Source organism: Capsicum annuum, chromosome 6 (genome assembly GCF_002878395.1).
Source record: "Capsicum annuum cultivar UCD-10X-F1 chromosome 6, UCD10Xv1.1, whole genome shotgun sequence".
Lineage (NCBI taxonomy): Eukaryota > Viridiplantae > Streptophyta > Magnoliopsida > Solanales > Solanaceae > Capsicum > Capsicum annuum.
Genome location: NC_061116.1, coordinates 209,534,877 through 209,606,965, shown reverse-complemented (window position 1 = coordinate 209,606,965; position 72,089 = coordinate 209,534,877). Strand labels below are relative to the sequence as shown.

The window sequence follows — 72,089 nt, the reverse complement described above, 5'->3', positions numbered from 1 at the left end:
GACTCAGGAAATCTCAGAAATCTCATGATCTCAATGAATTCTCTGATAGTAGTACTATTCCATCAGTCAATGAAAGTCAGTTATTCAGTCCACGTACAGCCAGCTAAATAATGTTCAGTCTCTTCAGATGGGAGTAGAAGTTAGCACCGAGTGAACCCAAGGATGGGAACTCACCTGCCAGTTTAGGGTGTGATTCTTAGTAGTAATCCTTATGTTCCATAACTACATAGCCAGCGTAGGTTGAGACATCTTAACCTTCCAGATTAGGGTTGATGAGGTGGCTTAACCTGTCAGTTTAGGGTTCCCACCATTCTTATTCGAGTACCTGCCAGCTAAGGGTCACTCACAACTGTCCTTACCAGTGGTGCAGTATTGACACCCTTCTAGTTGGGGCAGAGATTGGACCCCAACTTAGCTATATGCATTATTTGGACATGTCGGTTAAGCAATTACCTCCCACAGTTTTAGTCCCAATCTCAGTAAAAGAACTCAGATATTCTTTCAGATTTTAGTATACCAAGACTGTCAGTTACAATCAATTCAGTTACAGTATGGAACTTAGGTAGTTCCATCAGATTCAGGACTGTCAGACACAGTCCTTCATGTTATCAGAATTCTAGTATCAGTTATGTTAGATAATAGTAAACCACGTATTAGTGTACAAATCCAGATATCACGTATTCATGATCTTAATTACTATGTATACATGTTTGCACTCTCACATTCATATTACTCAGTCAGTTAGCATTGCTCATGCATACAAACCCTTTTTCATTTAGCCAAGCCCATTCGTATACTCGGTACTTTCAGTTGTATTGACGCATTTGCACTGTGGTGCTTTCTTTTATGTTACACCATAGGTTTAGAGTCATGAGTTCCAGATCAGCAGTAGCAGTAGCAGTAGCATTCCAATACGCAGAGTGGAAGTGAGTCCTCATCCATTCGAGGATGATATTATTTTATTTCATTCATTATTTAAGTTTAGTTTTGCTAGACGGAGTTAGTTGGAGACATGTTCCCTCAACTCCTTATTTCAGACAGTATTTAGAGGCTTTCAGATTTTTGATCTAAACTTCAGTTGTTTCAGGCATTTGTTACCCCATATGGATGTTATTATTTATCGTATATTCTATTCAGTTGAACCTTATGGCCTATTGTTCATGTTTTTCATATTTTACATATATATTATACAGTGTACAGGTACAAATATCAATCATGGGTTAGCTTGTGGTCCTTCGGGGTCATAAGCACCGTGTTTCATTCTGTTTGGCAAATCAAGGCGTTACACATTAACTCAACAACAATTGGTGGAAAGTTTTTAATGGGAAGATCAGCCAGTTTAATTCGATATGCATGTCATAATCATTAAAGTTGACTGTAATTTTCAGATAAACTTTTCTTTTATCTTTTTCAACGGGGACATTCATTATCGTTTTTTTCTTCTCTTTAGTTATACTTTTTATTTTCTTGAGTCAGTTATCCAAATAAAGCAAAAATTGTTGTCATTTTCCTCTTGTCTTTGAGTCAAGTTCATGTCAAAACAAGTGAGAAAAATTTTCAAAACTGGCTGTCAGCCTCTTCAGTTGCACAAAGCAAGACAAAAGTCAGCACATGAAAAAGACATGATTGTGAACCAAAAAAAGGCATGCAGAGAGCTCTGTTAACAAGCAAATCTGGGAACTCACGAAATTACCAAAGTTTAAAGGGTTTATCTGAGAAGCATGGCAAAGCATAGATACTGTGTTTATTTCAGAGTCACTCTTAATAATTTGAGCTTAGGTCAATGACACGATAAAGAAGGGGAAAGTTCCAACAATCTGAAACAAAATAAAGGGAATAGACATTGGAGCAGGTGTCGGGACAGCCAAGTGCTGCAAGCCACCACCCACTACTATGTTTTTAACTGACAAATTTTTTTGTTGAAACGGGGGCAAATTCGTGTCACTTAATTAAGCTACCATTGGAAAAGCACATCCAGGGAAATTTACTTTATGTTCAGGACCCTCCTGGAAAATTAGAATTTACTTTATGCTCAGGACCCTCCTGGAAAATAGAAATTTACTTTATGCTCAGGACCCTCCTAAAAAATGGGAATTTACTTTACGCTCAGGACCCTCTAGAGAAATGGGAATTTACCTTATGTTCAGGGCCTTCCTGGAAAATGGGAATTTACTTTTTGTTCAGGGCCTTCCTGGAAAATGGGAATTTACTTTATGCTCAGTACCCTCCTGGAAAATGGGAATTTACTTTATGCTTAGGACCCTCTTGAAAAATGAGAATTTTCTTTATGTTCAGGACCCTCCTGAAAAATGGGAATTTACTTTATGTTTAGGTGTAATACCCCGTATTTTTGAGCTAGTCTTTAAACCATTATTTCTACATATATAAGTTATAGTCCTAGTGATTCTCATGTGAATATAAGTTTCATGATCTTTATACTCGTGTGCAAAATTCTCATGAGGTTAAAAATGTTCATAGAAATCATTTGGAGCCAAGTTGAGCCAAGATACTTTGATTCGTCCAAAATTTGGTGTTTGATTCTATAAGGGTCTACTTCAAAAATATATAAACTTTTATATACATGGAATTTTTCATCTTAACGACCCACTAAATTTTTGATAATTGAATTAGCTTTCCAACGATACCAATTTCGCCAAAATTGGATACTCGAGCAAAAAGTTATGATTATTTTTGTGAGGTAGTAAGGTCATGCGATTAGCATGCGACGCATGCTCCATTACGGAGCACTGGAGCATGTAACGCACGCTCCATTTTGGAGAAATATAGCATGCGACGAATTCTCTATTCCACCCCTGAGATTTTCATCTTTCAGTTTTCGCGTCCTGATGGTTAATTGGGTAATATTCCCACCCATATATAGTCCAAAAACACGGTATTTGCTCCCATTTACACCAAAATATACCCATATTTCTCAAAGTCCTCTCAAGAAAACATTAGGGTTTTTAATTGGGGATTCAAGTTCAAGCAAATTTCTCCGTCAATCATCAAGAATCTTCCGTCTAAGGTATGTGTAGTGTTCATCCACGGATTCCTTTCGTCTGTGGAGTTCAAGAAATAAGTTTTAAACTATAAATTATGATTGTCTTGTTGTGGTATTATTATGTCCATGTTGATGGTTGTTAATTGTATTATAAAATAGTATCTTGATGTATTTTTATGGAGTTGTGGGCATGATAGTTAGAATCCATGAAGTTGGGTAGTTTAAGCTTGTTAAATTCATGAATACACCTATGTCATAAAGGGTGCATGCAAGGTATTTGATAAAATGTTTAGAATAGTAGAAATCTAGTTTTCATGACTCAATAGGGCTTAAATGACAAGTCCATGCTATATCCCTTATGACTCAACATGAATTTCATGCAAATTGTTGTGTATTGTTGTTGTGATATGGAATTCTCATGAAATTGGAATCATGCAAGTATATACATGTTATATGCATTCTCTTCCATGTTCAAGATTATGATGACCATGCACTTTATGAAATCCCCAACTTATGACATCATGAATTGTGGACTTTATTCCTATGATCAAGTAAGTCATGTTATGTCAGTTTTCTTCCATCGAGTCCTGGGGGTACTTGTACCCAAAAAATATAGCTGTGTGCCTAGAGCCAAGTCCTATTTTCATGATATCCTCAGTCAATCCATGATCCATAGAACTCAGTCAGTTATGTGACTCAGGAAAACTCAGAAAACCTCAGAAATCTCAGAAATCTCAGTAGTTCAGTAATCTCAGTGATCTCAGTACTCAATAATCTCAGTAACCTCAGTATTTCCATTAATCTGAGTAATCTCATGAACTCATTTAGTTGTCAGATATCAATAGTATTTCGTCAGCCACAAAACTTAGTAAACTCAGTCCAGTTCAGTTCAGTAATCTACGTTCAGTGTCTATTCAGATGGGAGTTTAGCACCGAGTGAACCCAAGGATGGGAACTCACTTGCCAGTAGAGGGTGTGATTCTTAGAAGCAATCCTTGCATTCCAGAACTATATAGCCAACGTAGGTTGAGATATCTACCTATCTGTTGAGGGTTGATGAAGTGGCTTAACCTACCAGTAGAGGGTTCCCACCATTCTCATTATGAGTACCTGCTAGTAGAGGGTTCTTACAGTCAGTCCTTACCAGTGGCGCAGTATTGACACCCTTCCAATCAGGGCAGAGATTGGACCCTAACTTAGCTTTATTGTTTATAGGGAGCACATCAGTTACATGACTATTTCCCACAGTTTCAGTTACAGATTTAAGGACTTTCAAATATAGTCACCCAGTCTTAGTAAGAGAACTCAGATAGTTATTCAGATTTAGGATTGTCAGATATAGTCAACTCAGTACAGTACAGAACTCAGATAGTTCCATCAGATTCAGGATTTCCAAATACGGTCACTCATGTTATAAGTTATATCAGTCATACCAGTTACATTAGTTATCAGTAAACTTATGTTATCAGTATTCAGATTCAGGATTTTCAGATACAGTCAATCAGACTAGTTCTCCATACTTTGAAATGTCAGAAGTATTCATTCATTTATTCAGTAATACAGTATCAGTTCCTCACTTATTAGTGACTTACATATCAATATCAGTAAACTCATTCAATCAGTATCAGTAAACTCATGTTGTTAGTATTCAAACTCTGTAGTTAGTATCACCGCGAGTTCAGTTGCAGTTACTTATGCATGTATGTATTCTCACGTTCATACCAATCAGCATTGTTCATGCATATAAACCCTTTGCATTTAGCCTACCTCACTCGTATACTCAGTACATTCAGTCGTACTGACGTATTCTTGCAATAGTGTTTTACTTTACGCCATAGGTTCAGAGGCACGAGTTCCAGAGCAGCAGGAGCGTTGTGGATTCCAGCAAATAGAGTTAGCAGCGAGTCCTCTTCATTCGAGGGCAATATGATTATTTATTTATTTTAGTGCTCCGTTAATTAGACATTTCAGTAGATGGAGTTCGTTGGAGATATGTTCCTTCAACTCCTTATTCAGTAAAGTTAGAGGCTTTCAGACTATAGCATGTCAGACAGTTTTTATCAGTCATTAGGCATTGTTATATTATTTTCAGATATTATTTTATCATATATTATGATTCAGTTTGAACCTTATGGCATTTCAGCCTTTATTTCTGCATTATATACAATATGTCATGCAGTGTACAGGTACAGATATCAGTCATGGGTTAGTTGATGGTCCTTCGGTATTGCTAGCACCGTGTAGCTTTCCGGGTACCAGATTCGGGGCATTATATTAAGACCCTCCTGAAAAATAAAAATTTTCTTTTATGTTCAGGACCCTCCTGAAAAATGGAAATTATTTTTATGTTCAGGATCCTCCTAGAAAATGAGAATTTACTTTATGCTCAGAACCCTCCTGGAAAATGGAAATTTTCTTTATGCTCATCACCCTCCTGGAAAATAGGAATTTACTTAATGTTCAGGATCCTCCTGGAAAATGAGAATTTTGTTTTATGTTCAGGACCCTCCTGAAAAATGGGAATTTTCTTTATGTTCAGGACCCTCCTGAAAAATGAGACTTTTCTTTATGTTCAGGACCCTCCTGAAAAATGAAAATTTACTTTATGCTCAGGACCCTCCTGGAAAATGGAAATTTACTTTTTGTTTAGGACCCTCCTAGAAAATGGGAATTTATTTTCTATTCAGGCCTCTCCTGGAAAATGGGAATTTACCTTATGTTCAGGACCCTCCTGGAAAATGGGAATTTACTTTCTGTCAGGACCCTCCTGAAAAATAGGAATTTACTTTCTGTTCAAGACCCTCTTGCAAAATGGGAATTTACTTTCTGTTCAGGAACCTCCTGGAAAATGGGAATTTACTTTTTGTTCAGGACCCTCCTTGAAAATGGGACCATGCTTTTAAAAATGAAATCCTTCTTTATCATAATCTTAGTTTGAGATAATTTTTGTTTTAGTTTTGATTTTGGCTTTCAGGAGCCCGACTAATGAACAGGGTGATGAAATGACAAGTCAGGAGACCATCTGAAGAACGGAGTGATAAAATTGTAAGTCAGGAGCCCTCCTGAAGAATAGGGTGATAAAATTGAAAATCAGGAGCTCGCCTGAAGAACGGGGTGATGAAATTGTAAGTCAGGAGCCCACCTGAAGAACAGGGTGATGAAATTAAAAATCAGGAGCTCGCCTGAAGAATGGGGTGATGAAATTGCAAGTCAGGAGCCCACCTGAAGAATAGGGTGATAAAACTGAAAGTCAGGAGCCCACTTGAAGAACGAGGTGATGAAGTTGCAAGTCAGGAGCCCGCCTGAAGAACAGGGTGATGAAATTGAAAGTCAGGAGCCCGCCTGAAGAACGAGGTGATGAAGTTGCAAGTCAGGAGTCCGCCTGCAGAACAGGGCGATAAAATTGAAAGTTGGGAGTTCACCTAAAGAATAGGGCAAAGAAGTTGAAATTCAAGCAACAAGACGAAGAAATCAAAAGTAAAAAATAGCAAGTTAGGAGTCTGCCTGAAGAATAGGGTGATGAAACTCAAGTCAAGAGTCCAAAAGAAGCAACATAGATAGAATTTTTGTAATTTTATTTTTGTTTTAACTTGTAATTTTCATTTTTAATGTAATAACAGAACCGCAAATCGGAACCTCGACAAGACCTCATCAACTCTCCAACTCGGTATAGTCCTTCTCCTTCCCTTGAAAGTATCTGCGACTGATTTCCTTTATAACTTGGGTAGTTAGGATGTCCTGATGTAGACTCGGTTTCCCTCTTTCCTTTCATTTCATTCTTTTTGAATAATGATATGGACAAAATTCTGTCTCATTGTCTACTTCTTTGTCTGAAAACATTTCATGTTTACATTCAAAGAGGGCATGTTGTAGACACCTAATTTTGTTCCTCCCAAAACTCAATTTATTCATTTTTTTTAGTCTTGTTATCATACACTCTCACCTATGTGATTATATCTTAAAAAAATACAAAAAATAATAACCCTTAACAAAATCACTAACAAATTTATCTTGTTTTAATCTTCCTATCACCCATACCCCTAACCTCACCTACCCTACCCCTACCCCCTACCCTGCCACGTGTTTTCTATCCCTCACCTACTCACGTTATCCTCATCTTTTTTCTTAACATAATGGACAAAAAAAGAACAAAAATCCACATAAAGGGACCTACTGGAATTTTCCATTTTTAGGGGGGTGGGACATAATTCCAATTTTTATATTCATCATATTCTCACACACAGGAGGAGGACACCCACAGAAAAGCTCTCCATTTTTTTATACTCCATACAGATACAAAAGGAGGGACAACCATCATCTTCTCCTAGAGGAACACTTACGAATAAAACCTCACCAGATACGAATATAGATTGATCCTCATTGAATAACTGAACCACTATTTTCTCCACATAACAGAGCTTCATCGCACACACCGTCACCCATAAAAATCACACTCATGGAAAAATTGAGAGGGAGATTGTGAGGGAGAGAAGAGTAACAAAGAAAGTAGAGAAGAGAAAGAGAGAGAGGAGATCGAGCAGAATCTAGTGGATTCAAGTTTTCCGATGACCTCTTCACTAAAATGGACTGTTTTTAGTTGTTTTCAAGCAATTTTGGCTAGAAAACCTTCAAATCCGTTGGAAATCCGATCCTTTTCCGGCTATTCGTGACGCTATTTGTGTTCGCTGGAGTTCTGACCATGCAATATCTATTGGTTTTCTCATCATTTTGGTCTCGAGTATTCATCTGTGCTTAGTAGATTTTTCATTCGAATCTAAATTCGGGTTGTTGGGTTTTTTGAACTGTTTCTCGATTGATTTGGAGAGTCAATATTTCGTTGGTATTCTTTGAAGTTCTCGAGTTGGTTGGCTCTTATTTCTCTTCTTAAGTCAATCAAAAGATCTTGAGGTCCAATTCTATCTTCTCTCCCTTTAATTTTTACGTAATCGTGAATGATTTGTGTGTTTAAAGCTTCGTTGTGTGTTGTTTGATATTGGATTTAAAACTTGATTGTTGGATTGCGTATAGAATTGGTTTAATCATGTTGAGAATGAATTTGGGGGTGGAAATAGAAAATTGATAAAAAAAATGGATATTATGGTATTTCAATTCATTGTTTATGTTGAACGTCGATAGTATCCTGTTTAGACCGAGAATTGGTAGGCAAATCATAGATTTTGGGTAGGCAAAGTTAAAGACTCGTGTTTTTGTTGAATGTTTGAAATTTCATCAAGTGGTTTGATTTTCTCGCACTAAAATGTATTTATTTAGTTGGGGAATGCTCCGAGGCCATCTGTATTTATTTATCGGGGAATGCCCCTAAGTATCCTGTACCCGGAGGATGTTCATGATGAAGGCCCAAGACATCGGGTAAAGCATAGTTTAGGGTTAGAATAGAGCAGGTTTATATTTTTTCCACTTTTCTATTTCGGACTGTATAATTGGACTGGACATTATATTTTGGGGTTATTTTGATTGACTGTTTTATGTGCTTTTGTGTGGTTTATACATTCATAGTGTTTAAATTATCCGATATGCTCCACCAAGCGACCGTGGTCGAACCACGGGATCGAGGGGTGCCTAACACCTTCCCCTCGGTCAACAGAATTCCTTAGCCAGAATCTCTATTCGTAAACCAGTTTTAAAGAGTCAAATCATTTTGAAAAGAATTTTTCAAAGGTGATTTGGCACACCAGATTATGTTAAGTTGCAACTTTGAGTTTTGAATATAAATAATCCGTTACAGAAAAAATTGTTTTCTTTTGTCACTTAATAATAAAAACCATTTCAAATTTTAAAAATAATCTTTTGGTTAAAAAGGGAGTGTGACACTACCCCTCCAAGAAGGTTACTAAACACTGAATTAATCAGCCATGATAGTACTATTGCATGAACTCTTTCCCATTGATTAGCTAAGTCTGTAGAGAAGATTTATTTCTTCCAAGAACCATCAATCATTCCAAACTTATTTTTACCTAATAATGCTATCCTAACTATTTTAATCCATACTACATAATTTTCACTTCCAATGAAACAAGTGAAGTGCCTGAGATGTCTGCAATTGAGAGATATAGAGGGTGATTGATATCTCGAGTAGTAGTTGTAAGCTGAAATGAAGTACTGGAATCTGCATTATTCACTGAAGGTACAATTCAACTACCAATTCCATCAACATCGGTCGCCATTGTAATTTATTATAAAGGATTTGCAAAAAAATGAACTCCCATATTCTGTAGTTCTTGATTTCAAGAACAAATGTAGGATCGAGTCTCATGTATTGATTCAATTCAGTACAAGCTATGATACCATGAAGAATTAGGTTATCTTAATGGTAATAACTATGAACAACTAAGCAAGAAGACAAGAAAGTAAGAGAGAAGAGACAACACAGATAATCATAGAGCATTAGCCAAAACTGTTATTCTTTGTATTCAAGTTTTTATCCAATAGTACATGATACATATGTCTATATAGGTAATTAGTAAGTGGTCTAAGACAACTAGTAGGTTAGTTGGTTGGTTAGTTGTAAGACCCCATAAAATCTTAAGTCTAGAATTCAGCTCATTTGGCTTTACAAGCCTCATGACAAAGAAATTTTTACAAGTGTTCAAAACTTAATCTCATTTTAGTCCTCCAAACTTTGGAGATTTATTTGACAATCTTTCCGACCTTTTTTTTTTTATTTTCAAGTTGCATTGCGATGGGACAAGGTCGTAGTACATCTCGGTTAAGTTTCGAAATTTTTCAGATAGCGTAAGGGCGTGTTTGGGTTTCCAAAATAGTAGCTCGGGGCGAAAAGCCCGCGTCGCCTAGGCTAGAGCACTGCTCTAGGCCAGGCGATGCCTGCTAACTCCGGTGCTGCCCAGGTTTTTCAGCATTCCACCTCCTCATTTTTAAAGGTATTTTGGTCATTCTCCACCCATATATAAGCTTCTAAACACGGGATTTAAGCTCCAAAACACCAAAATATAGTGATTTTATTGAATTCCTCTCAAAGAACAACCAAGAACAAGTCTAGGGTTCAATTGGCGGTTTCAAGTTCCAAGCAAATTCAACTGTAAAGTTCACGAATTCTTAATCTAAGGTATACATAGTGTTCATCCACGGATTCCTTTCATCCGTGGAGTTCAAGAATCAATCTTTAAATACTAAATCATGAATGTTTTGTGGTGATATGATTGTATTCATGTTGGTGGTTGTTCTTTGTGCTATAGAGTAGTAATTTGATGAATTTTCATGAAGGTTATGATCGTGTAGTTGGAACCCATGGATTTGGGTGGTTTAATGTGGTGTAAATTTGTGAATACACCTATTCCTTAAAGAGTGCATGCAAGGTGTTTGATAAAATGCTTAGAATGCTATAAATCAAGTTTCCATGACTCAATAGTATCTAAATGGCAAGCCAATGTTAACCATTATAATTTAATATGAATTCCATGCTCTATGCTTTATGATTTCACATGAATTCCACGTTATTATTATGTGTGATGGTTGTGGTATGGAATGAGCATGATATTGAAGCGATGCAAGTATATACATGTCGTATGAGATCCCCCTTCTATGTATAAGATGTTGAGAACCATGATTTATATGAATTCCCCTACTTATGATATTGTAAATTATGGACTCTACTCTTATGATAAAGTCAGTCATTTGTGTTAGTTTCCTTCTATCGAGTCCTGGGATATTCATACCCTAAAAATATAGTTGTGTGCCTAGAGCCATGTCATGTTTCATGATCTCCAAAATCAAGCCATGAATCAATAGAAATCAGCCAGTCATGTGACTCTGGAAAATCTCATGATCTCAGTCAGTTATCAGATATCAGAAGTATTCCATCAGTTAACGAAATTTAGTAAGTTCAGTCCACGTATAGTCAGTTACTCATGTTCAATCTCTTCAGATGGGAGTAGAAGTTAGCACCGAGTGAACCCAAGGATGGGAACTCACCTGTTATATGAGGGTGTGATTCTTAGCAGTCATCCTTGCATTCCAGAACTATGTAGCCAGCATAGGTTGAGACATTCAAGCCTGTTATATGAGGGTAGATGAGGTGGCTTAACCTGTTATATGAGGATTCCCACCGTTCTCACTAGAGTTACCTGTTATATGAGGGTTGCTCGCACATTGTCCTTACCAGTGGTGCGGTATTGACACCCTTCCAGTCGGGGCAGAGATTGGACCCCATCTTAGCCATAATGGCACATATGGGGCATGTCGGTTAAACACCTACCTCCCACAGTTTCAGTATTAGTCTCAATAAAAGAACTCAGATAGTTCTTCAGATTTTAGTATATCAGGACTGTCAGATACAGTCAAATTCAGTTACAGTATGGACTTAGATAGTTTCATCAGATTCAGGACTGTCAGATACAGTCACCCATATTATTAGAACTACAGTATCAGTCATGATTAGTTATCAGTAAACCATGTATTAGTGTACAGATTTAGCTATCGCGTATTTACGATCTCAGTTACTGTGTATGCATGTTTGCACTCTCATGTTCATATCAGTCAGTCAGTTAGCACTGTTCATGCATGTAAACTCTTTTGTATTTAGCCTACCTCGCTCGTATACTCAGTACATTCCCACGTACTGACGCATTTGCGCTATGGTGCTTTCTTTTCATGTTACACCATAGGTTCAGAGACACGAGTTCCTGACCATCAGTAGCAGTCGCATTCCAGTATACAGAGTTGTAGTGAGTCCTCTTTATTTAAGGACGATATGATTTGATTCATTTATTTTTTCAGTTAGCTTTCAGTTTTATGAAGTTAGTTGGAGACATGTTCCTTCAACTCCTTATTCAGACAGTACTTAGAGTCTTTCAGATTTAGTTCATATTTATGTTCAATTTTGATTCAGACTTCAGTTGTTTTGGGTATTTATCACCCACATGGATGTTATGTTTTGACAAATTCCTTATTCAGTTGAACCTTATGGCCTATTGTTCACATTTTCCGTATATTACATATATATTATGCAGTGTACAGGTACAGATATCAGTCATGGGTTAGCTTGTGGTCCTTCGGGATCATGAGCACCGTGTAGCGTTTCGGTTCAGATAATCGGGGCTTTACATTAGTGGTGAGCTAGAGGTTAGTTATAATTAACTTCACTGATTCATTGCAGTAGTAATTTGATATAGTTGGAACACCTTTAACTACCTGCTTCAGCACTATCATTTTGCATAGTTATTGTCCATCTTTTGATACATATCAGGCATTGTATTCTCCGAATAATTCAAATCGAAGCAATTGGATGTCCAATTCGGGCCCATATGACATGACCGATCAATAGATCCACCTTTGTATATATTCCATACATTACACTAGATAGATATCATATTCATGGAATACGATTCACTTTCAAGATGCCTTGGTGATGAAATGGTAGACACGCGAGACTTAAAATCTTGTGCTAAAGAGCGTGGAGGTTCGAGTCCTCTTCAAGGCATAATATTGAGAATGCTCATTGAATGAGAATTCTAAATTGAAATAAATTCGATAGCAGATCGCGAAATCTTGGTGATCTTCTCTATCTAATAAAGAATTTGATTATGGTAGCCAAGTCTAATAGGTGGTCCTATACTGAGTCTTCAGTTCTCAGTCGTATGACTTTTCAAGTTGAGCATTTAGTATGAATTTGAAGATTATTCAAAACCAAGAGCATATAGAGATAATTAAGAAAAAGACATTGGTTATCACGTTTTATGGTGGGGTACCTAAACCAACCAACTTTTGAGTTCATTTGTTTTTTTTTTTTTTTCTGGTTTAACTATATAAAATTGTCCTTTTTATCCATCAAGAATTCATATTTTTATGCTATCTGAAACATCTCATCACTAATATCCCTACAATATCAACAAAAAATAATTACACCAGGAAAAATTTACTCTGCATACCAAGTCTAGCTCAACTAGGAGCTAAAGTGGATTATAACTAACACAAATTATACTTTCAATTTCGTTTTAGATTTGGTTATTTTATTGATGGATTAGTTCTAATTAATTCTACTAAGCATTGATTATAAGATGGTATTTTAGGGTAGATGATTCTCCAACTGAATGAGTAATGTGTGTGCCACTCACAATAAATTTGAGTCGTGACAATATTATTTTGGATTTTATTGTAAGAATTTTTGTTAGCGAATATGAATATTTAAGAGGATTAATTCAAGGTCTAGAATAGTTTTATTGTTGAAAGAAAACAATCTTTCTTTCCTTCTTTTTTCTTATAAAAGAATTGTACATTTTCACTAACTTCAATATTTTCTAACCAAAATTTAAATTATAAATTCATTAAATTAAATAATTTAATCATGCAAAGAAGATGTATGAATGTCCAATGTGAAGGTGTGTAAGGCTGAATATGAAGGTAGATTCAAGAAGTATTAGAGAGAAGTGATTATTCAAGGAATAATGACACAATTTCATTTTATCAAGGACGTGACATTAGATAGGAGAGGTTAGAGGACTCAAATAAGAATATATAAGCAGATCAATTGAGTTAAGCAAATCATTGATGAGTTATTTAAAGATTGTCTAACTTAAACTTTAGATGTCCTAAATTATCATTAAAATAATTAGGTGTTGACTCCTTATTAATTAATTTGAGAGTCATCTATTTAATGTACTCTATTTTTGCCTAATTAACTGTAACGCCCTCAAATTTTGCGTACATTATTTTTTGATTTTTCCGTGTTTGAAATATAAAATGACTTAAAATATGTTCGGAAATATTAAAAGGGTAATCCAGAGGAATTTCAAAATTTTTGGACGAGGTTCGGGGAGTTTCGGGACACGGAGGTAGTAAGCTTCCACGATAGCCCCGCGTCGCGGAGGTTGGTGTCAGTGCTAGACTCGTGTCGCGGAGGCTAGAGTCCATGATGGACCCTATGTAACGGAGGCTGTGTTTTCTGCGTATTTAATTAAAGTTCAAGGGGGACTTTTTGGTCTTTTCCCCTTAAACCCATTCCTCACGACTTAAAACATCCCCTAATCATTATAATCCCTTTTTATAATCTCTAAGCAATCTTTCTCCAACAAGAAAGGAGAAAACTATCTAGGCCTAAGAATTTTGGTATTCAAGGGTCAAATTTCTTTACGTTTTCATCGTTATTGAGGTATGTGGATCCTAAATCTCATGGGCGTAAATTTATCATTTAAATAAGTTTTGAAGGTATATAATTATGTATATGAAATGGGTTTTGATATTGTTAAATGAGCACTCATTATAAATCCCGTTTTATGATGAAATCTTGTATAAACTATGGGGTTTTTTTCCTAAACTCGAATTTCTTTTCATAATTACTTATGTTATGAGTTCTGAGAATTGATATGAGAGCAAAACTTACGAAGTTCCCTCTCTATTTATGAAATCCGTTGTCTTAACATGTTGTAGTTGTCAAATGCATGATTTAAAGAGAGGGTATGGTTTTGTATTTCAAGAGAGGGTACTTTCTTTACTTTCAAATTATTCATTTGTGTTAAATGGAAGACTTCATGTGATTTAAGTAAGAATTGGCCCCCACATATTTTAGTAATGCAAAGAGATTGTTTTGCACAAGTTTCATATACTATTTGAATAAGAACTCTCATGTGATGTTTAAATATTTTGGGTGGTCATTAACATGCTTTGAATAAGAAGGGCTATAGATAAGATGTGGCATGATATGAATGACTTGCAAGTCTGGGTATGACGATACCCTGTTATGATGTGCCTTTAACCGAATAAGAAATGAACTGTTTATAAGCATGAAGTATGTTTTTAAGAGGTTAAAATTGGGCTTAAAGAGAGCTAGATGATTACCCAAAGAAGACACGTATTCAGATAACTCATTGCCGAAAATCGTGTTTTGCCGACACGAGATTATGATGTCCCAGATAGGGATTATATGTTTGCTATGTGCATTTGGCGTATTATATATCAAAGACTCCAGCCGTTGTGGCAAACTTAAGTTGGGGGCTTGGCTGACGAGTTAACGACGGACTCATATCGTCCGTGGGTATTAAGTTGTAGGGTGTATTACCTAACTCAGAACTAAAAAAATAAAGATGGTTGAGTTTATGTTTTGCAAGAATGTTTTGAAACTTTGAAATATGCTCATGTGTTTTACCTATATTATGCTAAATTGATTTAGAACTGCTCTCAAATATTTTACTTGAATTATAAGCTTTTTTGGATTGTTCCACATACCAGTACTTTTTAAGTATTGACCCCTTTTCCCTGCAGGTTCTGAGGCACAGTCCCGTGGCCCAGTTCAACAGTAGATTTCCCTCATATAGTCAGGTTGGCGAGCCTCCCTTACTTCTGAAGGCATCCTATCCATATTTAGTTTTCAGTTGTTTTATGATCTGGTCGGGAACCTTGTCCCGATTTAGACAGACTATTGTTTTCAGCTCAGTAGAGGCTTTGTAGATTGTTTTAGATTGGATTTGGGTCTTCTTATGGTTTGATGTTATGAAGTGTTAAGTTTGATTATGAAACTATCATGTTTTTAGTTTATCTTCCGTACTTCCATTTTATATGAATTATGCTTATGATTACATGTTAAGGGGTCTCTCGGACCCTCATGATCCGAAATACCTGTCAGAGCCTCGATTTGAATCATGACGTTAACTTATTAATCAAAAAGAGATTTAAATAAACACATGTTTTATGATTTGAAAATGAGAGACGATGCATTCATGAAAGGAGCTTTTGCATGCACTTTCCATGAGACTTCATGTAAGATTTATGATATAGAATAATTTATAAATTATTATTAATAAGTTATTAGAAAAACCATACTCCTATATATTTTTTACTTGATTACTTTAAAAAAAAATAAAAAAATTAATCACTTCGTTTCTCCTAACAGTGACATTTTATTTGCGAAAGATTTTCGTTAAGAACTTCGTCCAATAATTAATAACGTAAAGCTTTTGGGTTTATAATCTCACCATTTTTATATTATAAATAAATAAATGTTAGCATATGGAAATTATGAAAAGAAAAAAAACTGGTTATGGACAGTTGTTCAACTGAATGGAAAGGGACTACTACATTATTATCTTGGAAAAATTGCACAAATTTCATATTTAAGACATCATATTACACAATATCCTTTAATATTTAAAAAATTACATAAAATTCCGAATTTCATATTTATTAGTGATCCATATGCTATTTGTATCACTAGTGTATACATATGTATATACTAGTGATACATATACATATGTATTATTACTCCATATGTATCACTGCTTAACGTATGTATCACCAATTCAAAATTACGGAATAAGATGTAATTAGCAAACTATCTGAGATTTTATGTAATATTGCTGAAACTATCCGGGATTTATGTAAGTTACTCTATTATCTTTGCATAACGAAAATTTGGACTTGGACCTAAAGTAGATTAAAATCAATCCAAACTAATCTCTAATTAGTTTCTTGGTACAAAAAAAAACTACCAATATCGATGTTTGAGTAGGAGATCACTCAATACTGCTAAATAAATAAATATGCACATAGATAAATTTAAAATTTCTAGATTATGAATTTTCATAAATATGAAATTTATTTTTAAAACATCTATTAATGCCCGTGGAGAATCGAACCCTCATTCAAGAAATCAACAATTGCTTCTAGTCTACTTTGTTAATGAATTTTCAACAAATGATTCTTATATACATCTAGTAGATTTTTTAATACTCCTATAAATATAGGATTAACACAATAGTTATTCGATTTTTGAAGACACACACCCATTTAACTAAATCTGCCTCTGATTTAAAATGTCTTTAAAAAATATATAAAATAAACTGTAGTAAAAATAAAATCAATTTGACTGCACAAACAATAACAAATTGACAAAAATTGAAACGAGAGGAGTAACTATGACTAGTTCTTTAGTTACACTAGTTATGTGGGAAAAAAAAATTCATGGTTAACCGCTACTATAAAAACAGAAAGTATATGCGATCTTAAAAAATTCACAAAAAAAATTATCATTTTTAAAAGGAGTAAAAGTAGAATAACTAATCTACTTGTATTCGAGTGAGTGGCTACTATTTACACTTAATAAACTAGCCACACATTTATTTTTCTATTTTGTGTGGTGAGTTTAGGCTATTTAATGCTAAATAGATTGCAATTATTTTCTCATTATCCAAATTTGGTTTTGAATCCATCGAGAAGTTGGGTTATCTTCTTCCTTTCACAATTTCTATAGAAAGGAGGGAAGCAAAAAAAGATGAATAATTCAACTTCTTCTCTTGTTATTTTATTTTTCTTGTTAATTTTTAGTTGTTTATGTGAAATAATTGCAAAAACAGACAATGCTGATGCTAAGGTAAATTTTGAATATTCTTGAATTTAAAATTATTTAATTTTTTTTAATCTCAATTTATTATTATTTGCTCGCACCATATTAATCTCTATCAATATTTATTAAAGTAAGCTAAAATAAATGAAAATTAATCCATTTTTTTCTTAATTTCTAAAATAAAAATATATTCATAATCATTTTTAGTAAACATGAAAAAAGGGAGTAGTATCTTTGGACGATGCGAATGAGTGACTTAGGTTTTTTCTGATTTATAGAATATCATCTCTTTTTTAACGGTAATAACAAATATTAATCTCTCTTATTTGTTTTTGTTTGTTTTTTTTTTCTGTTTTTGATCATATATATTTTTGATTTATAGCTTTACGCCGTCTACTTAGGACACAAACCCCACAATGATCATGAACTTATCACTGATTCACATCATGACCTTTTAGGTCAAGTGGTTGGGAGGTATGCATCTTCTTTATATAATAATCAATATGATTTAATTTAACCAGAGAAATGTAGCAATTACTATTTAATACTAATTATAATTAAATGGCATATATTTCTTCATGCAGCAAGGAAGAAGCTAAAAAACTGATGGTGTATAGTTATAGACATGGTTTCTCTGGCTTCGCTGCTTAGCTCACCGATTCTCAAGTCAAAGAAATTGGAGGTAGAAATTTTATACAAAGTAAAATAATGTTACGGAAAATTAAAGAGTTTATTTATTCATTATACTCTTACTTGATCTACGTATATGTCGTAATTGTGTTTCAGAATTACCTGGTGTGGTTCGAATTATACCAAATAGTCTTTACAAGACTCATACATCGAGGAGTTGGAATTTCTTGGGTCTTTCTAAACAAGACTCCAACAGTCTTATGAACAAAACAAATCAAGGTGATGGAGTAATTATTGGCATAATAGATTCAGGTTAAGTATCCTTCTATTTTCTTTTCACTATTATAGAAAATTATCTTCAAAGCATGCATCCTAATCATATTTTATATTGTTGGTGCGTGCATGTATAAAAGTTAAACTCTATTTTATAGGTATTGGATGGGGAGATAATTCAGAAGTTTTCAACGAAAAAGGCGTAGGTCCAATTCCATCTCGATGGAAAGGTAGCTGCAAAGAAGAAGACAATTTTAGTGCGACTAAATATTGCAACCGAAAAATAATTGGAGCTCGTTGGTACATGAAAGGAATGATGGAAGCCAACGACCTAAATCAGACAATGGCTGAAAGATTACATAAATTATCAGCATTAGATGATAATGGGCATGGTACTCATGTTGCTTATACTGCTGCTGGTTCTTATGTTAACAATGTGCAATACTATGATCTTAATATGGGAACAACACATGGAGGAGCACCACTTGCACGGTTAGCTATTTATAAGGTATCATCAATATTGAATTGCTTGAGTAATTATCTTTCTTAATCTAAAAGTTTAAAATGATAGAGAATCGAAACACAATTTTATTTACTTATTTATAATATTTTTAACAGGTGGGTTGGACTTCAATTGGATCAACGATTAGTAATATCGATGTTCTTGCTGCCATTGATGATGCTATAAAAGATGGGGTTGACATATTATCAGCATCCCTTGGTAGCGCTATTAACATTGCCGACATTGATGAAAACAATCTTTTAGGGATGGGATCTTTCCATGCAGTATCCCATGGCATTCCGTTTATTGCGACCGCAGGAAATAGCGGACCTGGCTCTTCCACAGTCGAGAATAATTCTCCATGGCTCATAAGTGTTGCTAGTAGCAATTCCGATAGAGATATTGTTACTCCTTTAACACTAGGCAACAACAAGACAATACTAGTAACTTTTTTTTTCTCTTCTTTAAACTTTATATTTATTAACCAATTGTTTGGTAACAATCCATACTAGTTAGTACATATATTTTTTACACTTTTCATGTGATTGTAGGCTGCAGGGCTTACTAAAGGAATGTAGCAACCCTTTGCTCCTTTGGTCACATTTCCAAATATAACTAAGTGAGTGAAGTGTCTCTACAATATTGCATTATCCAATTAATGCACTTCACAACTTATTAGTAATATCTGTAGGTTAAAGTTTTAAGGGCCAAAAGTGTTTATTCTTTGTTTAAAAAAGAATAAATATTTTGATGAAATTGTTTTAAAAATCGATCTAATCAAACAGTAATTGTTGGCATCTCGCCAAAAGCACAATAACAATACTATCCAATATATAATCCCATTGTGAAAGATGGAATGTACACAGGCCTAACCTCTACTTTAGATGTAAGGTAGAGCGGTTGTAGCTTCTCAACAAAAGCATTTTTCAAATATTGATCTATATATATATGTTAATGTTCTAATTGCAGAGCTGAACAAATTAAGTCTATTGCCGATGGACTAAAAGGAAAAGTTCTAATGCTTTCCTTTGGAGACAACAAAGTACATCCAATTTCTTCTTTGATGGCTCTAAGGAAGACAGGAGTTTTGGCTTTTATTTGTGCTACACCTCCTATTGATCAAATCACTGACTACGCTCAAGTTGCTCATAACCCTATACCTTTTTTTATCATTGATATCGAGCAAGGAAATCAAATTTTAAATTATTTTCATCAATGTACATCCAAGTAAGCACTATTTATATTTCTCTTGCTCGATCCCATCCTTCTTTTTCCTATATTATAGATCTCTCTGAAAATTGATTCATCATTATTTGTAACAGCAATCAAGAACCTATAATTAAATACGGACAAACTAAAATTCTTGAGGGAACCAACACATACACAAAGGTGCCTTCATTCTCCTCAAGAGGCCCTAATACCTTTGCCCCAGAAATTTTAAAGGTAAAATATAAAATTATGTATGTTGTTTGGCAAGAAATTGATTTCAAAGATTAATATACATCAAATTGTTGTTGTCGTTGTTGAATTAATAGAAATTATACTCATATATTATTACAGCCCGATATTGCAGCTCCTGGTGTAAATATACTCGCTGCAGTTCCTCCTCATCTTCTTAAAGGATACAATGGATTCAACATCATGTCAGGAACATCCATGTCAGCCCCTCATGTCGCAGGAATTGTTGCACTCCTCAAAGCTGCACATCCTAATTGGTCTCCCGCAGCTATCAAGTCTGCACTTGTGACAACAGGTAATATCTTATAAATTTAAATTCTATACATTAATAGCACAATTTGACTTATTATAGTATACTAAATTACCTTAGCGAATTCTATATGAAAAGATCTCATTGTTATATATCAATTTAACATAAAAGAACACAAACACTGATAACCTTCCAATTGATTCATTGAGAAAATGATTTACCTTACATTTATTAATTTTATACTATTAATATGTTTTAGCGTATTATAACAGGTTGATTATTACCAAATTAAGCTTATTATTAGTAATTACATGTTATTTGTCCCTTTCATTAATCCCATCGCGCACAGAGAGGTTTACACACTATTACACTGTAAAGTGTTATGAATGGATTTGTTTGTCATCTGTGTGTAGCATGGAACGAGGACACATATGCAACTGAAATTTTTTCAGAAGGAAATGGAGCAAAACTTGCTGATCCATTTGACTTTGGAGGTGGCATATGTAATCCAAATGGAGCAGCAGATCCTGGTTTAATCTATGATATGGATAGAAATGATTATTTGAATTATTTTTGCAGCATGGGTTATAGTAATGATAGGATTTACAATGCAACTACGTATCATTCCGACGCGAAAAAATCATCTTCTTCAGCAGGCATTGTGTGTCCCAAAGAAGTACCTTCAAGGTTGGATATGAATCTCCCTTCAATATCTATTCCAAATCTCAAGGATTCAGTTACTATCAAGAGAACTGTCACCAATGTTGAAAATGCTAACTCTATATACAGATTAGTGGTTAAACCTCCAAGAAATGTTGCTATTAAAGTAACTCCAAATGTGTTGAAGTTTAATGCCAAGATAACCAAGATTTCCTTTGAGGTAAAGATCACATCCACTTGCCCCAAAAGTAGTAAATTTACCTTTGGAAGTTTGGCATGGAGTGATGGCAAACATTTTGTTAGAATTCCTATTGCTGTGAGAAAGCAATAATTAGATGATTAAAGGAAGAGTACCTATCTAGATTTAGAAGTATAAGGTGGAGTGATGACACACATGATGCATGCTAGAAGGAAAAAAGACTTGGTAATTATGTACAAGTTTACGTTGGATTTAGGGGCGAAGGTGTTCATCCGAATTCTCTTCATAAAAAATAACTTGACATTTCAAGTTCAAATTCCAAATAAGTACTATATGTGTATTTTTCAAGCTCCCTTAATAAAAATTTTGATTATTTATTTGTATGAGTATAATTTTTTCTCAAGATAGCAAGTGGATATCTCCAAACAACTTTATAATATGTGAAATAAAAATGGTAGTTTTTTTTTGTTTTTTTTTTTGAGTGTTCTATGTGGCCTTCAAGTCGTATGGTTTGAACAATATATATTCCACGTGGTAGAGAAAACTTGAAAATATTAACAGTTCTGTGTATCTACAAACTTTTATATATATATATATAATGATACTTTTTCTCAGTTAAGCATTTAGTATGGATTTGAAAATGATTGAAAATCAAGAGCATATATTGAGATAATTATTTCCATTTTAAGTCTAGTTCAACTAGGACCTAAAATAGATTTAAATCAGTCCAAACTAATTCATTTCTTTCATTAGTTTTCTTGGTTTTCAAAAATAAAAAAAATAAAGAAAGAGCTATGGATATCGATGTTTGAGAAAGGGGATATAATATCACTCAATACTACAACATATATATATTTTATTTTATTTTTGGATTAAAAGATAGATCCAACTTCCCATAAGTCATTCCTTTGAGAAAAAGGAAATAATCCAAATACAAGAGAAATCCACAGAGAAACAAACGAAAAACAAGAAATAACAACGGGTTGATTTTTAGGTATTACAAATCACAAGATCTAGAACTAACAAAGAGCTGAGCCCAGACAAATAACGAAGTTACAACATGGCATGTTTGAATCTTAAAAGAAATTTCACCAGTTTTTACTGCCTTCTCATTCATTATCTGGTTTCGGTGCTGCTTCTTTGATCTCGTCGGTTCCATCATTCCGCATATCGGAGGTCCATAAAGTGAGGTTAGCACGAAGAAGCTGCATGATCAGAGTGCTGTCCTTGTAGGATTCTTCGCCCAATGTGTCCAGCTCCGCAATTGAGTATAAAAGCATATACTCATCATAAACAAATTTAAGATTTGAGTTTTATGAAACCTCAAAAATCTCACATTACTTTAAGAACGTTTATTAATTCCCAAGGAGAATCGAACCTGTATTCAAGAGGTTAGCAATTGCTTCTGGTCCATTTTGTCAATAAGTTAAGGCTGTCAACCCGGCCCACTTAAAAAAATCGGCCCGATCAACCCACAAGCTGTAGCGTACCAGGTCCCGGACCGGTTTAATTTTGAAATTGGGCCCGGTTAACCCAGCCCAGACCAAAACTGGTTCAGGTCCGCCGGTTAACCGGCCCGACCCGATTAACTTTTTTAAAAAAAAAAAATTGGAGATTTGGGCCAAATTAGCCGTTGGCCCAACGGCTATATAACCGTTTTTGGGTCCAAACAACTAGTTTGGGACCTTTTATTAAATTTTTTTTCATTTTAATTATTTTTTTAATCCAAAAAAATTTCTATAACTACCCTACACCTTCAAATCATTTTTCACACAATTTTTTATTCTCTCAAATCTCAATTCTCAATTCTCAAATATTCTATATATTTAATTTTCTAAAGTGCTCACTTTAATTTTTTAATTTTGTGATTACAAAGTACGAGTGAAAGTTTCTAAAGTCACAATCTTCGGATACTTTCAAAATTTGGTATTGTCGTTCCATCTCTTACGTTTAATTTTTATTTAGTGTATTAATTGTTGAATATTTAATTTTATTATATTTGTGTATTTTGAATTTTTTTGTTTAATTTATATTATATATAAATTAAGAAACCTCGCTACTAAAAGTGTTAAAAAAATTTGTCCCTGAAGCGGTAGTGGTAGTAAAAAGTGAATTACTAGCGGTAGAGGTACTTCAAGTAGTAGATATACCCGTATGCCTTCACCTCCGGTACCGCTTGGTACATCTTTTGAGGAAGAAATAGGTGTAGGTGCTCACGATATGGATTATGTAGAAGCTCAGAAAATTTACGGTATAGAAGAAGAAAATAAAGTAGAAACGGTTAATTTGGACGAAGATGATGAAAATATTGGTGAGACACCCACAATAGAAAATGCTAAAGTTAGATCTGAATCAATTAATCTCCCTCCCCGTCCTCCTCGTGCCCCAAGAGCTCGTAAAACAACTAGTATTGCATGACAATTTTTTGAACGTATATCAAATACTGAGGTGCAATGCAATATTTGTCAATAAATATATAAGTATAAAAGCGGAGGCAAGCAAGGGGGTACGGGTACATTATTGAGACATATAGGTGATGCTCATGAAAGAGAGTTAAATATTGCACGAGGTGGTGGGGATGTTGGTGGGCCAACTCAAACTAGAATGAACCCAGCAACTGGTCAGGTAATGAAGAAGTATAATAAATTGAGGGACCGGTAAAAAATAACTAAAATGGTAGTTATGGATTGTTTGTCTTTTAGTTTTCTTTCTTCTGATGTTTTTATTCATTATATACAAGTAATTTATAATCCTATGTTTAATGGTATTCGTAGAAGTACTTGTCGGTCTGATATTTTTAGACTTCATTCACAATATTATTTTTATTTATCAACATTGTCAAAAAAATATTCAATGTAGATTGTCCCTAACTTCTGATCTTGGTCGTACTGTAAATAAAAATGATTATTTAACCGTTACTTGTCACTGGATGGATAGTAATTTTGTGATGCAAAAACGTATTCTTGCTTTTTTATATGATGAAGATCGTAAACATACTGGAGATTTTATTACTGATTCGATTGCTAAAGTTGCAGAATTTTATGGTATCGAAAATAAAATCTTATGTATTGCTTTTGATAATGCTTCTAACAACAAGACTGTTATAACAAAGTTAAAATCTGACCTATCTACGCTGTTACCTGAAATTTTTCATATTAAGTGTGCTTGTCATATATATAATTTAAATTAAAAGATGGTCTCGAGTTTTTTGAGCTTTATATTGAAAAAATTCGTTTTGCTGTTTGTTTTATTCAAGGCAATAATCGAAGAAAAAGAATTAGATAATTTAAAGTTAAATGTCAAGAAAATGGACTTGCACCGATATTGATGCCTGAGGATATTAGATGGAATTGTACGTATGATTTTTTAAAACTTGTTATAAATATAGAGTTCCTATTACACTAACTTTTAACCAACATTGTGGTTCATTTGCTGATTCTGTTGATTGCATGCTACATGATTCTGATTAGGTTGTAATTAATGATCTTGTTAAGTTTTTAGAAAAAAATTATATAACTACGGTTGAATTTTTCGGTGCTTATTATCCTACTGTTTGTAATATTTTGGTATATATAGTCAATATTTTTGGTTTGCTCAAAGAATATAAAAATAAAGAAGGTTATAAAGAAGTTGTTGGTACCATGTTTACTAAATTTAAAAAATATTTTTTTCTGATTCCCCTTATTTACTTGGTTGGTGCTATGCTAAATTCGTGCATGAAATATAATACTATGTGCCACTTTAGTACTCTTATTTATGCTAACTTAGAAATAAATACTAACAACGATTCTGAACAAGTACAATCTGATTTGTGGACGACTATGGGTGATGCTAATGAATATATAGAAAAATTATATAATCACTATGCTGATTTAGTTGATTTAGTAGTACCTACAAATATCACTCCAACTATCGCTCCTCATCCTCCCGAGGAGCTATCATCTTCTAAAAGGCCGACACATAATAGTTTTCCTGATTCCTTTTATGATTTACCTTGTTGGAACAGTGTTGATGAGAGAGCTTACACATCAAATTATTGGGAAGAGCTTAAATATTATCTTCGATCCACAACCCGAATAAATTTTCAATGTTGGAAATGCTAACTCTATATATAGATTAGTGGTTAAACCTCCGAGAAATACTGCTATTAAAGTAACTCCAGATGTGTTGAAGTTTACTTCCAAGATAACCAAGATTTCCTTTGAGGTAAAGATCACATCCACTTGCCCAAAAAGTAGTAAATTTACCTTCAGAAGTTTGTCATGGAGTGATGGCAAATATTTTGTTAGAATTCCAATTGCTGTAAGAAAGCAAGTAGATGATTAAAAGAAGAGTACCAAGCTAGATTGAGAAGTATCAGGTGAAGTGATGACACACATGATGCATGCTAGAAGGAAAAAAAAACTTGGTCATTATGTACAAGGTTGGATTTAGGGGCGAAGGTGTTCATCCGAATCCTCTCCATAAAAAATTCACCTTGATATTTCAAGTTCAAAAAAGAATGATACTCCCTCCATTAAAAAAGAATGACCTACTTTGAATTGGCACAAAGTTTAAGAAAATAAAGAAGATTTTTGAATCTTGTGGCCTTAAATTAAAATTAGGTTAAATGTACCAAAATGTCCTTTAATCTCATGGTTCTAAACATGTCATATGGAAAGTTGAAATTAAAGTATTGCTAAAAAAGAAAAGGGGTCATTCTTTTGAAACCAACTAAAAAGGAAAGTAGGTCATTCTTTTTTAAACGGAGGGAGTAGTTATTTTTTTTAGTCAAAACAGTATAATTAAATCTAACCTTTACACAAAAAATTTGTCAAAGCCATCTGACACCCATCTACCACTTGTAAACTACAACAAAATAATACTATATAATAGAGATATCAAAAAATACAATTAAACTTAACATTAACACAATAAAAAATCTCAAAATAGAGATATAAAAACAATATAATTAAACAATATAAACCGTTATTTCCACGCGTAAATAATCCAAAAATCATAAATCTAATGTAAATGTAGTGTGTTAATCAACTAATAGTGTGGAAATCTAGTTGAGCATGAATTAAGATCATAGAGGTCCCTTAACTCAAGGATGAGTTGAAAGCCTTCCTATCGATTGAGTTTTGGTGAGCATTTAAACTCAGGTTAATTTCAATTGACCATAACTTTTTGTATATATAGAATTAGAGGGCCTACTCTATATAAAATGAAAGTTCTTTGAGTCTTCTTTCCAACACCACCAATTTTTCCTAAATCCGATATCGGGGTAAAAAGTTATGGCCATTTTACAGTGAGCTATACGAACTGCCAAAGTGCGAAGAGAAGGCCAACGGACCATCGCGCCAGCGATGGACCGCCAGCCAAACCATCACAACTGAGGTAGTAAGTCCATTTTCTGGCCAAAAAGTGATGGTTTGAGGGACGGTCCATCCCTGGGGTGACGGTTCGTCGCCCAAACCGTCTCGAACCTCCGTTTAGTGATCTAAAGCCGTTTTTAAGGAAATTTTTGGGTCTTTTTCACTTTTTTAACACCTTATTACATCAAATCAAAGGACATAACTCCTTATTCATTCATAACATCAAAATTAGGGTTTCTCCCAAGAATAAGGAATCAAGAACCAACCTCTAAGTTCAAGATTTCCAAAGAATGAATGGAGATTCGGGTTCTTCTCTCTAAACTAATTAATCTAAAGTATGTGGGGTTATCCTAAATCTCATGGACATGATTTTGATATGAATTTAAATAAGATTTTTTAATAATTATGTATGTATGTATGTATGCCATTATAAGTGGGATTTCGTTTTAACACAAAAAGCATGCATTGTGATATGGTTTTGAGAAGAATATTGAAAGAATATGGGGTTGTTTGCTTATGTATCTCAATTTTTGGATTTGTGGACATGTGATTTGAATTTTAAAAAGTGTTATGAACATGAGTTGTGAATTCTTTATTTCTCATGATGATGTTTATGAACCCCACATAATGCTATTGTTAAAGTATTGAGAGCATGTGTTTTTAAAACCCCTTTTTTATCATGGAAAAGTGTGTTTGGATAATGTATTTTTTTTGGAAACTTTCCAGAAAAACCCGCAGCCGCTACACCCTCTGCCACAGCCTCTTCCCTTCGGGTGAGCACTGTATGCGCACTGGGTAAAACCCCCGATGCAATAGCCTGCAAACCACATGGGGATATAAACCGCACTAGGCAAGCCCTGTGCGACAGGCTCAAACCCAGAAGGCATTGAGGGGGGAATCGATCCCTGGTCACCCGGGTGGGTAACCGCCCTCCAAAGCAACTAGGCTGTCCTGATGGTTTCTTGGTAAATGTTGAAGTTTCTTAACTATTTCGTGTTGGGGAATCGATATGCTTATGTTGGTGTATGGGAGTCTTGTTGGTGTTCATATAATGACTTGCATAAAACGTGTGAAGGAATTTCCTCGAATAAAAAGAGGAAGAGAATGTTGTGAGTATGATGCATGTTTTGTCTTATATCAAACTTAAATATTAAATTGATATGAGTTAGATGGTTACCTGAAGAAAGCATGAGTCAGATGACTCTATGCTGGGAACCGTGAATTGCCGACACAGGAACTTGGTACCCTACTATGTGATCTTGTGTACCTAGTACTATATCATCCTAAATTGGGACCAATGGTTAGGAGCCCTGCTTTATGATCTTGAGCCCAACCACGACATATTGAATTGATTGGGATTGTGGCACCCTGCTGTATGATCTTGTGTGTCCTTTCCTCACTAATACTCCAATCTTGGTGGCAATCGAGACTTGGAAGTTGGTGAAAATGTGAAATTGTAGGGTGTACCATCTAGCTAAATAGTGCTGCATTTTTGTTGAAAAATCATTATACTATGCCAATGTGTTTTCAAACGATTTTACGTTAAAGTGTTTTATAATAGCTCTCACCTATGTTATATAAAAGTTGTATTTTATTTTTGGATTACTCTGCTACATTACAATTGATTTGACCCCCTATATTCCAGTATCTGAGGCTCAGTCTAGAGATCCTGAAAAGCCGTAGAGTTTTCGGGCAGAAGTGAAGTGTGTTGCAATTGGTGAGCCTTCTTTATTCCGAAAGGTCTATTTCTTTCTGTCATATATTATTTATTTTGGTTTAGGTCCACTGGGGACCTTATCCCAGTTTTAGTTGTGATGACTAGTTTTGATATACTAGAGATTTTGCAGATAGATGTTAGATGATGTTGAAGGTCTTATTGAAATCTTTGACTTTTCAGTCGTATGATGTTATTGACCATGTTTCAGTATGAATCCATTTCGCATTCTCTTTATGATTATATGAACGTGTGTATGATTGCCTATTAATAAAGGGGAGCTCGGGCCTTTACAGCTCGGGATGCTCGTCACGGCCAGGGCCTTGTTCGGGTCGTGACAAACACCTGACTGAAACTACTAATAAGTTGAGTTTTTAATCTGTACATGCATATCTGATGAATGAGTACATGACTGAACTGATTCATGAATGTATGACTGAATGTGCAACGGTAGCTGAACCTGAACATGGAACTAAGCCAATCTAAGGAAACCTGTTGCCTTAAACTGAGAATACTAATGAACCTGAGATCATTTACTAAACATGCATGAACGGGAACATGAGAACATGACTAAGCCTGAAATGTGATACGTGAACTGAATATCATAAACTAAACTGAGCCCCTGGATGTATGGCTTACGACTGATATTGGTACTTGAGGGTCCACCTATGAGCACCCACTACTCCAAATTGGATTCATTACATAAAGAGAAGATGGAAGGTTTAGGTCATAAAAGCTCGAGGGATTATAGTGCATCTCCCCCTTGGGACATTATATCCCCTGAAGAATGCTGACTTGGCTGAGATACTGAGGAAAAACTGAGACGATGCACAGGGCACCTATCAACTGAATCTTGACTGCATATCGAGGATCTGAAACTGAGGCATAATACATGAACTGAGCTAAACTCGCAACTACCTGGTTGCCCCAGCTTGGAATGGTTATATTCATGAGACTTCAGGTAATGCGATTAGATGAAAAGATAGGAAACCATATGAACCTGTCCGCCTGACTGCTAAATTGAATTGTTGGCTTTACGGACTATAGACACCTAATTTTATTCGTCCCAACATTGATTTTATCCATTTTTAGCTCACCTTACCACGTGTCCTCATCCATGTGATCATACCCCACAAAAATACAAAAATAACAAACTCCCTAACAAATTAACAACCTTATCTTAACCAACTTTACACCTTATCCTAACAACCATATCCTATGAAATTAGGACACGTCACACCCCAATTTTCCTACCCCTCACTTTTTTTTATCCAAGTTGAAACTATTTCGAAAAGAAAACAAAAAAAGGAGTGGGCCCCATAGGAGAATATTCCTAATATTGTTAAATACACTAACAACAAAAAGGAGAGGGCCCCACGAATTTTGGGGATTTTTTTTCACAAGAGATATATACACAAAAGTTCTTCTTCTTCCAACCCACAGAACACCATCTCACATATACTCCATACACCATATACCTCAAAGATCAGGCATACCAGGGGGGATCCATTTTTCTTTTTCTCTTCTTGGATCGACAATACACAAAAACCACGCACCAACTCACAATTCCACTCTTAAGCACAACCATATACACGCACACCTATACCCAAATCACATATAAATGGTGAAAAAATAGTGAGATGCGAGGTTAATCGAAGGGGGAATAGTGAGATCGAGAGAGTGAGGATCACAAGCAGAGAGAGATCGAGGATTGAGGAATTAGAGTAGAGATTGGGCGATTGAGAGGTAGATCGGAGACAGAAAGACGAGAAAAGGAAAATGGAGTGGGGAAGTCACCGGAAACAACTAATATTCTGAATTTTCTGGCGAGATTATCGCCAAAATTCATTTTCTCCTATCGAAAAATCCACCAGCTCTCTATCGTTCCCCTTTTTTCGACCAAAAACTGAGGATCACTAACGTTACCCACCGGAAATAGGTGAACAGTAACGACTCCAGATTCTTCTTCCAAAATTGGTTCAAAAAAAGGTTTAGCGTTGGAATGGGTTCGGGTTTTGGATACTATTGTCTCGTTTGGTTCCTAGTAGTCCGTTTTGGATTGATGATGTTCATAGATTTTTATTCATAAAACTCGAGTTGGGTTGTGCTCTTTGGTATTTTTTTAAGTTGCGGGTTCGACATTGAGGTTCCAGTTGGGTCGAGGTTTTTTTGCTCGTGAATTCCAATCCATCACTAATTTTGGAATAAAATGAGCGATTGAGGTCCAATTCTATATCTTTTATCTCTCTTTTTGTGAATATTTTTGAATGGCGTAATTTTTGATTGAATTTGGTTGAGGTGATTTTACTCGTCGTTATTTGATTGTTAATCCTGGTGTGAAGTATGTTTATCACGTAGTTGATTTGAGGTTAAGTGGGATTTTGGGGGAAAAGATAAAAAATTGTTAAAAGTGAATATTGATTTATATTAGTTTAGTAACGATTGCTTGATTTGAAATAAACGTCGACTTTGTTAAGTTCGATAGTATCATGCTTTAGGCCATGAATTGTTAGGCAAACGATAGGGGTAGGCACACTTAGGGATTGCAAAATTGGTAAAATTTTTGAAATATGTGTTGAATGAATTTGTTTTATCGCAATTGAAAAAATATACTCATTTGATCGGGGAATACCCTGAGGTATCTGTATTGCTTTATCCGGGGAATGCCCCTAGAAATTTGTACTTGAAGGCGGCGCATGGCCAAGGCCCAAAACATCGGATGGAGTAAATCATCGGAGCATAGTTTAGTACTAGTGTAGGTTAGAATATGATTTATTTTTTACATTTTTCTTATTTTTGGACTGTATAATTGGACTAAACACTATATTTTGGATTTGTTTTATTTTGTTTCATGTGTTTAGTTGATTGTTTTATGTGTTTTGTGTGGTTTATACATTTGTAATGTCAAATTAGCCGATACGCTCCACCAAGCGACCGTGGTCAAACCACGGGATCTAGGGGTGCCTAACACCTTCCCCTCGATCAATAGAATTTCTTAACCAAAATCTCTGTTCGCAAACCAGTTTTAAAGAGTCAAAGCATTTTGGAAAGGATTTTTCAAAGGTACCTTGGCACACTGAATTATGCCAAGTGGCGACTTTGAGTTTTGAATATAAAAGGTCCTTTTCGAAATAAATTTTCATCTTTTGTCACTTTGTTAATAAAAATCCTTTCGAACCTTAAAAATAGAATCTTTTGGGAGCTAAAAAATGGGTGTGACAGCTCTGGCGACTCTGCTGGAGAATCTTTAAGAATTCGAGCTTTTTTTTGGGGGGAGTCGTATCGGCTTTGTTTGGCATTATGGGTGTATAAACATTGTTTGTGATTATTGTTTGTGTTATTGTTATCACTGTTGTGCATTTCTGTACTCTTTGTTTACAATTTTTCTTTATGTGTTACCATTATATATCTGACATCATTTGCATAACCCGAGTCAATTCTTTCTGCAACAAGTCTCGGAGTGCACGTCGTACGCACGAACTCTAGTTGAGTCACCCTTATTTTAGGGGGGGAGCTGTTGGATATATGGAGTAGGTGAAAAGCAAAGCAGCCACTATTGACCATATGCTCCCCCGAACGGCCTTGTTAGTAAACCACAACGTAAGTCAACCTTTAGGTCATTCTTATGTGCATCATATTGAGACCTAGTAGGACTCACACGGTCCTTTGTAGGAGACTCACCTTTAAAGCATCCCTATGTGCTAAATGTTGCATCTCTGAGGATAACGTGGTCATTTGACGGACTGATTTGGGGAAAGCATGTGTTAGAAGTAAAGTGTGTAGGCAAGAAAAAATTGAAAAAAAAGAGGAAAAATTGAAAAATTAAGTCAAAAAGGAAAAAAGAGTTTTGTAGTTTTTAGAGTTTTTTATGGCTTTTGTTTTTCACAATCCAAAAATTCGAAAAGATTTTTTTACCTTTCTCACTCATTTTCTCAAAAACATCAAAAAGATTTTCCTTTTGTTCCTTTACCATGCATTCATAATTCAAAAAATTCGAAAATGCTTTTTTAATTGGAGCTTTTTATAAAGGAAAAAATGCAAAAAGATGGTAGATGTTTTGTACATTTCATATAACTAAAATACCCAAAAAAAAATTTCTTTCATAATTGTTGGTGTCAGTTTTATGTGAAATGTCAAATTAAAAAAACTCAAAAAGATTTTATTGACGTCTTTCATTGTCTGTCTCTCAGGTCAAGTCTTAGTTTGTTATTTAATCCTTAATTATCCAATCAGGACGAACTACATACCCCTGATTCTCCTCTCTCGGGAGTGAGATACGTAGGCAACCTATTGTTGGTTTGGGGATCTTATTTCATAAAAATCCAAAAAGATTTTCTTCACTCTTCACTTAGAGTAGGTGTTTCATATACATCTTTAAAAGAAAAACACTAAACAAATTTTTCTTTAATAGGTTCAAGTTTCATTTTCATATGAAATTCAAAGTCGAAAATCCAAAAAGATTTTTCTTTGGTAATCATAAGTTTCATTTGGTATAGGAAGCTAAAAAATTCAAAAAGATTTTCGTCTATTCTTTTGACAATTTGTTATTTTTCTTTTCTTCTTAAAATTTCAAGAAAAATAAAAAGAAAAAGAGTTTAATTAGTCATTTTAGCAAGACTTCACGAACTACGCACACCCGATTCTCCCCTTTTTGGGGCGAGATACGTAGGCGCCCTTTTAGGGTTCGGTGATCTTTTCAAGAAAAAAAAAAGAGGTTTTGAAAAATTGTTGAACTCTAACGCATTTTCTATCTCTTGTCCAGTTAGTTTAAGGTGGTTGGTTTGTCGCATTTCAGCTGGTCCTCTATATTGCTCCAACTCACAGTGAAAGTTATGGCCAACAAGGATACCGAGTTAGTTGTCACTAATCAAATAGGGAGTTCGTGGAATGAGAATGTAGGAGCTAATGATGAGATTCGGAAATTAAGGTTGTAGGAGCTAATGAAGAGATTCGGAAATTAAGGCAGCAAATGATAGAAATGCATCAAGCTTGGGCTAATGGGTAGCCGGCTTCTCCATTTCCCACTGATAATCTGGAATATCTTTCTAGTTTGCCTCCAGTGTCACATGCACAATTCCCTATTTTGGTCGACACACCACAACATACATCAGGACCTACTCCGGGGAAACAGTATCCAAACACTTCTAATATTCATTTGCTCGCTCTTCAATACAAAATTACCACATGCTCGGCTCCGCCTGCTATTCATGCTTTTGCAGTCCCATCTCGTCTGAAGCTCCTACTTTTAATGTCAATCCAAAGGTTGTGATTCCTCACTCTACAAGCGACCCTGTATTGAATATTTTAGTGATCAGCATTATGCTCCCAAGTCCACATTTAAGTCGACTGGTCCTTACGACTGCACTTAACCTCATGAATTTTCTTCTTACACTAAGAAGCCTGTTATGACAGAAGAACAAAAGGAAATGGCCAAGAAATTAAGAAGTTTGGAACTGACTATGAAAAACTTGCAAGGACTTGGGGGGTACAAAAGTGTCTCATATAAAGATCTGTGCATGTTTCCAGGTGTATATCTTCCTCTTGGTTTTAAAATACTGAAGCTTGAGACGTATGATAGACATGGCAATCCTGTAGCATATTTGAGATGCTATTGCAACCAGCTAAGGGGCGCTGGAGGGAAGGAAGAATTACTCATGGCATATTTCGATGAGAGTCTTTTAGGCCTAGCTTCAGAATGGTTTGTTGACCAAGACATTGACAAGTGGATTATTTGGGATGGCCTAGCTAATGAATTTGTGAAAAAATTACAATACAATGTGGAGCTGATCCTTGACGAAAAACCCCTAACTAGTATAAAAAAGAAGAATACTAAGAGTTTCAGGGAGTATGCGATCAGATGGTGCGAACAAGCTGCTGGAGTAAAACCACCAATGAAAGAAAGCAAAATAGTGGAGGTATTTATTCAGGCACAGGACAAAACATATTATCAACACTTGCTACCTGCATTAGGCAAGCCGTTCATTGAGGTCCTTAAAATGGGGAAGATGATAGAAGAGGGAATTAAGACTGGTCGTATTGTGAGTTTTGCAATATTGAAAGCGACTACTCAAGCAATTCAAAAGGGTTCAAAAAGTGTTGGGGAGAAAAAGAATGGGGAAGATGCATCTGCTACTGTAGTTGGACAGCAAAAAAGGTCAAGAAGACCTCGTCATCGTCACTCTCAGGCTCAAACCCAAGTTTATTCCCAAGCTTTACATAATCACTCCCAAAAGTCATTATACTCTGTTCCTCCACATCCATATCCAGTGTATAATGCACAACCCCATGTTCGACCCCCATCTTACCCATAGTGGAACACATCAACTCCTCAGAGTCATCTTCTAACTACACAAACATACCAAAACCCTTCTAAGCCTGATTTTCGATCCAAGCCAAACGATGAAATGAGGCAGAAGTTGAGAGATAGCTTTACACTAATTGGAGAGTCGTATGCCAGTTTATTTTAAAGATTGGTATAATGGGACATGATCACTCCTCTCCTTGGGTGCACTCTTAATCGGCATTCAAGAAATTTTGACCCTAATGTACGATGTGCGTATCATTCTGGTGCTCAGGGTCATAGTATTAAAGATTGTCAAGATTTGAAAAGGGAAATTGAAAAAATGATTCAAGATGGATCAATTATGGTACAGAACATTGACAGTGAGGGAAGCTTTAGTCATGTTGATATGCAAATCAGTGGCTAAATTGTCAGGCTGAGCAATTGAGAAGTCACCTCTCTCCCTACTAGGAAAAGATCTGGTAGTTTGTTTTATTTTCTTTTCTATTTTCTGAAGTATTTCAGGGTTGTAGTGCGGGATCTATCTTATTTTGTCCCTTTTTCATTTATGTTCAAACCTTTTTATCTTTCATTTCGACTAACTGAAGTGTCCCTTTCCTTTTATGTTTCAAATATGTGTTGTTTGTTTGTTTTCTTTATATAGTACATTTTATGTTGATTCTAGTGATATGACATATTTGCAGAATTTTCAGTCAGATCTTAAAATCCAGCTTAATCATGAAGCCTTGAATCAGAGAGTTAAAGTTAGGAAAATAGAGCATCTGAGAAAATAGATAGAGAGTTGGGGAATTTGGTGATCAAGTTGAAGCCTTCTTTGAAAATTTAGACTTTTATTTTGAGAATCACAAGGATAACTTGGTCATCAATTGAAAGACATATCTTAATTAGGTCAAACAGTGTCTGCGTGATCCTATCAAGAGGAACAAAAAGAAAATCAACTCCACGAAGGCATGAATCATTCAAGGTGATGGATATACAACAAAGGTGGAGTTTGTAAGTTTGACAAGTTTAGAAAAAGAAGTGTCACACATACTTAGTTAAAGTTAGTGTTGTTAAAGTATCACAAATGATCTTCATTTTTTATTTCATATTGCATGATATGTACTTGCATTTTCAGGGATTGATATGATGAAGGCATTTCATTCTGCTATCTAAATATTATGTCATCCTTTGTTTACCCCACTTGAGCTTTAGTATTATTTTCTTTCATACCCCTCTTTTGAAATCAAGATAGATTCAACAAAGCTCAAAAGAAAAGTGTCGAGTAAAAGACTAGAGTCAGAAAAGTCTTCAAAAAGAAGAAGAGAAAAAATATGTGTCCAAAAAGAAAAGAAAAAAGAGTGTCAAGATAAATAGAGTCAGAAAATTCCAAAAGAGAAAGAGTCAATAAAAGAAACATAGAAGAAAAATAAATTAGAATCAAGCAAAACAAGTTGCCAGAACTACCATGGCCTGATTCTCCTCTCTCAAAGGTGAGATACGTAGGCTGCCCTATCTTAGGCTCGGTCCAACCAAATAAACAATTTAGAATTGCCCAGTCAAAAAAAACTGGGGAATGAGTTAATCCTCATTGTTTGAGTCGATTCCAAAAGTTGTAAGTTCCATCCCACATCAAGTGTCGTTTGGGCCCCATGCCATCCTTTCTTTCTAACCCTATCCAAAAGTCGAGTTACAACCAAAGAAAGACCTTCAGATCAATCTTTGAGGATATTAAGGCTAAGCATGCAATAGATATGAGGATGCATTTAGGGAACTACTTGTCTTCCCCAACATAAGGAATCAAGAGAGAAATAAAATGAGAGAGTCTTACCGGTGAAAACCCTCATGGTAAGCTGAGAGAGATAAAAATAAGAGAGTCTTATTGGTGAAAACCCCACGGACACCATAAGAAAATGGTGAGCTAGGAAAAAAAAATGAGAGAGGCTTGTTGGCAAAAACCCTTTAAGGCGTCATTAACCGAATGAGGTCTTAAATACAATTGACCTAAGGAGGCAACTCAATTTCGAGGTCATTAACTCAACAACATTCGGCAGAAAGTTTGGATAGAATGATTAGGCAGTTTGATCCAAAATGCATGGAATGATCATTAGAGTTGATTGTCATTTTTAGATAAATTTTTGTTTTTTTGTTTCAAAAAGGGTCATTCATTATCTTTTCTTTCTTCTCTTTATTTCTGTTTTATCTTTCTTGAATCAGTTATCCAAATAAAATAAAATTTGTTGTCATTTTTCTCTTGTCTTTGAGTCAAGTCCATGTCAAAACAAGTGAGAAAAGATTTCAAAACTGTCTACCAGTTTCTTCAATTACACAAAGCAAAACCAAGGGCCAGCACAAAAAAGAAATAAGATTGCAAGTCAAAACAAGGCATGCAGAAAGTTTTGTCAATAGACAAGTCTGGGAACTCATGAAAATACCGAGGTTCAAAGGGTTTATCTGAGGAGCATGGCAAAGCAAAGATACTATGTTTATTTTAGAGTCATTTCCCTTAATCTGTGTTTGGGTGAATGACACGATAAAGTAGGGGAAAGTGCCAGCAATATGAAACAAAACGAAGGGAATGGACATTGGAGTAGGTGTCAGGAAATCCAAGTGTTGCAAACCATCACTAAGTTTTTAACTGATAAATTTTCTTTGTTGAAATAGGGACAAATTCGATTCACTTAATTTAGCGACCATTGGAAAAGCACTTTCGTGGGCTTTTACTTTTTGTTCAGGACCCTCCTGAAAAATGGAACTTTACTTTCTATTCAGGACCCTCGTGGAAAATGGGATTTTACTTTATGTTCAGAATCCTCCTGAAAAATGGGATTTTACTTTCTGTTCAGGACCCTCCTGGAAAATGGGATTTTACTTTCTGTTCAGAACCCTCCTGGACAATAGGATTTTACTTTCTGTTCAGGACAATCCTGGAAAATGGGATTTTACTTTCTGTTCAGGACCCTCCTGGATAGTGGGATTTTACTTTATGTTCAGGACCCTCCTGGAAATGGGATTTACTTTATGTTCAGGACCCTCCTGCGAAATGAGATTTTAATTTATATTCAGGACCCTCCTGGAAATGGGATTTACTTTATGTTCAGGACCCTCCTGAAAAATAGGATTTTACTTTCTGTTCAGGACCCTCCTGGAAAATGAAATTTTACTTTCTGTTCAGGACCCTCCTAGAAAATAGGATTTTACTTTCTGTTCAGGACCTTTCTGGAAAATGGGAATTTACTTTCTGCTTAGGACTCTCTTGGAAAATGGGATTTTATTTTTTTTTCAGGACACTCCTGGAAAATGGGATCTTACTTTCTGTTCAGGACCCACCTGGAAAATGGGACTTTACTTTCTGTTCAGGACCCACCTGAAAAATGGGACTTTACTTTCTGTTCAGGACCATCTTACAAAATGGGATTTTACTTTCTGTTCAGGACCCTCCAGCAAAATGAGATTTTACTTTCTATTCAAGACCCTCCTGCAAAATGGGATTTTAATTTCTGTTCAGGACCCTCCTGAAAAATAGGATTTTACTTTCTGTTCAGGACCCTCCTGAAAAATGGGATCCACTTTATGTTCAGGACCCTCCAAGAAAATGAGATTTTGCTTTCTGTCCAGGAGCCTCCTGGAAAATAGGACCATACTTTCAAAAAATGAAACCTTTCTTTATCATAATATTTGTTTGGTATAATTTTCATTTTAGCTTTGATTTTGGTATCAGGATCCCACCTGAAGTATAGGGTGATAAAATTGAAAGTCAGGAGCCCGCCTGAAGAATAGGGTGATGAAATTGAAAGTCAAGTAACAAGGTTAAGAGATTAAAAGTCGAGCAACAAGGTCAAGAAGTTGAAAGTCAAACAACAAGGTGAAGAAGTTGAAAGTCAAACAACAAGTTGAAGAAATTGAAAGCCAAACAACAAGTTGAAGAAATTGCAAGTCAGGAGCCCGCCTTAAGAATAGGGTAATGAAACTCAAGTCAAGAGTCCAAAAGAAGCTGCATAGATAGGATTTTTATAATTTCAATTTTGTTTTAACTTATAATTTTTATTTTTGATGTAATAACAGAGCTGCGGACCAGAACCTCGCTCGACTCTCCAACTCGGTATAGCCCCTCTTCTTTCAGTCCTTAGGGATATATGTGACTTAATTCCCTCATAACTAGGGATTAATATGACGTCCAATGTCAAGAATTGGTTTCCCTCCTTCCTTCTGTTTCATTCTTTTTGAATAATGGTCGGGACAAAATTTTGTCTCGTTGTCTACTTCTTTGTCTAAAAACACTTCATGTTTACATTCAAAGGGGGCAAGCTGTAGACACCTAATTTTGTCCCTCTCGACGTTGATTTTATCCATTTTTAGCTCACCTTACCACGTGTCCTCATCCATGTGATCATACCCCACAAAAATACAAAAATAACAAACTCCCTAACAAATTAACAACCTTATCCAAACCAACTTTACACCTTATCCTAACAACCGTATCCTATGAAATTAGGACACGTCACACCCCAATTTCCCTATCCCTTACGTTTTTTTATCCAATTTGAAACCATTTTGAAAAGAAAACCAAAAAAAAAGTGGGCCCCACGGGAGAATATTCCTAATATGTTCAATACACTAACAATAAAAAGGAAAGGGCCCCATGTATTTTGGGGATTTTCTTCACAAGAGATATACACACAATAGTTCTTCTTCTTCCAACCCACAGAGCACCATCTCACATATACTCCATACACCATATACCTCAGAGATCAGGCATACCAGGGGGGATCCATTTTTCTTTTTCTCTTCTTGGATCGACAATACACAAAAACCACGCACCAACTCGCAATTCTCCTCTCAAGCACAGCCACATACATACACATCCATACCCAAATCACACATAAATGGTGAAAAATAGTGAGACGCGAGGTGAATCAAAAGAGGAATAGTGAGATCGAGAGTGTGAGGATTACAAGCAGAGAGAGAAATCGAGGGTTGAGGAATTAGAGTAGAGATTGGGCGATTGATAGGTAGATCGGAGACAGAGAGACGAGAAAAGGGAAATGGAGTGGGGAAGTCACCGGAAACGGCTAATATTCTGAATTTTCTAGCGAGATTATTGCCGAAATTTATTTTCCCCCATCGAAAAATCCACCAGCTCTCTGTCGTTCCCCTTTTTCCAACCAAAAACTGAGGATCACTAACGTTACCCGCCGAAAATAGGTGAAAAAAAATGACTCCAGATTCTTCTTCAAAAATTGGTTCAAAAAAAGGTTCAGCGTTGGAATGGGTTCAGGTTTTAGATACTGTTGTGTCGTTTGGTTCCTAGTAGTCCATTTTGGATTGACGATGTTTACAGATTTTTAGTCAAAAAACTTGAGTTGGGTCGTGCTCTTTGGTATTTGTTCAAGTTGCGGGTTCGACGTTGAGGTTCGTGTTGAGTCGAGGTTCTGTTACCTGTGAATTCTAATCCATCACTGATTTTGGAATAAAATGAGCGATTGAGGTCCAATTCTATATCTCTTATCTCCCCTTTTGTGTATGTTTTTGAATGGTGTGATTTTTGGTTGAATTTAATTGAGGTGATTTTGCTCGTAGTTATTTGATTGTTAATCCTGGTGTGAAGTATGTTTATCACGTAGTTGATTTAGGGTTAAGTTGGATTTTGGGAAAAAAGATCAAAAATTGTTAAAAGTGAATATTGATTTATTTTGGTTTAGTAACGATTGCTAGATTCGGAATAAACGTCGACTTTGTTAAGTTTGATAGTATCATGCTTTAGACCATGAATTGTTAGGCAAACGATAGGGGTAGGCACACTTAGGGATTGCGAAATTAGTGAAATGTTTGAAATATGTGTTGAATGGATTTTTTTATCACAATTGAAAAAATGTACTCATTTGACCAGGGAATACCCCGAGGTATCTGTATTGCTTTATCCGGGGAATGCCCTGAGAAAGTTGTACTTGAAGACGGCGCACGGTCAAGACCCGAAACATCGGATGGAGTAAATCATCGGAGCATAGTTTAGTACTAGTGAGGTTACAATAGGATTTATTTTTTCCATTTTTCTTATTTTTGGACTGTATAATTGGACTGAACATTATATTTTGGATTTGTTTTGTTTCGTGCGTTTAGTCGATTGTTTTATGTGTTTTGTGCGGTTTATACATTTGTAATGTCAAATTAGCCAATACGCTCCACCAAGAGACTGTGGTCGAACCACGGGATCGAGGAGTGCCTAACACCTTCCCCTCGGTCAATAGAATTCCTTAACCGAAATTTCTGTTCGCAAACCAGTTTTAAAGAGTCAAAACGTTTTGAAAAGGATTTTTCAAAGGTACCTTGGCACACCGAATTATTCCAAGTGGCGACTCTGAGTTTTGAATATAAAAGGTCCTTTTCTAAATAAATTTTCATCTTTTGTCACTTTGATAATAAAAACCCTTTCGAACCTTAAAAATAAAATCTTTTGGGATTTAAAAAAGGGGTGTGACACAGACTACTCATACTGAAAACTTATACTAAACTGTAGCAATTCTTGGCACCCTTTCTATAGATTTCTACTAACTTTAGGGAGCAAGGAAATCTTGGCATAGTCTGAATAAAACATCTGAATAAGAAATCACTACATGGCTACAATTCTATAATATAGAGCAAGGCCTATGGAATATCATCTAATATGGAGTTACTAAGCCTTATACACTGCAACTAATAATTTTCAAGCTTAGATATATTCCTCGAATACTCTCTCAACTATACTATACTCTCGACCCAAGTACGACGCTTCACCTGAGACTACTGAAACATTCACATGGGCGTTGAGCACGAATTCATAAGCATACTAACTTATCTGATTAACTGAAAGGCTGATAGCTGAATACAGGGCATGTAAGACTGAACCGTACTTAATCTGAATAACTGGACTGAAACTATAGAGTATTATACGTATGAGGTAAGGACTGTCTGAGTAACATGAGATAACTGAGCATGAATTCATGAACTCTGTATTATCTAAGAATGCAAGACCAAACGTATAACTTGATTCTAAAATAATTAGTAATCTGAAGTACTGAAATTGTAACACCCCAATTTTGTTATAACCGGAACGCCACACGGTGCTCATGATCCCAAAGGACCACAAGCTAACCCTCTTTTGATATTTGTACCTGGTCACTGTATAATATTATAAAATACATGCGGAAAACTGGCGAAAACTTGCCATAAGGTTCAAAACATATGAAATGATCAAAGTCTTTAAACTGAAAACTTATACATCTGTCCGAAAAGCCTCTAACTGTCTAAACTACAGAGTTGATGGGACATGTCCCCAACTAACCCCGTCTAATAAAATAAAGTACTGAAATGATAATCGCCCTCAAAAGATGAGGACTCACTAATACGTCTACTGCTGCTGACTGAGTCTGGAACTACTAAGGGTACTCTGGATCTCGTGTTCCTGAACCTATGGTGAAGGTAAAATAGCAACACCATAGTGCAAATATGTCAGTATATTAGATTGTACTGAGTATGTAAATGAGGTAAGGCTAAATGTAAGGGCTTATGCATGCATAATTACTTAATTAAATGATATGTAAGAGCTGGATTAGCATACATAGAGAATCTGGAACTACTGAACATACCGCACATACTGACACTGAGCATACTAGGACTAAATATGATAACTGATACTGAATATACTGTTAATTCTGAAATCTCTAAACATACTGAGATTTTGAGTATCTAAAGCTACTGAAACTGATATCTGTACTTATTAATACTAAGAACTAGATGGATGAGTCTACTGATAATTGATATTTAAGTATGCTAGCTCTGGAATACTGAATAGCTGAATCAACTAATATCGACAACTGAGTTCTGAGCTTGCTGATATTGACTAGCTAAATCTGAGATCAAACCTATCTAGTGGATAATCTCTATGTCTTCTAATAATGATAAGGAAAGATAAGAATCTGAATTTGAGATCAAGCCTACCTAGCGGGTGATCACTGAATCTTCTGATAATGATTAACATTAACTGAACTTGAGATTAGACCTATCTAACGGGTGATCTCTGGGACTGGTAATGAGAATACTCAACTGAATCTGAGACTGAGATCAAGCCTATCTAACGGGTGATCTTTGTAAGTACTGACACTAAATAACTTTATGTGAGACCAGGCCTATCTAACGGGTAGTCCATGAATCAGTGAAATTATCTAAGTTCCTTACTGAGATAGATGACTGTATCTGACAGTCCTGATTTCTGAGTTCTACTCTGAAGACTAATACTGAAACTACAACTGTGGGAGTTCTCACTTAAATGAAATGCCCCAAATTTGGTGGAGTCCAACCTGTAACCCCAACTGAAAGGATTTCAATACCGTGCCATGGGTAAAGACCTCTCTGGTCAAGCCTCTCTAATGGGTGACCCTCAAGAGAAAGTCAAGCCTAAGGCTATGAGTACTCCTGCATGTAGTAAAGCCTTTATCTAATGGGTAAATCCTCATCCTGCGCTGTCTACGTAGTTCTGGAGTACAGGGATTGCTGCTAACGACTCCACCTCTCTAACGGAGAAGCCACCATCCTGCACTCGCTCGGTGCTAGCTCCTACTCCCAACTGAAAAACTCTGAACTGATTCTTAACTGAACTTAGACTGAGTTAAATATTGTTATTGATTATCTTACTTGACTGATCTAAATGAGTTGGCTTGGTTCCGTGCTCTGACGAAATACTTCTAAATTCTACTTTCTGTCTGAATACAACTGAGTTTTATAACTTACTGAGCTTTACTAGAACCTGTACTGAATACTGAACACTACTAGGGTCTGGACCGTGTACTAAACTTGATTAACTTGAATACTGAGATTACTGAGTTTTCTTACTGTTCAGTCATTGACTGAGTTCTACTGATCATAGCACGACAAAGATTATCGTGAGACTGACTTAGCTCTAGGCACACAGCTATATTTTGGGTATAAGTACCCCCAGGACTCTATGGAAGTAAACTGACAGGACTTGACTCTTGAATATATGACCAACATCACATCATAACAATAATCTATCACCACCAATGTCATAACAATAGTCTATAATTTGGAACATGATCAAGGACGTATCACTTCAAGCACTTGGGAACATTCAACCATGTAGATTGTATATAGAGGCATGCTATTGTCTCATAAATTATTCCACAAGGACACATGAATAGGGAGTACATGCAACATATCATACTTCACTCATCTTGGCAAAACAACAAACACTTGGCATGCTTTATTTGTCACCACATTGGGGATTTTATACTTAGTATACTACAATGGTACTATTTTCTTCATATAAGCATTCTAGCATACACATGTGAGGCACAATTTGGTCATACAACAATTCATTACCCATAATTAACATGCCTACATAATTCAACATGCTTCTTGAAGGGACCTTGTCATGAACATCACATAATCCAAACACACTAAAGTCAATACTTGCATTTTTATGATCAAAACATGAACGAAAACCCAATATCAACATGAAAAATCATCTTCAAACCACATAACTCATGAGAATTCATAAAAATATAATCTTGGAACTTTAAAAAGAGATTTTTGAACTTCTTGGGTGGAAGGGACCCAAAATGAACATTTGCATACCTTAGTTTCTTGATTTGGAGAAACTTGACGGAGGAATTCTTGAGTTCTTAAAGAAATCTTGAAGATTTATGGATGATTTTTGAAAGATTAATATTCTTGAATAAAATCCTAGATATATTCTCTTAAGAGAATTGGAAGAGAAAATGAAGAAATTAGGGTTTGGATGGGGATTCTCATATTTATAGAGGCCTCCAAAAGATGGGAAAAGACCAAAATACCCTTGCAAAAATGTCCCTTAATTGATGAAAAAAATAGCTGACGACATTCATGACAAGTCATCAGACTGGTGATAAGTCGTCACGAAATATCGTCACAAAAGGGTGAAATTTGTGATTTTCTGCTTAAGGTTGATGACATTGGTGATAAGTCATCACACTCGTGATAAATTATCACAAAATATCTTCACTGGGGGTGGAAATCTGCCTAAGGCTGACGACATTGGTGATAAGTTGTCACGCTTGTGATAACTTATCACGAATGTCATCACTCCATTTCCCAGCCTAACATGCTGGAGTAAAATGGGCATAACTCTTTGCTCCGATATCAGATTTGGGAAAAATTGGTATCATTGGAAAGATAATTCAAAGAGATTTTATTTGATATATAGTAGGTCCTCTAATTTAATATATACAAGGATTTATAGTCGATTGATGTTGACCCAAGTTTTGATGCTCACTAAAACTTGAACGATAGGAAAGCTTTCAACTTGTCCTTGAGTTAGGGGACCTCTATGATCTTAATTCATGCTCAAATAGATTCCCATACTACATAATTGATTAACACACTAAATTTACATAGGATTCGAGGCTTTTGGAACATCTGCGTATATGAATGATGGATTTTCATTCTAGTCCAAAATGTGGGGTGTTACAGAAATACTGATAACTGAATAGTTGATAACTGTACGCTATGGTCAAGCAAACTTGAAACTGAACTGAGTTACTGATCTGATTACTGAACTAAGACTGGGACTGAGGTTGTAACTATGAAGGTAACTGAGACTGTAGTGGAACTAAATACTAGGTTATGATAACTGCGTGATAGATACTGACATAAATTGAGGATCAGAATAGACACTCACACTCGGCATTTTCTCAACTTATCATCTCAAGAAAAATTTTGATTTCTCTCCCTTCAACAACTAAATACAACTTCTTGCTTGCCATTTACTTAGCACACTAACCTGATATTCAAGCCTATTTTCATAACTACAGCCTCGAGTAAAATAAGCATGCAAAAAAAATCTTTCCTTATCATGAAATATTTACTCTATTCCATCTAAGCAATCGTTTATCACTACATCATTTCATAAGGAGAGTTCACTAAAGGGTTAAAACATGAGGACCTGAAGTGTAAATGAATACTACGCCAAACTCGGCACTTAACTGAGGCCTAATGCTATGCCCTAATTTCGGTTTTGGAGTTCTCTCTCACAAAAGGAGTGTTCTTACAATCTCAAACATAAACTAAGAAAATAAACCCTACAAGGTTCTATTTATACAACATTACAAATAACAGAGAAATGACAAAAGAGCCCTTTAGTGACTAGTCTTCAAAAATACTCAAAAGTGTCATGATCATGATCATACTTGTATCAACAAGTATGAGGTGCAGTAGCCGAGTTCGTGCTTATTAGAGTTAGTGGTAGAGGTACTGGCATGCTCTAGGATTTCAGAGTTGACTCCTAACCTCTTCTTATCTATCTAGATATCTTTTCTCATTTTCAAAAGCAGATATAATATTTTCTATATTTCCTGAATTGTATTTAGATGCTCTACACTTATGACACTAGATGTTGGAGGATTTATGTATATCATTCAGACTTCAGTTTTAGGTATATGGGTTTACTTGATGGGTAACTTACATAAATTCCTGAATCTTTAAGTGATATTACATAAAATCCTGACTATTTTGTTAATCACATTTTATCTCGATTTTTTGAAATGTGATGTGTTATATGGTGATACATATAAAAAAGTGATACATTTTAAATTAACAAGATATTTATTTAAGAAAATAATAGATTCTCTTTTATTCATTGTATTCTTTTATTTAAGAAAAGTTATCGAATTTTTCTGTTGTTTTTTTAAATTTAATTTGGGTGTTTTAATTATGTTTCTCTTTTTTCGTCTTTAATTATGAAAGATATATTTTTGGGGTCTTTTTTCTCTTTTTTTTCGTCTTTAATTTTAGTCTTACTTTTTTAGATATAATTTTAATTATGTTTCAATTCTGCTTTTAGTCTTTTTTTAAAAAAATATTGTTACTTTTGTTTCCTACACTGACTACACCATTACCTTTCATTAATAACATATGAATCACCCATAACACCATATATATCACCCATTAATATCATATGAATCACCTAATAATTAAAATAAATAATTTTATCTACCATATGAATCACCATAATATCATATATATGAATTACCCAATAATTGAAATAAATAATTGTATCTATCATATGAATCACCATAATACAATATGTATCACCCATAGGAATCACCATAATACCATATATATCACCCATTAATACCATATGAATCACCCAATAATTAAAATAAATAATTGTATCTACCATATGAATCACCATAATACAATATGTATCACCCATTAAAATCATACAAAATGTATCTATCGTATGATTCACCATAATACCTATATAATGATATCATATTTATCATTCATATGAATCACCATTAAAAAAATAAACATGTATGAATAACTAAATAGATTTATATATGTATCAATAGATTTTTAAAAAAAAAAATGGGAGAGATTTTAGGAGAGAAAAAAAAAGTTGCACACATTAATGGAGGAGAAAAAATCAGGAAGGAAGATTATTTAAGCATCAATGGAAGAGAAAAAATCATGAAGGAAGATGATTTAATTGTTGATAATTAGGGAGATATTTTAGGGGAGGAAATCTTGAATAAGTTAATGGTGAAGTATAAATAGGATATGGGATTTTTTATAGAGTAAATACATAATTACCCACTAATGTTGACCGAGATTTTCAAAAAAGACACCTAAACTTTGAATTCGACTTATTACCCCACGATTCTTACTTAATCCGTTGCAAACACACCATTTTGATCCTTTGCGTATATACACGCGCCACAGGCGCTTGAAAGGGATCGAATTTGACTTTTTGGACCAATCAAAATCTGCCACGTGTAAAATAATTGATATATAATTTATATTTTTTTTTAAATAATATCTATTTATTTTTTAAAATTATCCCTACCCCTCTCCCCCCAACCCACCCACTCTTTCTTCTCCAACTCAATTCATCATTAAAGCTTCCATTGAAGTTTTTTTTTTTTTTTGAAATCATTCATTAAAGCTCTATTTTACAATTAAATCATATCATTTAACTACCCATCATTTCTTTTTCAACACAATGTCTTCTTCAACACCATTAAAGCTCTTCAACACAATGTCACCATTAAAGCTTCTCCATTGAAGCTTTTTTTAAAAAAAAAAAACCATATCATTAAAGCTCCATTTTTCAGTTAAATCATATCATTTAATCATCTTTAAAACTCAATTCAATCATAAAACTATTTTTTGAAGTGATTTGAACCAAAAAAAAAAGAACGGGAATGCATGCTAACGGAGTATGGGAGGGGGTTGGGGGAGATGCTGATGGGGTTGGGGGTGTTGGACGGGGGGGGGGTGGGGTGAGGGGAGCTGTTGATGCGGGGGGGGAGGTGCTGGATGGGGTGGGGGAAAGGGGGGGGGGTGGGGTGTTAAATTAAATAAAAAGAAAAATTTTATTAAAAAAATATGAAATTAAACGTAGTTGACACGTGGAAGCACCTGATTGGCGTGTGTCTTCACTCACTTTGTTGTGACTGAGATTCAGCGAAAAATGGTGCGTTTGCAATGAAATAAAGAAAAATCGTGGGGTAATAGGTCGATGTCAAAGTTTAGGTGTCTTTTCGAAAATCTCGGACAAGATCAGTGGTGTAATTATGTATTTACTCTTTTTTTTTATATATATATCAAAGTAAAGTTGAAAAAGGGGATCTTATGTAAATTTTTAAAAATATTTTAAAAATAAGAGATATTAGGTAATATAGTCTCTCTTAAGTATGGGATTTGTGTAATTTATCCTTGATTTCATTCTAGAATTCTCATTTGTCTTGCTTTAATTTCAGTTCTTGATTTTTTCTTTAGTGAATCGACTTACTCATCAGCGTTGGGTCTCGGTGAGTATCATCATGATTCATGACCTCAACTTTAGGATCTTGACAGCTTCATTGGTGATTTTAAGTCAACCTCAAAATTAAAGATGGAGGGTACTTATCATCTGAGCAATCTTCCTATTATCTTGATGGGATACGATTTAAAAATTATGTTGTCCCTTCAAACTGATCATTACCTCAAAATTAAAAGTGAGCATGTTTACCATCCGAACAAATCTCTTCGAATGTTTTCCCTATTCCCTTGGACATAATCATTTTTTTTGACTTGAACATTAGTGTCTGGAAGTGAGAAATCAAAGCCGCCTGGCAAATACATTTGATTATATATATGGTTCAATATTTTAATAGGTGTTTTATATCCATGTCACAGATTAATTATTGACCAAATATATTCGTTCGTCTTGATGCCCAATCATTAAACTAATTTTTGCATAATTTTCTTTATAATAATTAAATGAAATTTAACCATTAAATGTCAATATACAATAACGTGTATATATAACAGCACTCCATTATAGCAATTATGAAATTTTCAGACTACCTCTGCTACTATATTACAAGGTTTCATGATATACATCTAATATTTCTATTGACTCGATTAACAGATCATAGTTTGAGCCAGAATTATCATTATATATGTGAGCTTGTAGACACATGGAACTGTGAGGTTTCTCTACCCACATGGAATATTGAAAGTCATATATGTTAAAGTCGAACTGAAGTAGGGGAAGGGGGGAGGGGGGTTGAACAGCAGGCTCATCATGCATTTTTTTCAAGTTGTTTGAACATCCACTTGCTTTCTTGTGGGAATAAAAAAGTACTCACACATAAATTTGGTGCGGGATTCAGAATTTTCATTAAGAACGTTCGGAAAACAAAAATGCATACTTAGATATTTGAACTGGGAACCTCAAATTGAATTTCTAATTCCGTAAATCACTAAACCAACATGTAGTCTTGTGTTGAGAGAATTTGATATTTCTATTTACACATAAAAAGTTACCCTACATACAAAATGTAATTTTTTGTCGAGGGGTTCAGGATAACACCCCGAGCCCCCCTAGATCCACCCCCGTACACAGCAAGATATGTGTCATCACTCCACCTCATACCTCCAAAGTTAAGTTGGTACATTTTCTTTATTTATCCACTTGCTTCCTCACAACAATAGGAATTCTAACAAAATGTTTGCCATCACTCCATGCCAAACTTCCAAAGGTAAATTTACCACTTCTTTGGTAAGTAGATGTGATCTTTACCTCAAAGGAGATCCTCTTGGTTTTGGCATTAAACTTCAATACATTTGGAGTTACTTTAATAGCAACATTTCTCAGAGATTCATATCCAACCTTGAAGGTACTTCTTTGGGACACACAATGCCTGCTGAAGAAGTAGAATTTTTCTTGTCCGAATGATACATAGTTACATTGTAAGTCCTATCATTACTATAGCCCAAACTGCAAAGATAATTCGAATAATCATTTCTATCCATATCATAGATTAAGTCAGGATCTGCTGCTCCATTTGGATTACATATGCCACCGCCAAAGTCAAATGGATCAGCAAGTTTTATTCCAGTTCCTTCTGAAAAAATATCAGCTCTATATGTATCCTCGTTCCATGCTACACAGTTCACAGAAAATTTCAATCAGTAAATACATAAACAAAAATGCTGAAAAGAAGGAAAGACTATATATTTTGCTCACCAGTTTAATTGATGTATGATAACAGTGTAAACCTTTTGTGCATGATGGGATTAATTAAACTGATGTATAACAACATGAAATACTAATTTAAGTCTAATTTGGTAGTAAGCAACATGTTATAACTTATACTAATATGTTATAATATTTAAGTAGTTATAAATAATAAATGTAAGGTAAATCATTTTCTCAATGCAATGACAGTATTTGTGTTTTTTTATGTTAAATTAATGAATAGCAACGAAAATTTTTCATATCAAATTTGATATGGTAATTTAATATACTATAATAAGTTATATTTTGTTATCAATATATACAATTTAAATTCATAAGATATTACTTGTAGTCATAAGTGCAGACTTAATAGCAGCAGAAGCCAACTAGGATGCGCAGCTTTGATGAGTGCAACAATCCCTGCGACATGAGGAGCTGACATGGATGTTCCTGACATGAGTTTGAATTCATTGTATCCTCCATCAGTAGCAGCAAGAGAAAATGTTGCGAGTATATTAACACCAGAAGCTGCAATATCGAGCTGAAATAATATTTAAGTAAAATTTATAAAACACTTTAAAAAAATATAATAAATGATTCAATGAGAGAAATTATTAAATTAAAAGAAGATATAAATTGTTAATTATTTTATATTTACCTTTAGAATTTCTGGAGCAAAGGAATTAGGGCCTCTTGAGGAGAATCTAGGCACTTTTATGTATGTCTCCTTGCCCTCAAGAATTTCAGTTTGTCCATATTTAATTATTGGATCTTGATTGTTGTTACAAATGATGAATCAATTCAGTGATCTATAATAAAGCAAGTAAAAAATTAAAAGTACCTTGACGGGATAGAAGTCTTCTTTTTATTAAAAAGTTAATTGTTTCTCAAAAAATAATCGTTGTCGAGTTTCATGTTGTTGAGTTTTCGAGTTCCCTCTTTCTCCGAACTCCTTAACAACTATATTCTTTGAAGAATCATTTCTCATGGACAAATCTGAAAATCTTGGGTTCAATATTTTAGAACCCTCTTCTTCAGATACAACTACAAAGAACAAAGAAATTTCAACAGTATCAACCTCTTCATCATCCATTTCTCCATCTGAGTCTACACGGTCAACTTCTTCTTTTTCTTGACCTTTAGTTTACTCATCAACTTTCAATATTTGTTTTGAGTTATTAATTGATCTTGATACCATAGATGATTGATCAGAGACTTCAACTATATCTCTCTTAATGCTTACTCCGATAAAGTCATCACTAGCATATAGAGTTTCAAAAATTGTCTGCTCAGAGTGTACTTCAATATCCTCCATGTTTAGACTTTTATTGTCATTTTTAGGATCTGCTTCTTTGATTTCATTGATAGCAGCTACCACATCTCCAGTATGAACGTATTTAATATCATCTTACTTCTTATAGGTGCCTTCCTGCTCCACATAATGCATTGTATTATATCCGATCCAATCTCATTCCAAAATTATGAAAATAATGCATTTATTGCTCGACTCTCAGCTTCTAAGCATCTTTCCCAACCTTCTTATTCTTCAATAATTTTTTCAGTATGAACCATGTTGCTTTTCATGACTCGGCAACATCTTCTTATATGTCCTGCTTTGCCACACCGATACATCTGAGAGACTTCTTAGTATAATTGTTAAAAGTGTCTTCCTTCTTTCTAGTCGAGCTTAAACCATTTGAAAATTGAGTGTGAGGCATATCTTTTACTTTTCCTTTAACGTTCTTCTTGTCGGATACAAGAATATTTTCTTCCCTTGCTTTGACAAATTCACAAGTCAATTGTTTGGCTAGTAACTCCTGTGATGACAACAAATTCTCAAATTCCTCCAGGGATGGTTGTTGAGCCCATCCCTGAATTGATGTCACAAAGGGAATATATTCTGGTTTCAAACTACTAATGATAATTCTTCTCATTCGTGCTTCAAAGATAGTCCCGTCTGTATTCAATAAAGAAATCTCAGAACATAAATTCTTAATTTTTAAAAAGTACTCGGCACGAGAAAAATTACCTTGAGTGGTGTTAGCCAATTCATTTTCCAATATCTGTAGCCGAGCTTAATTCTTCTTGTTGAACAACTAGTCGAGGGTCCTCCAAATATCATGAGCTAATGTACACCTTATAATATGGTCGAATAAATTAGAGGAGATGGAGCTCTTTAGAATGAACTCCGCCTTTGCATTAATCTGCTTCCATTTCTTGTATGCACTACTATTCTCCGGTCTGTCATTCGGAGGACTTGTGTTAATCCCGTTAACAACATTCCACAAATCCTCGCCCACAAGGTATGATTCCATAAAGGTCTTGCATACCTTGTAATTGGACTGATTCAACAACTCCATTCCCAGCCTACTAACGCGACCGCTAAAATCCATTTGCACAAATCAGTTGAATCAACCACAAACCCGATTTTGAAATAGACACAAGTCAATTTATGAGTTTGGCTCTGATACCATGTAGAGAATAGCAGAAGAAAGGTGTAGTTATAAAGACCTTTTGCTAGCCCAAGATCGTTAACTAAGACCGGAAGATTCAACTAAGAAGAGGAAGCTTTAAAAAAGAAGGAAGAACTTTAATATGAAAAAGACTACACTTGAATTGATTTTATTTTTTGGTTGGTTACATATGTCTAATGTCATCCTCTATTTATTCTTGTGTGGGAATGATTCTAGATACTACAAATCTAGAGTATTCTATCATCTTCCATGAATATGTAACACTCTAGAAGATCTGGATCTTTCCTAAATACAAATATCAAGTAGACTATATTTTCAAGATTCCTCTCTCTAGAATAATTACCTAGAATATCTAGATATTTCTTCAAGATGATTATCCTAGAATTTACATAAGATATTCTAGAAATTTTACAAGAAATACTATGTTATCCAAAAAATCCACTTTAAATATTGGAAAAATTACACAAACTAGCATCCTTAAGACTATAATTACAATAAATAGCAACACTTCTTCAAAATTGTAACTTATAGCAAAAGTAGCAATATTTTACCCACTTCATAGTAATAGAAGAATATGTATTTTTCAGTCATGCATATGTATTTATGAGTAATACATATACATATTTGTATATGTATTTATATAGCAACATTTTACTTAAATACAAATACAATTTACTATTTTTCGTAATTATAAAACTATTATTATAAAAGTTATAATTAAAGCTACAAAGTTGTTATTTTTGAAATTTTTCCTTAAATATTCTTCACGCAAACCTCCATGTACTTTTGGAAAATCAAACACATGTTGGGCAAAAAGTACATATTGTGTGACTAATTTTGGAATTTGCCTTGTGAAGTGCTATACTCACTATGAATAACGTCGTGTATGTAAAGTAAAAAGTCTTGTGATTGGCTGAAGAATTATGCATTTTGAAAGGCAATTCCTGAAATTTTCACCAAGTTTTATAGATTGATTAAGAACTGAGAAACGATTTTTTTTTATTTTGGTTACTAACTAACAAATGATTAAAAGATAAAATTTAAGGCGGTTGAATATATATTATACATGTAGGTACTGGTTTCAAAGTATTGATTTGAGTTCAATAATATAATATTATCTTCATCCAAACTATAAGAAATTGGTACTGTTTTTTTTTTCTTGACTTGAAAGTTTATAGAAAACAATCTCTTTATCTCACTTTTAAATTTCCCTCCCCATATCCCATTTTAAGTGAATATATTGGTATCTTCTTGTTGTTGTGATCCATTTGATCACTTAAGCAATTGTGCAGGAACTCATAATTATGAGATCCCATATTTCCAAATAGGGTTAAAATCATCTACACCCCCAATCTTGTTATAAAAATCAAACACCCCCTCAATTTTTAATAATAATCATTCTCACTTCTTTTTTCTATTTGATTTTTTAAAATACCTACTTTACCCTTGTATTTATATCAACATTTGAATTTTTTTTAAAAAAAAATCTTTTTTATAGACACAATTTTTATTTTTTAATCTATATAATATATTTTGTATAAAAAGCTAAAAGGTTTTTTTAGATGAAAAAATAAAAGTGATAAATATTAATTGAGTATATAAATTAATGACATTCTATAACGAAATAATAAAAATTAATTTTATTAAAAATAAAAATTCTAATATCTATTTATACGTGAAAATAATAGGTAATTATATTTTTATAAATATATTTCAATGCAGGTAATACAAATTAATTAATAGTAGAGGATCCTTCGAAAACAACTTCTCGACCTCTCTGAGGTAGTGGTAAGGTTTGCGTACCTCTACCCTCCTCATACCTCACTTAGGAGATTTCACTGAGGTGAAAATCAATCAAACACCTCCCTTAGTATTGAGTAACAATCATTCTCCCCCCTTTTCACTATGTAATACTATTTTACCCTTAATATTTTTAAACTTATGTTTATATAATATTTTTTTATATTATATATATTTATCTTTCATAACCGATGTATTTATTATTTTTATTTAAATTTGTTTACATTATTAGTAAATTCTTTTATAAATTAATTACAAAATCTAATGGTATTTTTTACATTCAATATTTTTATATTATAGGTATTAAGTGTGTATGTGTGTATATATAATTATGTATATAGATACATATTTTGATTCTCTTATTTTTTAATATCTATATAGATAAACGAGTTTTAGTTGTCAATATGAATTATTTTATAAATTGTAATTTAAAATTCATTAACAATAATCATTTGATTTGTAATAAATATAGATCTACAACAACACCATACCCAGTGAAATCCCCGAAGTGAGGTATGTGGAGGGTAAGGGTAAGCAAACCTTACCACTACCGTGGGGAGGTAGATATGTTGTTTTCAAAGGACCCTCGACTATTAATTAATTTGTATTACTTGCATTGAAATATATTTATAAAAATATAATTACCTATTATTTTCACGTATAAATAGATATTAGAATTTTTACTTTTAATAAAATTAATTTTTATTATTTTGCTCATTTATTTAGTTATAGAATGTCATTAACTTATATACTCAATTAATATTTCTCACTTTTATTTTTTCATCTAAAAAATAACCTTTAGCTTTTTATAGAAAATATGTTATATAGATTAAAAATAAAAATTGTGTTTATAAAAATAAAATTGTTTTTAAATATTCAAATGTTGATATAAATAAAAGGGTAAAGTAGGTATTTTGAAAAATCAAATAAGAAAAAGGAGGGAGAATGATTATTGTTCAAAGTTGAGGGGGTGTTTGATTTTTGCAACAAAGTTCGAGGGTGTAAATGATTTTGACCCTTTCCAATATAACTAGTTATATACTATTTTATAAAAGTTATTGAAATAGTTTGTTAGTATAAAAAAGAATAATAACTCATATTTTTGGCCGAAAAAAAAAACTAAGTTGAATTTTAAGTAGAATATTTCTTAGCATAACATATAAAAGATTTCTTTTTCTATTTCTCAAACGTGGCTCAACTTGGCCATAAATTTAACTTCATATATAAATAAATCCTAAGTGCCATTATGAGGAAAAACAATGGTGATTAGAACTCCAAAATCCTTTCTTATGCTCTTAATCACTCATATGAAAATAGAAAGTATACGTTCTAAAAAATTCAAAATATATATATATATATACCATTTTTAAAGGAGTAAAAGTAGAATAATTTATCTACTTGTATTCGAGTGAGTGGCTACTATTTACGCTTAATATACTAGCCACAAATTAATTTTTCTACTCTGTGTGGTGAGTTTAAGCTATTTAATGATTAATACATTGCAATTATTTTTCTAATTTCATTAACCAAATTTGATTTTGAAGTTGGGTTATCTTCTCCCTTTCATATTTTCTGTTGAAAGGAGGGAAGCAAAAATGATGAATAACCCAACTTTTTCCCTTGTTATTTTATTTCTTCTGTTAATTTTTACGTGTTTATGTGAAATAACAACAAAAGCAGATAATGCCGATGCTAAGGTACATTTTAGATATTCTTGAGAGAAAATATTACTTGCAAAAATGCAGATAATGCTATCAATATTAATAAAGTGAGAGAAAATAAATGCAAAAGATAATCAATATTTCCTTAAATATTTTCTAAAATAACAAATATATTTAAATAATAATTTTTAATCCACCAAGATCGAAGATCATCCCCTTAACCCAACCTCAAAAGCACAATAATCATCATAATAAAATTGCAGAAGCCAAGTAAATAGTAATATGGAGATAAATAAATGACTCAATGAAATTAAGTGTCAAAATAATAATTAACCAAAATCCACATTTGTCCATAATAGACTTTAAAATTAGATAAATACAATAACTAAAGTGGAATAGAGGGAGTAGTATTTTGGACCATTGGAATGCGTGATTTAAGAAGTTAGCTTAGAATCTCCTTATATTTGTTTATTGACCATAATGAATATTAATCTCTCATTGATTAATTTGTTTTTTGACGATATTCTTTTGATCTATAGTTTTACGTGGTTTACTTGGGACACAAACCTCACAATAATTATGAACTTATTACCAATTCACATCATGAACTTTTAGGTCAAGTGGCTGGAAGGTATGTATATTCTTTAAATAATCAATGAAATTTATAAATTTAACCAATGAAATGTAGTAGAATCTATTTTAACCAAAAAAATTATTAAAGCCTATCATAGAAATATTTACCTCTAATGACCCTACAAATTGCGAAAATATTATTTCATATATTTCATTATTTAAAACTTAAAATCGTATTTTCTTGTCATGCAGCAAGGAAGAAGCTAAAAAACTGATGATGTATAGTTATAGACATGGTTTCTCTGGCTTCGCTGCTAAGCTTACTGATTCTCAAGCCAAACAAATTGGAGGTATTTGAATTATCTTAACTAATAGTCAGAAAAATTATTAAAAAAAGGAAATAAAATAATTTTATGAAAAATTAAAGATTTTATTCATTATATGACTCTTCGTTACCTGATGTGGTTCAAGTTATACCAAATCAATTTTACAAGACTCATACCTCAAGGAGTTGGGACTTTTTGGGTCTTTCTAAGCATGACCCCAATAGTCTTGTGAACAAAACAAATCAAGGTGATGGAATAATTATTGGCATAATAGATTCAGGTTTAGTGTCTCCCTTTCTTTTCTTTTCTTTTTTTCATTTTTTGGTTCTTTTTTCTTAAATAAATAAAATATGTCTTACAACTAATGATCTTATCAAAAGGGAATTTAAATATTATGCACAAATAATATTGTAAAAATATATTTTTACATTATTGATGTACTTTATCTAGTTATAATAAGTTAATTATTAATATTTCTTCCTCCTTACAATCATATAGAAAATTATCTTCAAGTATTTAATTGGTTAGCTATTTATAAGGTATCATTTTTGAATTGGTTGTGTAGTTATCTTTCTCAATTAAAAGTTTAAAGTAATTTTATAAATGTATTTAATCATAGTTTCAACTCATCTAGATTTTATCCATTTTTATTAACCAAACAAATCAATATTCTTAGCTTTTAAATAATATATTGATGGATGTAGCGTATATTTTATGGATTCATCTAAATTCAATAATTTTAACTTGAATATTGAATCTGAGTTTAAAAACTTCCGATGATAAATGTAAATAGTCGATTATGAATTCAATGATCAAATTCACTGCTGTAGAACCCTAACACCCATAATGTTCAATAATCCCCATATCTAAATAATGGATAATTAGTGAAAGTTAAACCAAAAACCTTCTTTGTTGAGCTCCGATGCTCTTATCTAAAAGTTTTAGATGTTAGAGAATCTACATAATTCTTTTACTTATTTATAATATTTTAAACAGGTAGCCTGGAACGGTATAAATGGTGAAATGATTAGTAATATCGATGTTCTTGCCGCCATTGATGATGCTATAAAAGATGGAGTTGACGTAATATCAATATCTATTGGTGGTGGTGGTGGTGGTGCAGTCAATTATGCTGACATTAATGAGGATACATTATTTGGGATAGGATCTTTTCATGCAGTATCGTATGGTAGATCTTTTATTGCTAGTGGAGGAAATAGTGGACCGACCTCTTACACAGTTGGTGCTACTTCTCCATGGGTGATAAGTGTTGCTAGTAGCTGTTTCAATAGAGAAATTGTTACTCCTTTAACACTTGGCAACAACAAGACGATACGAGTAAATTCTTTTGTTTTCTTAAAACTTCATTTTGAAGAAAAATATGTCAATAATTTATCTAGCTAATTCACTTAATGCAGTTACATTTTTAAATATAATCAACAACAAACTGGCCTCATATCAAATATCAGTATTAAAAATTTGAGGCTAGAAGTTGTTACTTTGGAAGTGAGATTGATGGTGTCCTAAATAATTGATATTTATTAAAAGTTTTAAAACTTGTGGTAAAATGTTAAATATGGTTTGACAAAGTATCTTTTTGCCCAATAGACCCAATCGATCACATATCAAAAGGTCAATAAACTTCAGTTAATTAAGAAAACTAATTTTGAAAAATACAAACCTCCAAAGGTTGGGATTTTAATTTTATTTTACTTCTTTAAAAAAAATCGATTTTATGTATAAAGTTAATTTTTAAAATTATTAAATAATAACAAAATGCATCAACTGTTATTCAAATAATCATTTATACTAGTACATATTTTAACACCTTTGGAGTGATTGTAGGCTTCGGGACTTATTAAAGGGAAGGGGCACGGCTTTGCTCCTTTGGTCACTTTAGCGAATGTAACGAAGTAAGTGAAATGTATATTGCATCGTCTAGTTAATGCACTTTACAAGTGTTTATTCTTTGTTTCAAAAAATATAGAGGAGTTTCGTTATTTTTTTTAGGAGAAAATAAATATTATGATGATCGATAAGTAGAAATTGTTTTTAGAGGCTAAAAAAAAAAAATTACTTTTCTCCAAAAATATATTTTTGAAAAACACTTTGGACAAAAACAACTGAGAGGTACTCTTAGAAAAAATTGGTCAAACATCGATTGTTTCTTAAAAATGCTTTTTAAAGTTTATTAATTAAAAATAAATTATTTCTTACTTAAAGCACAACAACATCATACTCTATATAATCCAAAAAATGAGGTCATTTTTCAAATATATATTAATGCTTGCTTTTTTCCAATTGCAGAGTTTAAGACATTAAGTCTATTGCCAGTGGATTAAAAGGAAAAGTTCTACTACTTTTCTTTCAAAAGGAAGACGACGCAGAAATGTCTGTAATGCATCTAAAGTAAACAGGACTTTTGGCTTATATTTGTGCTACACTCCCTGCTGATCAACTTAATGGCTTTAATCAAATTTCTCAAAATAATATGTCATTTTTTATGGTTGATTTTGAGCAAGGAAATCAAATTTTTGCTTATATTCAACATTGTATATCGAAGTAAGCATATATTTCTCCTATTTTGATACTTCTTGTTTTTACTTTTTTTTTTTTTTCTATTTTTGAATATTTTAAGCCATATCTTATATGAGGTAAAATATTTTTAGAAGTCAAGTCATTAAAAATGGAAAAGATATTTTACGAAAAAAAGAAAAACAACTTTCCTTGCTCTTGGATGGAAATCACGAGCAATTGTCTCAACTCTTATATTCATGTCACTATTTTAAACCAACACTTAAATATTATTAGTAATAGTCAGTAGTAATTATAATTTTTACTAAGCATTAGTCGGTGCTAATATTATTATCAATCTTTATAAACATTTTTCTTAAAAATATTATTCACTCTCTGACTAACGCGAGAGGAAATTTTTAATTTGAGAAAAATATTTATTTTCTGAGAAATAAGGAATTTTTTATTTTAAAAAAAAACTTTTATCACGTCAAAATACTTTTAATTTTTTACTTGCGTTATTATAGATCACTAAATTGATTCATCATTTTTATGAGCAATCAAGATCCAATAATTAAATATGGACAAACTAAAATTCTTAAGGGCAAGAAGACATACATAACAGTGCCTAGATTCTCCTCAAGAGGCCCTAATTCCTTTGCTCCAGAAATTCTAAAGGTAAATATAAAATGATTTAACAATTTTTATTCTCTCATTGAATTATTTTATTATATTTTTTAAAGTGATTTATAAATTTTACTTAAATATTATTACAGCCTGATATTACAGCTCCTAGTGTTAATATATTCGCAGCATTTCCACCTGCTGCTGGAGGATACAATGGATTCAAACTCGCGTCAGGAACATCCATGTCAGCCCCTCATGTCGCAGGAATTGTTGCACTCCTCAAAGCTGCACATCCTAATTGATCTCCAACAGTTATCAAGTCTGCACTCATGACAACAGGTAATATCTTATAAATTTAAATTCTATACATTAATAGCACAATTCGACTTATTATAGTATACTAAATTACCTTAGCGAATTCTATATGAAAAGTTCTCATTGCTATACATTAATTTAACATAAAAGAACACAAATACTGTCAACACATTGACAAAATGATTTACCTTACATTTATTATTTATACACTACTAATATATTTTAACATATTATAAGTTATAACAAGGTTGCTTACTACCAAATTAAACTTAAATTAGTATTTCATGTTGTTATACATCACTTTAATTAATTAATCCCATCATGCTCAAAAGGTTTTACAATGCTATCGTACATCAACTAAATTCTTGAGCAAAATATATTGTCTTTCCTTCTTTTCAACATTTTTGTTTATGTATTTACTGATTGAAATTTTCTGTGAACTGTGTAGCATGGAACGAGGATACATATAAAGCTGAAATTTTTTCAGAAGGAACTGGAGGAGATTTTGCTGATCCATTTGACTTTGGAGGTGGCATATGCAATCCAAATGGAGCAGCAGATCCTGGTTTAATTTATGATATGGAGAAAAATGATTATTCGAATTATCTTTGCAGTTTGGGCTATAGTTATGATAGGGTTTACAATGTAACTACGTATTATTCAGACAAGAAAAATTCTACTTCGTCAGCAGGCATTGTGTGTCCCAAAGTAGTACCGTCAAGGTTGGATATGAATCTCCCTTCAATATCAATTCCAAATCTCAAGGATTCAGTTACTATCAAGAGAACTGTTACTAATGTTGGAAATGTTAACTCTATATACAAATTAGTGGTTAAACCTCCGAGAAACGTTGCTATTAAAGTAACTCCAGATGTCTTGAAGTTTAATGCCAAGACAAAGAAGATCTCCTTTAAGGTAAAGATCACATCTACTCACCAAAGAAGTGGTAAATTTACCTTTGGAAGTTTGGCATGGAGTGATGGCAAACATTTTGTTAGAATTCCTATTGCTGTGAGGAAGCAAGTAGATGAATAAAGGAAAAGTAGCCACTTTTATTAGATGGAAGTATGGGGTGGAGTGGAGTGAAGACACACATCTTTCTGTGTACAGGGGTTGGATCTGGGGGGTTCGGGGTGTTATCCTGGACCCCTCGACAAAAAATAACATTTTGTATGTAAGGTAATTTTTTTTGTGTATAAATATACATATCGAATTCCCTCAACACAAGACTACACGTTGGTTTAGTGATTTAGGGAATTAGAAATTCAATTTGAGGTTCCCAATTAAAATGTCAAGTATATTTTTTTGTTTTTCTAACATTCTTAATGAGAATTCTGAATCCTCCACCAAATTTATGTGAGTATTTATTTTCCCACAAGAAAGCAAGTCAAAATGCATGGTGAGCCTGTTGTTCAACCCCCGCCCCCCCCCCCCCCCCCCCCCCCCCCCCCCCCGCGGGGGGGTCAGTCTTCCTCCATGTTTTTTAATGTAAAAACAATGAAGTGGAGAAGTAATTTTTTTTAAAAAAAAATAAGTCATCACCTCAGGTTGTGGTGCCTTTGGTGAGGGAGGTTAGGCTTGACCCCTACCATGTCTATTAATCAACAAGAAGCTTGTTAAGGGGGACATGGACCTTACCCCTAACCAACAGATTCCATCTTTAAAAGATCCACAAAAAAGAGTGAGGAAGGAGTAGCCTATACAATCTCCTTCTCTACCAAAGCATATAAACATCAACTTACAAAGAAATTACATTTTTCATATTTTCTCCTCATATAAGGTAATTGTCGTTTGTCTAGTTGAATTAAACCTTTGATCTCTTGGTGAAGGGATTGCCAAGAGTAAAAAAAGGTTTCATTTCCAATAGTAGAGGCCATTTTAGCAAAGTAATCTGCTACCACATTAGCTTCTCGGTAGCAATGGTTGAAATCAACATTGGCATTTTTAACACTATTGTTAGTATCATAAATGATCTTCTTCAGATTGAGATTAGCGATACCTTTGTTTTTCAGCATGTTGATGATCACCATCGAATCCATTTCTATAACGGAACTATTAAGACCCTTCTGCACACACCATTGAGTCCCAAATCTAGCAGTTGTAGCTTCCGTTTGGTTATTACTGGTACAATGCACTACCTTTGAAAAAGCCATCACAAAGTCTCCATTGCTGTCTCTAACTATGCCTCTGATACCTGCTTGTCCTGTGTCCTTGTTGTAGCTACCATCGACATTAATTTTGTAGTCCCCTACTTCTGGTTTTTGCCAAATAACTTGTTTGACATTGACCTTAGGTTGCAATCTTTCAAAAGTGTCACACATGTTGGGCCAGTTTCCTGTTACGGTTACTGATGGGAAAGTGATGTTGAGGGCAGCAGTAATATTCCATATTATTCGATACTCCATCTTCTTGTGGTACATCTTGTTTTGATCCCCAAATTTACAATTTGTCTATTGTTTCTAGATTTCCCAACATATAAATATAGGGGCAATATGAATGATCATGCTGTGTACACTATTTTTGTTCGTAACACTCCACCAATTATTGAAAATTCTTCTTATAGGTCCTGGCCGATAGATTATGCCCAGAGGAGCACCAATATATTTCCAAATATGCATAGCAGTATTCCCTTGAGTAAAGGTGTGTTGGATGGAATCAGTTACAGGATTTGTGCAGCAGTAGCATTCAACATTAGAATCTTGTCCAGATCTAGATACAACCTCGCCAAAAGGAAGTTTCCCTTGGCATAATCTCCAAGCAAGAAAAGATATCTTAAATGGTATAGACTTATGCCACAGATTTTGCATAAAATCATTTTTTGACTTCACATTTCTCACCAAATTCCAAGCGGTTTTATTAGAGTAATGACCATCTGCAGTACACATCCAAATAGGATCAGCATCCTGGTCATTTGGCCCAATGTTGATGTGCATAATACTTTGAACAATGTTTGTAGGAAGAACACAAGACAAAATTCTTTCACCCCATTTTCTATCCAACATGAAATCTTTAACACAATTTGGCAAAAAGCCCATCACAGTAGATAGAAGGAATAAGAGCCAAAGTGCCGAAATTTGTCCATCTATCCCACCAAAAATTGTAATTTCCACTATTGATGTTCCATTTGACATGGTTTTCTGCAATATTCCTGGCCCATACAAGACTTTTCCATCCTTAAGAGTTACCCGACATCCATTTCTTTTGAACCAAATGTTTATTAGCGCAATACTTGTTTTTCAAAAAATCAGCCCAAATAGAGTTTTTCGTTCTCAATCTCCACCACCTTTTGATAGCCAGGGTATTGGAGATATCAACCAGCCTTTTAATACCTATACCTCCTTCATCTTTTGGATGACATAAATTAGTCCAAGAGCTCCAGTGAAACTTTCTCCTCTCAGTTGTAGAACCCCAGTAAAACCTAGCCATGTGTTTCTCAATCATATTCAGAGTGGCTTTAGGAGGGTTAAGTGCAGAGAGAGTATAAGTCGGAAGAGATTGAAGGACACTCTTAATAAGTACGGATCTTCCCCCGTACGTGAGCATCTTACCTTGCCAACCATTCATCCTCTTAACTACCTTCGAAACCATACCATCAAAATATTTTACTTTTTTTCTACTATAATACAGAGGGCAACCCAAATAAAAAAGGAAATGACTTGTCCATATAGCCAGTGCATTGTCTCAATCTATTGATTCTATATGGACTAGTCTTGGGGCATGTTAAAAAAAAACTCTTGTCATTGTTGACCTTTTAACCAGAAACCTTTTCGTATCTCTTAATTTACTTCATAATCATCTTAACTGAATTTGTATTACCACTGGAGAATATGACAATGTCATCTGCGTAAGCTAAATGATTAATTTGAGGCCCTCTTTTGTTCATGGAGAAAGGGATAAACTTGTTATCATTGTTGAAGTTGTTCAGAGATCTTGAAAGAACCTCGGCTGCTAAGATAAATAAGGAAGGGGATATGGGATCCCCTGTTTGAGCCCTTGAGAGAAACGGAAAAATCCATGTCTGGTACCACTTCTTAGGATTGAGTACCAGGCATTAGAAATGAGCCTTTTGATAAGGTCTATCCAGTCACTACTGAAACCATATTTATGCAGGATATTAAAAAGAAAGGACCAGGATAACCTATCGTATGCCTTTGCCATGTCAAGTTTGCTCACCATATTTCCTCCCTGATTAGGTTTAGCAATATCATGAATGATCTCTTGGGCAAGCATAACATTTTCTGTAATTAATCTCCCGGACACGAAACCACTTTGATTATCAAAGACCAATTTGTTAAGAAGAGGGTTCAATCTTCTAGCTACCAATTTGGAGATAATCTTGTTGGTGTAATTTCTAAGACTAATAGGCCTAAACTCATTAAAAGTAGAAGGAGAATCCACTTTAGGGATTAATGTTAAGCAAGTGTGAGTATAGAATTTGGTAAGTCCTTTACCCTTGAAGAAATCAGTGACAAAAGCAACAATGTCATGCTTTATAATATCCCAACAATACTGAAAGAGCATGCCATTAAAACCATCAGGCCCTGCACTGCTTTCTGTACCCATACTGAAGACAGTATCCTTAATCTCCTCTTCATCTGGCATTTTTGAAAGATACTCATTGTCTTCTCTGTTGATAATATTAGGAATACAATTCAGAATGGAACTGTTATAGGTATGTTGCCTCAGGTTAGAGAAATCTTTGTAGTGATTGATAGCAGCCTTTGCTATCTTATCATCTCCTTGGATCCAAATGTTCCTATGGTTTTTAATAGAATACATATGGACGTTCCTTCTTCTGTTTCTCAGAATACTATGAAAGTATTTTGAGTTATAGTCACCTTCTTTGAACTAATTTATTTGAGTCTTTTGTCTGAACAAGTTGTCTTGTAGACCCAACCATCTTACATATTCTGCATATCCTTTGTTCAGCTCTTCTCTCTGTTGTTCATTGTTGTTTTGAAGATCCAAGTCATCTAAAATAAGTATCTTAGCTTCCCAGGAGTTCACTTCCTCATGAAGGTCAGATTAACTTTAACATATATCTCTCAATATTCCATGTGGGTAGAGAAAACTCACATTATAAAATTCTGGATCAAACTAAAATCTATTAATCGAGTCAATAGAAACATTGAAAGTATACCATGAAACCAAGAAATATAGTAATAGAGGTTAGTCTAAAAATTTCATGATTATTATAGTGGAATGTTGTTATATATATGTACAGTGTATACTGATATTTAACTGTTAGATTTCATTTAGTTGTTAAAAGAAAAATATATAAAAATTAGTTTAATGATTGTGTATCAAGAAGAAAGAATATGTTTGGTCAATAATTAGTCCGACACTCTTGAGTGTCATGGATATAATGTACCTATTAAAAGATTGAACCATATCTAAAATCAAATATATTTGCCAGGCGTCTTTGGTTTCTCTCTTCTAGACACTAATTCTCAGGTCAAAAAAGATGATTATATCCAAGGGAATAGGAAAAACATTCCAAGAGAGAGTTGCTCGGATGGTAAGCATCGCTGACTTTCAATTTTGAGGTAGTGAGTTTGACGGGACAACTTAGTTTTTAAATCATATCCCATCAAGATAATAGGGGGATTGCTCGGATGATAAGTACCCTCCACCTTCAGTTTTGAGAATGACTTAAAATCATCGGTGAAGATGTCAAGATTCAAAAGTTGAGGTCCTGATGATACTCACCGAGACCCAGCCATGATGAGTAAGCGGATTTCCTAAAATCAAAAGAAAATCAAGAATTGCAATTAGAATAAGACAAACGAGACTTCTAGAATGAAGTCAAGTCAATCCATATACGTAAAACGGAAGTCTGAATGATACACCATAAAGCCTCAAACATCTAGTGTCATAAGTGTAGAGCATCTAAATGCAACTCAGAAAATGCGAAAAATACAGTATTTGCTTCTGAAAATGAGAAATGACATCAAGGATTAGAAAGTGATCGGCTATATCACACGATTCTTGAAGCCAAGTAATACATAATCGAAAGCAAACACAGATAAAGGAATCAACAACTATCAATACAACACACTAGCAAAACATTACGGAGAGGCAGATAAACTTCAAATCGGTAGGAAACATAGGTTAAAAAAATAATATTCAAATTGACTGATTTTACCACCTCATTAAACAAGATAGAACATCATTTCTTACATACATAGCCTTGCGAAACCTTAAAACTTTAGGCCCATGAGCCAAAATCCAATCAAGATAAAAATACTAACGAACAGTCACTATAATCATCACAAAATAAACGAACTTGAAAATCTTACTTTTGTACCAAGTTACAAATAGACAATATAAGGGCCTAACATCAAACTTAGACGACATGAGTCCACCATATTGTCAACGAGACAAAATCAAAGTTCACATTTAAGGGGCAAAGTTCGACATGGCCAGTAAGACAAATGAAGGAACAAGTATGCAATCAACAAGAGAAGAGGAAATCACGCTTTCAGGCAGATCAAAAATATGTGCGGTAATCAAATTGGGAAGGAAAATAAAGGCAAGAGAAGCTAGACAATTTCTAAAATAAAATATAGTTATGCAGGTGCAGAACATATAAGTAATCTTATTTACAATGACATTTTTTACATAGTTAACACAGAGAGAAATACAACTTATAATCCCAAGAGGAGTACACTACAAAATCATCCTCATATTCTCTTTGATGAACTAGAAATGAACTTTCTAGGGTCAAAGAAAAGATCCTTGAGGGTTCATAAGATCGTGACCTTACTACAGACATACAACCACTATCTCTATTGGCTTTAAAGGAGAAAAGAATTAGGAGGCAGTTTGTATCTGGTTAACACAGTAAATTAAACCACCATCAGTGACCTTGAAATAGGAACAAAATTAAGGGAGGAATCAAAGCAAACCAAAATTACACTAAACTTAGGAAGATGTATCTAGACTAAAACAAGGATATTCAGCCTAAACAGATAGCAAATCAGATCATAATATTTAAGTATAAAAATAGCATGCTAGGGATCAACAAAACTTAGTGTAATAGTGGTTTCGAAAGCAAAACAAAAATTATGAAATTAATATATCCAACTCCAATTCAAAATAAATCAAAAGAAACTATACATTCGACTTTCATCAAACAACGTTAAGGCTAGACAGTGACATAATATCTCGCAACGAAAGTTATTAAATCAAAGATAGTGAACAAGACAAGGAAAGACAAAAATTCCATGATATATGCAGCTTCATACTATAAACTTACAAATAATTATCACCAGTAACATGAGACATTGAATTCATTCATTACTTTAAAAATCTGCAACTAATCAACACCATTAACATGAAACAGTGCGTTCAAAGTAACCGAAACGTAAGCAACAAAATAAATATTGATTCAGCAAACAACATAATAACAACCAATACAATCAAATCCTACGGCAATTGTAGCCATCTACAACAAGCAATCCCAGCATTATCACGATTATGACTACACAACTATTGCTACAGAGAAAGAGATGAAGAAGAAAATGATAACAAAATTAAAAGGAAAAAAGTGTGTTTATCTTTTTTAGGGCAGAAAAACCGAACCTCAAGCCTCGTTGGAATCCGCCACCATTGAAAAGCTTTGAAACTTTGAGAATCTCGATTAGCTGATGTTTTTTTTTTTTAAATAAATTACTAAAAGAAAATTTAGAGTAAAGGCCCAAAATCATTCATTATGTTTACTTTAGACATAAAATAATATATATTATTTTAATTAGTGCACTATTAATCTTTTTTGTTTAAAAAGTGAGTGCATTTTTAGTCATCACCCTAACACTGTAAATTTTTTTAACAGCAGCCTCCTCACGTTCATATTAAGTAAACACGAGCACCATTAGGCAAGGAAAATCAATGCAAAAACACATCAAATAAGCCTTGAGGTATCGACACTGCATTAACAATTCAGACTTCTCTGTATCACTACATCAACAATTGTTTCAATCTATTAATTTCATGGTCTGATAAGACTCATAAAGATAAAAGATGACGTCAACTTTTATGTTAGGCGATGCCAGATTCTTCAGCAGGTTAGTAGAGGTTAGTTAGAATTTTCATCAGCATCGAAGATTTTGGCTAAGAGAAGTTTTATACGCTGCAAATCAGGCTCTTAGACTACAAAACCTTCCAATTTAACTTCTTTGAGGTGATTAAATGTCATATTTGTGAAATGTTCCACTTGAAGAGCTTTTGGGATAGGAACATCATCATAAAAAGTAGGTTCGACTGATGGATTAGTCAATGATATTTTACTTTCGTTTCAATTGCTTGCTCTGTCGTTAACGTGTTATTTTTGGGTCGCAACTATCTTGCAACGTGAAGCCACTGAAACTGCTCATGTTACGAGTTTCAACTCTGTCAAGCTGATGTTGGTAATTGCTTCCTTATACTGCTTATGGTGTGCAACCCAAATATATTTGGTTCGTCCTCGTCGGCCAGCTGTTGGTGAAGAGGCTGATCTCGAAGTTCTTGTGTTTATGGGAATATATTTTTTCCTCCCTCATTGACTGTGCATTCAGTCCATGAACTCATGAGAACCCCAAGAACTTATGCCCTTATGACTAAATAAAAATCATAGTGACTAGTGACACTTCAAGACTCAAATTGATTCAAGCCCTTGTCAGCAACATTTTGCAGGTGAGTTTTTCTTTGGAGGGAAAAAAATAGTGTGATAGAAAGGTAATTAGTTGATGTTAAAAAAAAATTAACAGTGTTCGAGTGATGACTAAAAATGCACCACTTTTAAAACAAAAGGACTATTAGTGCACCAGTTGAAAGAATATGTATTATTTTGTGTTTAAAATAAAAATAATGTATGATTTTGGGCCTTTACTCAAAAATTTACTACTTGTTTTCTCAAAAAAAGCTTTTCCGTACTCTCTTCAGACTTGCCAATTTCGCTCTAAAGTGAGCTATTTATAACAAAAAAATAAAAAAAATAGGGTCGATTTTTTTAGCTCAACCGATGTGGACAAAAAGGAAATCGGGAGTATTTTGAGAATTATTTAAAGGGAAATTTTGAATTTTTAGATATGGACAAATTGCAACGTCATTCTTGTACTCAATTTTGAATTTCTGGAAGAAAATTTGAAATCAGGAATATTGGACATTCAGCTTATTCGATTTAATTATTTAGTATTGATTTAGTTTTTTTATTTTTGATTGTCGAAAATGACAACCGTAACCAAACCAAAATAAATTTAGTTTGGTTCGGCTTCTATACATTTGGTTCGGTTATTTCGAAATTTTATTTCAGTTTTGAAGATTAAAGTAGTGAGTTTTTTCTGTCATGACTAGGAATTAAAATTTAGTGATTTTTTTTTTAAAAAAATATTTTTTTCAAATCTTTTTTTCATTTCCAAATATAAACAACTCAACAAGGATGAAATAACATGAAATAGCCAAAAAATAATATTTATACTGAATATATAAAATAAAAAATATACATATAATTTATATATATAATAAATATATATATTATTTATATAATTTCAATTTATCAGTTAAATCAAAAAAAAAATTGAAAAAAACAAAAGTTGAAACTTTTAACTACATTTCTAAAATTTGAAATCGAAATCGATTCGAAAAAACAAAAAAACGAAATCAAAATATATCCAGTCCTAATTGAAATAGAGCAATATATGTACTCCATGGCGGGAATTTTTTACGGAATATTCTTTGACCATTGACCTGGCTGCCACCTAGCACCTTTCTAGAAGGTTCTAGTGGCTTCCAGCTTTTTCCACGCACACCCCTTTACGTCGCAACGACGTTTGGGTTGGGCGGGGGAGGGGGGTTTGAAGGTGGGGATTGGGTTTTTGGAGTTACTGTTTGTTGTTTCTCTGTTGTGCGTATTGTTGCTGTTCGTTTGAAGGAGAAGAGGGGAAATAGGGTGTTGGGCTGAAGTGGGTTGGGTCAGTAGAATGGAGTGGGCTTAGGACGGGTGTTGATTGGGCCTGCTGGAGTGGGCTAGTAGCTAATTAATTGAATGGCGGTTAGGATTTGAATTTATTTTTACAAAAATAGTCAATTACATGGGATATTACTAATTTCATTCAATTTTGGCCAATTGATGATTAATTAGTCAATTGCAAGAAGTAGTTTCAATTATGGCTCAATTCAATGAATCGGCTAAATTGAATCAAAATTTTATATGAATTATAAACCAATTTAATTTTGAGTTCCTGGTTTAATAAAATCAACCAAATATTTTTTTTAAAATAAATTATTTTCAAGCACAAATTACAATTAAACTAAGGTCTTAATCATTTGAACTAATTATCATGATAGACTTGATTAAAATCCTGTGTTCCATAGAATATATATTTAAGTAACAAAATTATATGATTTTGTATAATTGAATATGAAAAATATATAATCGTCCTTTAAAATGACAAAATTACCTAGATAAATACTTTGGAGAGCTTTTATCTGGATAAAATAAATGTTGTGATTTTATTTAAATTTCAAAGAAACTCGGGACTAAACTTAGTTGTGGAGGGCAAACATTAGGTGTCAACAGTCATAACCTACCTCGAAGCATCGATATTTCACCTAGGGTTCTTCAGCATGGAGCCTTTCTCTTTCAAACGATCTCAGAAACAACTAAAACATACAAAGGTAACACCTACGGGTCAAAAGAAAACTAATGATATCCATAATGATTATTTTTAAGACGGGTTCAAAATAGGGTTCAGAAACAGGTTAGAAAAGAAAATGGGTAAAACTGAAATTTTCTTTTAGAAACATATTCCCTAAGGTTATAGGAATCTACAACTGAAAACCCATGCGAAAATGAGTTAAAAATGATGTTCGATTCAAAGAAAAATTAATACAAGCTTTACCGATAAAATTTCAAAAATTCATTTCAAAATCAAGGTTAAAAGGTGTTTTCAAAGACATAATCAATAGTAAATAATGAAAAAAATGATTTTAGAGATTACCCACATGAAAAGTGATGAAGAAACCCAAGAAAATCACTCTTTTTGAGACTTGGAGGTCCAAAAATGGAGAAAAATTGCAAAAATAAATTATATATACTTTTCCAACATTGACAGCTTAAGCAACTAGATGATTGCTAAAGTAGTCACCACTTAAGCGGCTTGTGACCGCTAAAGCGGCCTAGCCACCGGGGCTGGCTCTGCTGAAGTGGTCCTCCATCACTAAAGCGGCACCCACTAAAGTGGTAAAGTAACCGTTTTAGCATTGCTGGTCAAAGTGATCTCTAAAGGGATGCATTGCCGCTATAGCGACTACCACTAAAGCAGTTGCATCATCAACTTTTCTATTTTGCAAAGTTGGCGATTGACCCCTTGGGATTCATCTGAAATCCTGTAAAATCAAACGAACTTAGTAGCAACGTCAAAATTTTGAAAAAGGATCATTTGAAACCCCTAAAAGCTTGTTTAAACTAGTTTCCAAATGGAGGGTCAAAATGTAAACTAAAGGTCCCGAACCTGAACCAACTCCACTAATAGCCCAAAATTGACGTTTCAGATCTAATGTAACTATCCAAATCATCATTCGGGACTCTAAGTATCAAATATTGATCAAAGTCAAACTAGTAGCTTTAAAAGCCTCTAAAAGTCTC

General features: G+C 33.9%; 2 protein-coding genes across 4 annotated transcripts; both read left to right on the top strand.

Annotated features, from left to right (window-relative positions):
- Positions 1-17,166: 17,166 nt before the first annotated feature.
- LOC107855456 (subtilisin-like protease SBT3.11) lies at positions 17,167-61,814 on the top strand. Of its 3 annotated transcripts, XM_047413880.1 has the most exons (11): positions 17,167-17,339; positions 17,695-17,786; positions 17,897-17,994; positions 18,099-18,254; positions 18,374-18,723; positions 58,004-58,345; positions 58,853-58,920; positions 59,315-59,569; positions 60,087-60,199; positions 60,311-60,487; positions 60,912-61,814. In XM_047413880.1, the coding sequence occupies exons 4-8, from the start codon at positions 18,203-18,205 to the stop codon at positions 59,319-59,321; spliced, it is 819 nt and encodes a 272-aa protein (XP_047269836.1). In that variant the 5' UTR covers positions 17,167-17,339; positions 17,695-17,786; positions 17,897-17,994; positions 18,099-18,202; the 3' UTR covers positions 59,322-59,569; positions 60,087-60,199; positions 60,311-60,487; positions 60,912-61,814. The 3 variants fall into 3 exon arrangements, with proteins under 3 accessions (XP_047269836.1, XP_047269837.1, XP_047269834.1); XM_047413881.1 differs by lacking the exons at positions 58,004-58,345; positions 58,853-58,920; positions 59,315-59,569; ... (1 more) ...; positions 60,311-60,487; positions 60,912-61,814 and adding exons at positions 18,834-19,160; positions 19,269-19,336; positions 19,687-19,750; XM_047413878.1 differs by lacking the exons at positions 17,167-17,339; positions 17,695-17,786; positions 17,897-17,994; ... (6 more) ...; positions 60,311-60,487; positions 60,912-61,814 and adding exons at positions 19,096-19,160; positions 19,269-19,336; positions 19,687-19,944; ... (1 more) ...; positions 20,278-20,470; positions 20,839-21,667.
- On the top strand, positions 60,478-61,498 carry LOC107855360 (subtilisin-like protease SBT3.8). Its single transcript, XM_016700362.2, has 2 exons — positions 60,478-60,487; positions 60,912-61,498. The coding sequence occupies exons 1-2, from the start codon at positions 60,478-60,480 to the stop codon at positions 61,496-61,498; spliced, it is 597 nt and encodes a 198-aa protein (XP_016555848.1).
- Positions 61,815-72,089: the final 10,275 nt, after the last annotated feature.

Bases quoted from the DNA above. Each gene is read 5' to 3' on its own strand.
- LOC107855456 (XM_047413878.1), top strand. From the start codon at position 19,736: ATGCTTTCCTTTGGAGACAACAAAGTACATCCAATTTCTTCTTTGATG. The intron at 19,945-20,039 runs GTAAGCACTATT...TATTTGTAACAG, and splicing joins TTTCATCAATGTACATCCAA to CAATCAAGAACCTATAATTA. The intron at 20,161-20,277 runs GTAAAATATAAA...ATATTATTACAG, and splicing joins TTGCCCCAGAAATTTTAAAG to CCCGATATTGCAGCTCCTGG.